The sequence below is a fragment of the Vanessa tameamea genome, chromosome 21 (assembly GCF_037043105.1).
Source record: "Vanessa tameamea isolate UH-Manoa-2023 chromosome 21, ilVanTame1 primary haplotype, whole genome shotgun sequence".
NCBI lineage: Eukaryota > Metazoa > Arthropoda > Insecta > Lepidoptera > Nymphalidae > Vanessa > Vanessa tameamea.
The window spans coordinates 6,999,535-7,071,623 of NC_087329.1; the positions used below are offsets into that span (position 1 = coordinate 6,999,535).

General features: G+C 32.7%; 3 protein-coding genes across 3 annotated transcripts; 2 read left to right on the top strand and 1 right to left on the bottom strand.

Moving 5' to 3' along the window:
* The first annotated feature begins 233 nt into the window (after positions 1–233).
* Positions 234–12,204, top strand: LOC113395614 (uncharacterized). Its single transcript, XM_026633250.2, has 6 exons — positions 234–485; positions 6,745–6,901; positions 8,521–8,638; positions 10,136–10,270; positions 11,461–11,674; positions 11,843–12,204. Exons 1-6 carry the CDS (start codon positions 263–265, stop codon positions 11,995–11,997), a joined length of 1,002 nt encoding a protein of 333 aa, XP_026489035.2. The 5' UTR covers positions 234–262; the 3' UTR covers positions 11,998–12,204.
* Positions 12,205–17,894: 5,690 nt separating this feature from the next.
* LOC113395622 (alpha-tocopherol transfer protein-like) lies at positions 17,895–27,029 on the top strand. Its single transcript, XM_026633261.2, has 6 exons — positions 17,895–18,091; positions 21,371–21,521; positions 23,574–23,688; positions 24,839–24,973; positions 25,419–25,632; positions 26,875–27,029. The coding sequence occupies exons 1-6, from the start codon at positions 17,929–17,931 to the stop codon at positions 27,021–27,023; spliced, it is 927 nt and encodes a 308-aa protein (XP_026489046.2). The 5' UTR covers positions 17,895–17,928; the 3' UTR covers positions 27,024–27,029.
* Positions 27,030–55,103: 28,074 nt separating this feature from the next.
* Positions 55,104–68,530, bottom strand: LOC113395621 (alpha-tocopherol transfer protein-like). The gene is made up of 7 exons (XM_026633260.2): positions 68,467–68,530; positions 65,964–66,123; positions 64,835–64,997; positions 63,544–63,658; positions 58,211–58,342; positions 56,154–56,367; positions 55,104–55,495 (listed from the first exon to the last, which is right to left on the bottom strand). The coding sequence occupies exons 2-7, from the start codon at positions 66,121–66,123 to the stop codon at positions 55,350–55,352; spliced, it is 930 nt and encodes a 309-aa protein (XP_026489045.2). The 5' UTR covers positions 68,467–68,530; the 3' UTR covers positions 55,104–55,349.
* Between the last annotated feature and the right edge of the window lie 3,559 nt (positions 68,531–72,089).

Sequence of the window (72,089 nt, forward strand, 5' to 3'; positions counted from 1 at the left end):
ACCTGATGGTAAGTGGTCACCACCGCGAATATTAATCATTCCTTACATTGCCAATGCGCCACCAATCTTGGGAACTAACATGTTATGTCTCTTGTGCCTGTAGTTACACTGGCTCATTCACCCTTCAACCCGAAACACAACAATACTGGCGGTAGAATATCTGATGAGTGGGTCTAACCTACCCAGAAGGGCTTGCAAAAAGCCCTACCACAAAGAAAGATATTAATACATGTTAATCTGTAGGACGGCGTTTATTAATTTAATGATTATTTATGTCAGTATAGTATACACAGTTGAAGCGAGTAGTCACCTATTAGTAAAAATGGATACAATACCGCAAGACAGAATCCTAGAAACTAAACCAGATACCTTAACGGTAGTCCGCAAACAGTACAATCTGGATAAACCCGGACAAATGAAGGAGGCCATCAGTATCCTGCATAAATGGGTGCAACAACAAAAACATTTTAAAAAAAAGGATTTTAGTAAGTAACATTGTTATTTAGTTAGATAAATTCATTTGATTGTAATAGAGATGCGTTTAAAAAAATGTTTTAATATTTAGGCGTGAGATAATGTCACGTCAAGTCACAACTGAACTGTTTCCAAACACCGAATATTTTTCATTTAAAGTAAATTTAATAAATATTCATCTACTAAATAAAAAATAAAAAAAAACAATTTAGTCTAATCTTGTTATATGTATGTCTAAGTTACTTATACTGTATTAGAAAACTAAAACTTAAAGAATATGCAAAGAAAATAATAATAATAAATTTAAGCCAATTTAATATTTTTGTTGAAATTATCATCTGGACGTTTTCTATGATAGTTCGTGTGCTCCTCGCGTTACTTTTGTTATTCCCTTAGCTCTTTGTATTGCTGGATTTCTAGTAAGCTAACTAGTGTTATTACAGGATAAATAATTTTGGAATTGGTTAACAGAATTCCATTAATTTGTGTCATATAGAAAGTGATTTCGTTTTAGAATATTTGTTAGTATATCAATAACATATGCAAGAAATATCCGAATATGGTGCATAAACTAGGGTTGCCCGCAAGCTATGCACGTTTATTTGTTTACTTGTTCTTGTATATCATCTCAAGTATGTATCATTTGACATAATGATTTTTTGGTATTAGACTAGCTCTTCAGTTGTTTTTTTTTCATTTGTACATGTTGCATGTAATTTAATATGACTCAGGTGTCCGTTAAGGCTATAAGCGTGATTGATAGTCGCTTCGTTTATCATAATTTTAATATTATTAATGCTTGTATTACTTATAATTTGATATATGAAAAAAGAAAATTTGACGGATTTTTAGTGACACGTTATCGTTTGCCAACCTAGAAAATATTGTGACAAGTTATTTTTAAAAAAACATTTAACAAGAAAATGTTCTAGTTCAAATTTCTTATCTACCAACTTTTCAATTAATTATTTCCGACTTCGGTTTTACCCATGTGTAAGGGAAGTGGTCAGATATTAGGTTCCCTATGCCCTTTCCTGTCAACGTGTATAAAAAAAATCATTGTGATTAGATTATGGTAGAGATGTTTAAACGTGAAATCGTAAAAATCTATAGATAATTTCACTTCCACGTTTAAAATACCATCAAGGATTTATATTAGACTAGTTGTCGCCCGCGGCTTCGCTCGCGTTTTAGTGGTCGGTTGTCATGTGCTAGGCAAAAAAAGTAGCCTATGTCCTTCCTCGGAGTTCAAGTTTGCTTCATAGCAAATTTCGTCAAATTCGGTTGAATGGTTTGGCAGTGAAAGAGCGACAGACAGACTGACAGACAAAGTTACTTTCACATTTATAATATTAATATTAGTAAATATTAATAATTAGTATTAGTATTATTAGTATATTAGTATAGATAAATTATTTAATATACATACTAGTTACGTTCAGATAAACACTGCCACCTTGACCTAAAGACCCTTCAATTATGGTATAAAATATTAAGTTTTTATTATTAACTGGTTAACACGTGTCCTCATAAACAACTGGTTACTCGGTTTTAGGTATACATAGTTTGCTATAATATATTATTTAATAGGTATCTCAATGAGGTTCTCTATTTTCATATAATTTAGAACGATTTTTGTTCGCATCTAATGATGTATATACATACGTATATATTTAACTACCATGTTGTTATAGAGGCAAGGTCCACGGCCTATGACCTCGGGGCCCTCGGCATTTTTTATTACAAACAGGTTGAAGTGTATTGTGATACTTTAAAATATTAAATGTTATTTTTTCTTATTGGTAATTATTATTTTTTATAATGTAACTGAATTGTATTTATTACTAAGTAAATCATAATGAGTGTTGAGTGTTTTCTATATCAAATGGATAGGCGGACTGGCAAATATTATATATAGATAAAAAATACATACATACTGTAAAATGTATTAAAATATCCTTGTATCACCAATGCGAAACTAACTTTGGGATTTAAGATGTTATGTCCCTTGTGCCAACCGAAATACAACAGACTACCTACAACACCTACTCCACCATAAAAACCACCAAATACCACCAAATAAAATGAGCGATTATTTGAAATTAGAACGTGATACTTTGATAATATGCACAATATATCAATCGAGCAGTTTCAAAGTTAGTTATCTGTTTAACCTCAACTCAGTAACATACGCCATTCTAATCATTGAGTCTAACTGGAAGGGATGACAAATGAGAATTCCCTAAGAGTTTTGTTTCTGTAGTAATCCCTAAAAAAACTGTAGTAACTGTTACACAAAGATTTATTTTGTCCAACATTAACAGAAAGGGCTGTTGTTACATTTGATACGGTATATAATAATAATTTTGCTTTACTAGCGTTTTAATACCAAATTACGTATAACCACTTTATTAGAAACATCCCGAAGTGAGTCTCGAGCTCCAAGGTTATAAATAGACTGGCCATCTCCATTTTGCAAGATTTCAACAGTGTCAATATCTTTAGCGTTACCCCTATGAAAGTAACCAAAATATCAACATCAGTTAGTTGTCTAACTTTTCTAACTTCATAATGAGGATTCCACTGAAGTTTCGAGTCTAAGGTGATTTCTGTAAAGTCGAATGTATTTTTACATCGTCATAATAATTAGATTGTTAAAAGGAAGATTATTTATATATATAATATTTGTTGCAAATCTCCATTGTATCAGCGACAACGCTTGCTTACAATAAAACAAATTTTCACGACGTAAGCAACACGATATTACAAATATCTAAAAATATGGGTCACTCAAAATTGTCAAATTTAGAAAAAAATAATGGGTTATGTACTATTATGTAAGATTTTTATGAATGTAATATTTAATATTGATGGCTTTTACATCAATTAAATTGGTAAAATCTCAATTATCAACTCTACAAATGTGAATTAAAAATAGTTACTGTATAAATCTTGACCGCGTGGATTGGTGGCAAGAATGCTATCAATTCCCCGTTGAATCGCAATTCCGATCTAGGCAACAAACGACCCATCCTCCCTGTCAGATTTAGTATTAGTAAATAAAAGATAATTAAAAAAATGTTGCATATTAAAAATAAATTATAACAGCACAGTCTCGTTACAGTAACAATTGTAGTCTATTGTTCTTAACGACTCTTGTGTCTATTCAAATTACCTTTACACAATACAATTACCGTTCCTGTCGAGAGCTTTCAACTATGAGCGATAGCTCAAACAATAAAACAAATGCAGAATTTGTATTGAACAAATAATAGAATAATTATTTTAGAAATACTAAATTAAATTTGAAATATAACTTGTTGGGAAACAATCAACAATTGTATTTCAAATTAATTTAGGCAAAATAAATAATATGTCTAATGGGTCAACTGATGATACTGTTCACTTGGTAGAGGTACCACCCACTCATCAGATATTCTACCGACAAACGACAGTACTCAGTATTGTTATATCCCGGTTTAAAGGGTGAGTGTGCCTGTGTAACTACAGACACAAGGAACATAACATCTTAGTTCCCAAAAATGGTTAGTATTACTTACAGCGCCATTGTCTGTGGGTAGTGGTGACCACTTAACATCTGATGGTCTTTTTGCCCGCCTACCCATATAATAAAAAAACTATTGAGAGTACGATCTAAGTCTAGTTGTAAGTTGTTAGGTGGTCGGTGGTAGAAAGCTGACGAATAAAATTTCAATACGATTTGGTTATGTGATATATCTTGTTTATAGCTAGAATTGTTTTCGATGGCCATCGTAGTGATTTTATTGGTAGGAATTCCAAATTACCCGTCTTGATACCTTTCTGAAGCTTACCAGTGCGGAAAATATAAATAGAATGTGTCTAGATTATGAGGATATAGATCGCAGGACCCTGATAAAGAAATATGAGTTTTAGTTTTATGATATTCTCAGTAGTTACCGGAATTAGTAAATGTTAATATTGCCGTACATTGAAATGCGTGTGTATTCTTAGGCCTGCGTCTTAACTTTTTACATTCGTGTCAGATAGACATCTTATTTTAGATGAGTGTGACGAAATAAAGAGTTAATAAATAAATAATAATAAATATTGGAAAACATAACATACCTTACTCTGATCCCAATTTAGTAGCTAAAGCACTTGTGTTATGGAAAATCAGAAGTAACGACGGTACCGCAAACACCCAGACCCAAGACAACATAGAAAACTGATGAACTTTTTCTACATCGATTCGGCCGGTAATCGAGCCCGGGACCTATGAGTGGCGTACCCATGAAAACCGGTGTACACACTACTCGACCAGAGAGGTCGTCTAAAGTTAGTCAAATAAATATTTTTAAATTAGAGCGCCATGAATGTCTGTAATATCAGCTCAATTAGTTTGACTGGTACTAGCTTACATGTAAGGTTTCGCGCACATATGTATAATTTTGGTATATATTATGTAAATTTACGCCAGTTTATCAGTACTTAAGAATCAATTTTTATTTGTGAATTTTAAGTCCGAAACAAGCAATGCAAAGCATGTCTGAAAAATGTAAATTAAAAAACGAATCAAGCTTCGTCTACAGCAAATAATATGATGATAAGATGCAAAATTTTCCGTTGTTTACCATTAAAAATATGTAATTATTCATTTAAAAAGTATATACAGTTGATGTAAACGAAAGTTACAAGATGTTCCCGTTGAAAGTAAGATTTATTCGCAAACATTTCGGAGCAAAAGGTAATTTCAAAGTTTGTATTAAAAAAAATAAGGAAAACAGTCACGGAAAGCAAAATATAATTGACGGAACTTATTAAAATTGTGCCTTAAATCAAAAAAAGCAATTTCACTTTTAAACCGACCTTTACAAATGTTTTATTACGTTGATGAGTATTACACGAACACTCGCTTTATTTTATAAACTAAGGAACGAAAATAAATATTTTCTTAATTATATCAAAGATACATTTTTCATGTGAAACATCAATCAGGACGTCTAGGGGAAATAGGACTTGTATGCGGTGACGGCGTACGGCATAAAGATATATTATGACGCTTTTTTAACAAATAACATATAAGTCATTGGTCTGAGGTATATAACCACAAAAATTCATATCAATTTTAAAAGATTGATTTAGGCATTTGTATGATACATTAATACGTTTTTGTATCGTTTCATAATAAAATGTTAAACTGTATTATAAAATATTCAATGCACTAAATTGCCTTTTAACTATAGCCTTCTATCCCGACCTCCTCAGGTGGGAGATTAAGCACCCGGATCACTTTGGGCGTCGCAAAGAAAATGTCTCGTTAAAATTCATGAGGCGCAATTGTTGAGTTTCACCTAACTTGAGTGATATTAGATTTTTCATTGAAGGTACCGTTTACCCCAGTTTACCCTTTGCGGTTTCATACCAGTTTAGTCTTTATACGGCGGTGGAATTTTTACAAAGAATTACTAAGAATGTCGGGTCAAGCATATAGGTACATTTTTAGCATATTGAACTTTAAGGTCTTGTAAAATATTTTGTAAGCTGACTTTAATTATAATTATTAAAGTATAAGTAATTAATAATTCCATGATTACTTATAATATTAATCTATGTATTGGATTGTCGGAATAAATAAATATAAATATTGGACGACATCACATACATTACTCTAATCCCAATGTAAGAAGCTAAAGCACTTGTTGTTTATGGAAAATCAGAAGTAACGACGGTACCACAAACACCCAGACCCAAGACAACATAGAAAACTAATGAACTTTTTCTACATCGACTCGGCTGAGAATCCAACCCGGGACCTCGGAGTGGCGTACCCATGAAAACCAGTGCAGTGTACACACTACTCGACCACCGAGGTCGTCAATACAGTCACTAATGAGTTTACCGGTTCTTCTCATTAGAATCTAACACCACAATTCATATATTTTACCATCAAGTTGTGATATTTTTTATTACTGTGGTCCGTTTTGAAAGGAGAATGACCATTTGTAACTACAAGCACCAGGGACGCAGCATCTCAGTTCCCAAGGTCTTTGCGCATTGATGTATGATTATTTCTTTCAGTGATATTATGTATGTGCGATAGTGATCAGTTACTAACAGGTTGCCGATAATTAATTAAGATATTAGTTATATTAACGTTTTATGTAGGCAATTATCATACCCGCGCAAAGCCGGATCGGGTAGCTGATGACTGACATCGTAATATAATATGCTATGTTTATTAAATTGTTTTAATATTAAATAAATAAATTATTATTGATGTTTTTACAGGTGAATTTTATTATGAAGCTGTTATCATTGGCTGTAAAGGATCTATAGAAAGAGCAAAGAACCAGATCGATAAAATTTGCACCATGAGGACGTTATTGCCGCAGTTCTTCCAAGATTGTAATGTTAAAAACGACTTTGCAGACTTACGCAAAATTGTGTAGGTACACACATTGCATGTATTAAAGAGTAAGCTGGGCTTAGAATATATGTAAATCGTATAGAGCGGATTCAAACTCGGAAATGTACTTCTTAATTTGCGTTTATAATACTTATGGGAAATTAGAACCGTGTTGTGCCAATCAATTGACGTACCAACTCACAGAACTAATAATGATTATGTTGTTATGTTGATTTAAAGCATATAGGCAAAGTTGTGATATAAAAACAAAAACGTCTTTAAAATATTGTGCTTAACATATATATTCATAGCGCCAATGTCTATGATGATGATAATTCTCTAACAGGCCCATGTTTTTTTTGGTAGCGTATAGGCCACATATACTACTAAAAAAAGTACAGCGATCGTGACCGTGTACATAGATTAAAAATAATATAATATAAATTAAAATGGCGTATATGTTTGACGATGACTAAGTCTATTGGCAAATTCACAAACCTCAACCATCAGAATTATTCGCCACTTTTAAAGATAGGTACAAAAAATGTACCTTCATATTTATTTTCTGGGACATATCACGGAGAATGAAAATCACGAGGTTCTGAGTTTAATGCACAGTAGCAACCCGAAGTTTGCCAGTGGAAATGTACAGTTCGGTACACAGGTGCAAGCTGCTCTGCAGTTCTGCACCTGAACTCAACTCAACCGGAAGGTTGAGTCGAATCGGATAGTGAGGGAGTGAATAGAGAGGGTACCTATGTTTACACTCTTGTTGACTTGTCTTGCGTTGACTTATCAACGCTGTGATTGGCCGCTGTGGCGGATATCAGCCAGAATGACGTCATCATAGGTTATGAAGTTTTTTTGCAATTAATTTTGCGAGGTGAGGCCGATTTTTGCAAGAACGAGTTTAATTGTTAACTATTTATGTGTTTTTTTACTCATTCCTAATTCTACTGGCAATAGGAATTTTGATTATGACTTAATTATATACGTATAAATCTATTGTTATTTTTTTCATATTGTTTTTGATTCAAAACTATTTATTTATTTTACGTATTGTTTTCAAATTTAGTAAGTTTTTTTTTTATATAATGACAGTCTTTAAGCTCAGGAGCGTTAGCGAATGGATTCTGAACAATAATTATTCGACCAGTTAGATCTATTCACTCAGAACGTACATACGTCTCAACGTTTCTAACGGCTTGCATCAGAATGCGAGCAACAGATTTAATAAATTAAAAAAAAATTAAATCTTGCGACAGTCTCTACGTTGGCATCATATGTCGAGGTGTGTAAATAAATGGCCTTTTTTTAAATATTTAGCCGTGAATGTTTTTTCCATATTTGCCGGAAGTACCATAATAAGATACCTTTACCTTCACTCGAAAGCTTTAGTTATAGAAGCTCGTTACGTCTACCTGTTCTGGACGGTATATTTTCATATATTAAGAGGCCTTATTTTAGATTAGCCGTTTTCACGAAATGTTTTAAAGGGATTGTGAGCCAAATATTTATCAGTTACTCAAACGAAAAATACTGTACAAAAGATTTTTTTTTTTTAAATAGAATGTATTGAATATTTTTTTAAATAAATATTACTTATATTTTTAAAAAATCATTGTTTTCAAATATATAAATAAACGTTTTTTTTTCAGCCATATAGCGATTCTGCCTAAATTAACAGATGATCATTATAGGGTTCAAATCAACAAGTTCACTGCGAACGTTATCAAGCCTTCAGAATTAATGGAGTACTATAGATATAATATTATTGTAAGTTATATTTATTTCATTTTACTACACTTCGATTCGCTTTATTTTATTTAGAACCCAACGGCATATAATGAACGCACTCTATATAAATTAAAACAAACATTATGTTGAGTAAACGTATAAATAAACTTACATTTATTATCTCTAAAGATAGATATTTTCTAAAGATATTATAGAGTTAACTAAATTATTTATATATCGAGAGTATTACTTTATATTTCATCTATTAGAATAGATCTAGATGCCGATATATATTACCGCGCTATTTTTTTTTTTGCATTAATCAATCAAGTTTGATAATGTTATTAGTTCTGCCAAACCAAATAGGTTACTAGCATTTGTTATTTTATATTTAATGAAATTTTAAAACATAAATAGTATTAAATATTCCTTTTATATACATACTCGATTTACGGCCGATAAATTATCAATAACGCAACAGTGATGTTAAAGTTGCATGTTCGTTTTTGACCCCTCTTGCTATATTCCTTGCTCATAACAATATCCGCTTAAGGGGATCAATATGAATATACATGTTTCATTAAAACCATATAGAGGTAATATTTATAAGAAATTTGATACCAGATAATACGAGACAGGGCTGACGTGGCCGTTTTGTTAAAACGCATAAATTGTTATTCATTACACAAGTCAGTTAGATGTCAGATAATAGTTGCATAGGCAGTTGTACTAGTCGGTTTCCCGCGAAACTTCAAACCGCGTTTATTCAAAAGATTTTTTAGGAAATTCGAAACCTATTACAGGTTTTGTTTTGATTGAATTTAATCGTAAACTGCAAGTCACATAAAAATCTACATTTGGTGCCAAAATGATGAAATATTTTTTAAATGTTTTTTTTTTTTTTTGTTTGTAATGTCAAATAGTAGGTATACATTAGTTCAGTTAGAATTTGAGTTTGTAGATAACAATTTACTTTAATTTAATTTTGTGTAAAAGTAAATCAGCCATCAAACATTATTGCCAACTATTCGATTCCTTGATTATCCAAATCAACAACCAAAGTAACCGCGCCCCGTTATATATATAATTATACATTCAAACAAACCTTTATTGTATTATCAATTGAAATAGTTTACATTAAAAACCTAACTCTGGTTATGGCCTACAAATAACTAGGTTTAAATATCACCCGCACCACCTAGATGTCCGAAAATCCACAACAGCGCGATTTTTAAGATATTTTCTGCTTCGCACAACCACTCTGTGGAACCAGCTTTCGCCAGCGGTTTTTCTGAACCGATACGACTTAGGAACCTGCAAGAAAAGAGCGTACTCTTTTCTGAAAGGCCGGCAACGCACCCTGCATGCCCCCCGGTGTTGCAGATGTCCATGGGCGGTGGTAGTCACTTTCCATCAGATGAGCCTCCTGCTCGTTTGCCACCTCTACTATAAAAAAATAAAAAAAAAGGTTTAAATTTGTTTTATATTAACGAGAAAATATATAGTATTTAATATACATTATATATATTTTTACAGCAATCTGAATACATAAAGGCCCACGACTATTTAAACGGATTCATTGTAGTGCAGGACTTCACTGAAACCAATATGGTGGACTTTGTGTCAAAAATAAATCTCAGTGAATTGAGGCAAATTCTATCCATTCATATAGTAAGTTTGTAAACCGCTGATGATATCAGTTTTATTCTATTAGTAAACATAAACTAACATTAAACATTTTATTATTAATATTCCATAAAATGTTCTAATAGCCCTACTATACAGTTCTTGATTTACAGTTTTATTTATATACCTACATATAATAAAATTGGAGTGTCTTTTTGTAAAATTAAAATAACCGCTTTATTAAATGCATATATATGTATACACGATACATATGAATACCAAAAATAACATTTTTTACAATTTTTGTCTGTCTTTCTGTTTGTTCCGGATAATCTCTGGAACGGCTGGACCGATTTTGACGGGACTTTCACTGGCAGATAGCTGATGTAATAAGGAGTAACTTAGGCTACAGCAGTAACGTTTTTGCTACATTCAAACGCGCACGAAGTCGCGGGGACAGCTGATTTATATTATAGATATAAATGGATTTTGTTATTAAATTTAGTGGCATTCGAAATATCTTAATCTAAACTTATGCTTTAATCTATATCAAATAATCAGCCAAGGTTTCATATAGTGCCCAGTGGTAGTTAATTTATTGTGATAAGTTTTCGGAGCAGTTCTCAGCGGTCACATAGTGACTGCTGGTTGCTAGTACAGCACCATTTAAATCTGTAAATATTTATTAAGACACAAGGGAATATATATGGGTTTAATTAGTATTTGTAATTTATTTCTTCCTTAGCAGTAAAGGTTTACATCCTGCATGTGTTAAATAGCCATTTGCCATATGTGTCTATAAATTCACGTAGGCCCCTCCGTGAATTTGTATCCATGTTTCACAAGCCTAAATGCTAAAAAAATAAGTTTAGTATCAACCTCTTCACTTGTTTATCGAATGAAATAGTTAGTCAATACGGCCGACTGTCAAACTCTTAACTTTTTTTTGAGTATTTCTTACCAGAAAAATACAATAACAGTTTTGTTGCTCAGACTCGGAGATTGAAAGCAAACAGTACCCAATGAGGAAGTGAATACAAGCGATTATATCGAATAGAATAAAAAAAACTCTAAAAGCTTGAAGATTTTTTGGGATCACCAAAAAATTTCATAAGTCCAAATTAGATCTGTTTTTAAATAAGACCAATGAATATCGACAAAAATCAGCTGAATAATTTATTAGTGTTACACTAGACTTCATTTATTAATTGAATAATAATTTTCGTTATTTCCAGGAAGGTTATGGAGTAAGAATTAAAGCTATTCATATTATATGTGCATCAAAGGTCATTAGCACTTTTGTATCGATTTTGAAACAAGTTTTAAGTTCTAAGGTGGCGGATAGGATAAATGTTCACAAAAATATCGAAGAAATCCATAAGCATATTCCAAAGGAAATACTACCGAAAGACTTTGGGGGAGACGAACGCTCTTTAAAAGATTTGCAACGTATGTTGTTTATAAATTAATCAATACCTGTTCCATAAATCACGTATTTTACCTATGTCCTTGTCTGGGTCCCGTGTTTATATTATGTCAAATTTAATTACGATCAGATCAGTGGTATATTCACAATGACATAATTCCAACGTAGTGACATTTTCCTTAATATTACAGAGGAATGGCTGGACGTGCTTTCATCAGAGGAACACATGAAACATATGCAAGTAGTTAATGCAGCTGGCACAGATGAAAAATTCAGACGAAAAGACTGCTTCAATGATCAGTATGCAGGAATGCCTGGCACTTTTAGGTCGTTAAGTGTTGATTAGTTGAGTTATTTTACTTAATCTTTAAAATATATTATTTATAAAATATACCCAAACATTTTTGATATCTGTACGAAGATTGAAGATGAAGATTTATTTGGATCGTTTATCTATTTTTCCGAGGAGAAACTGGTGACTCGGAATTGCTATTGTAATTTTTCATTCGAATTACAATTTAATTTATATGGTCTGTAATATTTATGTCCTAATAATGGTATTGTGTGCGAAGATAGTTTCATAAATCATAAAGTATTATAATTTTACCTCTATGTTTAAAATTAATATGATGTTGTTTTTTTTTTGTATTGCCTTACTGAATAAAAACATCTAAACTACATAAATTTTGTTTTTGAATTGGAAAAGGTTTTAGTATATAATATTTTATATATGTAGATAAACTTCACAGTTTCATCCTCTTTGATTTTAGACTATTGACATGACCAGCGTGAATACCATGTTTTAGTATTATAGCAATCAAGTATAAAAATCGTTTTATCGATTAGTAGCGTTTATTATTTTTTATAATATTTGATATAATTGAAAATAAACACGCCGTCGAGTTTCTTTCGCCAGTTCCCTCAGGTCCGTGATGTTTATTTTCTAACCGGTGATAAGTTATATTTCTCTCCTGTATTTTTTTATATTTTTCAAATGTGATATTAAGTATGAATAATATTTGTGTATTTTATTAAGTTGAAGATTATTCATATAAAAGTTTATTTCGACATGACTTTTCTTATAAGTAAACGCTTATCAAAGATGTTATACTCGCTTATGGACACAAAGGAGAGTTATAATTAGTAGTCATATCATCAGTGTCCATTTTTATCTTTTTGAAGATAAAAGAATGCGAATTACGCAGACGTTTGGATACGTCTCAGTAGACAGTTTTCAAATAGTGGAGTTTATGTAAATTTTTAAAGCAAAACTATGCAACGATCTTGAAATAGACTAGCGTTTATATTTAAAATAATTTTCACCGAATGCAAAGTCACAATGTTGCTGCTTTCAGCATACCTCCAAGAATTTTGTAATTTTGAAAAAGGTTTGCTTGCTTAAAGAATTTATTATTCTCTTGGCCTGATCTGATGGGGTATGCGCAGAGTCATTTATATAATGCTTAAAACAGTATATTGGCGAGCCCTTATACTTGGCAAGACTTTTATCGGCAGCTACGTTTTCTGCAACCACATGTGTTGCCGAAGCAATAATAATGAATGGCGTTAATGTATACGTTTAGCCAGAAAAGTCTAACCAGCCATATCATAGTCATAATAAGATAATTTCCTAAGTCATGGAACACATTTTTGATTTCTATTTATCTGGATAAACTAAATTGCAATACTTAACACTATATTTAGTATAAAACATGTACATTCCGTAGAGTGTGGTATTCCGTATTATGAATAAAGTTATTTTAATATTATTGCTGAATTATGAATTTGGAGATTGCTATATATGGTAACGTATATTACGTTCACAGATATAATTCTACAAAATAAGTTCATCCTATCATTTGTCTAACTGTTATTGTAATAATTTTTCTATTAGCAAAATTATGTAATCATTCTTCTATGTTAACCATATTTGTAAACATTTAATTGTCAAGAGCATTTAAGAATAAACAGCAATAAACGTAACATAATTGAAAATTTATGAATATTATATTCGATTACATATGAATAACAATGACACTTTATTGCATAAATATTACAGATTAAGTTTTATGGTGGGAAACGCTTTAAAAAATCAAGGAACGCTAAAGACTGAACCAAACGTTTTTCATAAAGAATTGCTTCGTGTTCCTGTAACTCAATAGTGTTATATATACAAGACATTATTTGTAATATAAGGTAGCGTGACCTGAAACAGAAACTGGCGTGACACAAATCGTTTATTCATGAGCGTTGAAACATCATTCCTGTTCCCTAACGGATGCTGGAGTCGGTATATTCTGAAAGTCACATTTATTATAGCTATTCTTATTAAAACTGCCTATAGATTAGTTTTTTACAGTTTGACATGTAATATTTAAAGGGTTATGAAATGTAAGCAGCACTATCTGTGCGTACACGCGTGTGTTTTGTTTGTGTGGTGTATATACGTCTCATGAATTTAATATAATTCATACTAGCAAAATCGTTACAGCCGTTCCAAAGATTAGATAAACAGACAGACAGACAAAAATTGTAAAAAAAATATTTTGGTATATGTAAATACATATTTTACTAAATAGTAAAAAGCGTTTATTTTAATATTACAAATAGACACTCCAATTTTATTATATGCATAAATAGTTGGGCTGGTAATGGGCCACCTGATGATAAGTGATTGCCTCTGTCCCCCGGCATTAGCACTAATATTATTAATATACAAGCGAATGCAAGTTGGTTGGTACATATGTAACAGAGTTTCATTGAAATAATTAGACACATGTAGATTATGTTTTCGACGGAAATCACGAGATGAATGGGTTCGAACTCAAAGTCATCCGTTAAGATGCATCTGTTCTAACTTCTGGTGGAATGAGCTCCACACCTATCAAGAGAAGAAGAATCTATTACGTTGCAGCATTTAATTTTTTTTCATCAATTGAAAATGTTGAATAAGATATCAATAAGTTTTAAGTATTGTACTTCAAAGATAATGTTCCACAAAATAAATACGAGTATACCGAAGAAAATGTAGCTTACGGCGTTTACATTGAAATTCATGAGATATCACCCGTAGAGCGCGACGCTGATCGAGCTCTTTTAAACGGAGAATCAATAAAATTGGTATACTGGATGGTATTTTAAAGATGCCGCGATGATTATTTCTATTATAAATAAAACTGCTGTATATGCTTTAGTCTATTCTTATAAAATCGTTTGCCCTGACTGAAAATCAACGCGTAATCAAAACAGAGTCTAAAAAGCAGAAAAACAACAGAAACATTCGCAACCGTTAAGTAAGGTTTTTGGAATTTTGAACTTTATAGGTGAAATGTAGGCTGATGCAACTTTGTATGAATTTTACTCGTATATACGTGGGACAAATTATTTTATAAGTATAGATTTGATTACTTAGATTAGATTAGATTAATGAGTAAGAATTGAGATAAAATATTTGTGATTGTAAATAAATATATATATATTTTACATGACAATAACTCCTATTCTATTATAGAAACATGTTATCTAGTTTAGGGTTCAGCACCCTTGTTTTCTTTAAATGTATGTAAAAAACACTTAAGATACATCATTATTTCCAAATAGCTGAATTTTTATAATTTCTTTCGTGTTCGACGGTGAAGGAGAACATTGTGAGACCCGTGCGTGGGCTGGATGCAGATCTTTCACATATCCAACTCACGTTGCAGCAGCATGCTAGAGAGCAGCACCTTCTCAATTTTTTTTCAGAAGGGGTCTAAAAGCAACATTGGGAAATGTACAGGCTATAATATTACTTTTCACTTTTACTTTATATGATTTAAACTCTCACTCCCACGTACAAATTACATCATTAAATACCTATTATAATAAATTTACTTAAATAAATGAAGCTTAATTGACATAAGAACTCCTAAAACTAATAAATATTTGAAGCAGAGTGAGGATTGAACCATTCAAGCGTAATAGTTGACTACTAATTTTACTATTTAACTTTTGTCCTTGTTGATAAAACTTCTAGGTCTTAGCCGTAAGTTGCATGTTCAAATAAGAGAAATCTCCTCTGAGCTACATGTGCTAATTTTCTGTGTACGATTCATCTTACGTTCGGCTTTGAACGCAAACAATGTTGGTGAAGCTGCATTTGTCGGATGAAATTCTGGCATATACGACGACGTTAGAAAACCCATCGCGCACATATTCACAGCTTCTAACTAATTCAAGGCAATGACTTGCGTTGCTTATTATATATATAAAAATAGATATTTATTTTTAATATAAACGGTATCCTTAAATTAAATTAAATAAGAAACATCAGTAAAATTATAGAAAAATCAATGAATAGTTACAGATTCTAGGGTAATTCTATCGCAACTGGATCGCTGCGTAAATGGAACTTCTTAACGATAGTAGAATTAAATTAATTATCGATGCGTTTTAGTATGAGTGAAGGTTATCCTTATAAGAGATATTGCTGAGATGACTAATGAAGAATAAAGACAACAGATTAAATTTGTTTTTTTATTGCACAATAAATAATTAATTAAAATAAGAGGCACGTCTTTTGTAAGTGAACAAAATTTTATAATCTGGTTAGTTTCCTTGAGAAAGTTATTGTGCTACTTTCATTTTAATAAATATAAAGGACCGTGCGTTTTATTACCAGTGGTTCATTTATTATTTTAGTAATTATATTTAGTTTTAAGTTAATGCTAAACTGCAATTACAAACATTTATAAAACGTTGTCAAACTTAGTAAAATTTTAGTCATAAATTGTTGTGTGACATTAAATTGAAAAGTAGCTCCGATGTCCAAAATGCATAGTGATTCTGTAATAAGTCACTTCGTACCTCACTTGTGAAATGTTGACAACCGACTTACAGTGATACGCCATTTTGATACGTGTATCCTATAAATGTTAAAATAATTGTAGTCGATGTCGCATATCACATTCTAACATTTCACGCTCGTGTTCTACGGTGAGTTTCGAGTTACGGAATAGTGATATTGATATAAAATCTGTACAACAAACATTAGAACGTGTTCATAAGTGTGGTGACGTTGAAAACATCTGACGAATCCAACATAATATGTTATTTTATGTTTAAATGTTAATTCATTTTCAATAATGTTTTAATATTTTTTTTTTTTTACAAATGATTCGAATTTATGAAACGGTAAAGTTAATTTTTCATACAGTACACATAAATAGAATTGTATATTTTTTGTCGATTATAAATAGATACTCAGTTTCTTACCTTTTTTACGAGATCAAATCTAAATTCTGAATCATTGTCATTTTCAAATTACATGTACCTAACTTCGTAAAATATATCAAAATTGTATTTTGGTTTAGTAATACGACCAATCAACTCGGCGAATTCATTCATTCGTAAATATGTACATCATCCGTTATCATTTTCGATATATAAATTTGTATTCAGACAATTCTTACGTTGTTATTGGGAGGGAGTTGATTGGATACGCATTTCAATACAATGGTTTGATTTCACAAAGAAAACAATTGTGCTTATATCAACAGGGCTTATATTCATATGTAAATATTAAATATATTTTTTTCATACAGAGAGAATTCTAATATTATGAAAAATGTGCTGTTTTATATGTTCAAATGTATATGTAAACAAAAATTGGCGTGAATATTTTCAAAGAATAATAATTTTATGTGCTTCTTTGTGAGTACTCACATCGTATCTAAATCGGTAAAGTTATGAAAAATCGGCTAACAGTGATGAAAGTCTGTAAATATTAATTATTATAATTATAATACCTGTTTTATATACTTCTACTTAGATATACTTCTAATCGTTTGATTGTTAAATCGGTTTAATTGATTACAGTTTTGATTTTATCGATTAAATATATAATAACCATTTAAACGATCTTTTTCAGCAAATACTTTTTATTTACGTTTATTATCTATCCGTCGACCAATTAATTCTTATACGTTATTAAAACATACATTAAATATGTTAATGTTAATATATTTTATTGTAAACATAATATACAGAAATCTAAGGACTAAAAATAAATAAATAATATTACACACTAATAAATGTTACGAAATAATAAAATGTTACTTTGAGGTTATATTTTTTAGCAGAAATTAAATCTCGATAGTTTCAATGAATCATTTTTAATTAAGCTGCGTATATTCTATCGCTACGCTTTCCCTGGACCACAAGCTTAGGTTCACGTTAAGTATAATAACGGCTTAGAAATATCAAATGAAGTTAGTCGGATACAAGTTATCAAGACGGTATGGAGTTATTACCAAAGGATTCTATATTTGAATTCAACCCGGATACAATAAAATATTTAAGAAAACAATGTGATTTAGATACACCGGGAAGGATTGAGGAAGCTGTCCAACTATTGCATGACTGGATTGGAAAACAACCTCATTTTATGAAAAAAGATTTCGGTAAGCTCAATTTTGATTTTAATAAATAAATGCTTTTTAATATATCAGGTGATTTCTTACAAAGTTACTTAATATTCATTGTCTGCTATAGTCTAATATTGAAATAGTATATGCAATTTATACATTTTAGGTATTTAAATTTTAATTATATCATCAGTAGAACTATTAACGAAAATTTGTTGTATTTTGATTGATAATTTATACTACTGTTGATTGTGCGGTTGTTGAGTGTTAAATACACACATTCATACAGACATTGTAAATAAAATTAAAATTTATTAAATGCTTACTTGGTGATAGGACTTTTCCATAACGGTAGGTAACCTTCAGATAATCTACCGCCAATCAGCAACAGTTAGTGTTATTGTGTTCCTGTTAAAAGGGTAAGTCAGTGTAACTTCAAGGGACGTAATATCTTAGCTCCCAAGGTTGGTAGAGTCGATGGTGTCCATGGTAGTAACCATAAACAAACATTTATTTATTTATAACATAAATGAATATTTAATATTCTTGCCAAACATGTTTGTTTTATATGTCGTAATTACAATTAAACATTAATTATTTCCATTGAATATCAATTCTTCTCATCGTCAAACAATAATAAAAGTTAATGATTAAAGTATGAAGTTGCTTAAAACATTCAATATTTTAATAGAGACTGTATTACTAATCACCTACCAAAAATGTATTCAAGGTCAAGAATGATAAGGTCATGTGTTAAAAAAAACCATATCTCGTTTGTTACTCACTGTTTGTTACTTTACTGAGTTTTAAATTTATTAGAATATTTTTGTAGAGCATCGAACTCTTTATAGTTATTAATAGATAGATAGATTGGCAAATAGGAACCTGTTGGTAAGGGATCAACGATTGCCCAACCACCTCTCCAGTATCAACATCATAAAAAAACATACCGAACCGTTTAATGTACATACTCGTATTTATCAATTTATTTTAATCGAATAACACATGAAAATTTATATAAAATTTAACTGTAAACATGAATAATTTTTATTATATAAATAAAATTAGTGTTTTTAAAAAATATCGATGAATAATAATACGATCATCGCAATCATAACAATGTTATCTCTAGTAAATTAATTGCATGGGATCATATTTTTTTATGATATTTACTTAATTATATTCTTAAACGTCACGAAGCATATAAAGTACCTATTTACGTTCGTGTCTCTTGTAAGAATTAATAGAGGATTTTTGGCGTTTTTTTCGTTTTAGGAGGTTGTATGATGTGTTTGTCGGAATTGTGTCGATGAGATAGAGCATAGAGAATCGTATTTTTTTTGTATTATGATATATTATGTCCGGCTTCGCGGTTGATGTTGAGATTGAAAATTTTCATTCTACTAAAAAGATCCTTACGGACTTATAATTTGGGAGCCGAAGGTTCGTTGGGAGATGTTTTAATAAAATTGTTAGTATGACAGTAGCGTCACATATTTCGTTTAATTTTAGTTTTGTAACAATATTCATTATTTATTAGAAATAAAATTGAACAAATTTTATCAAACCTTCGCCTTCATAAAATAAATAATTCGTTTTTAGTGCGAGGTATACGAACTTTTTATTCCATAATATATACATCAGTTAGGAAGCATTCCACTTTTTATTCAAATAAACTTATGAGTAAAACCTATTTCGTATTACTCTATAACAGATATGACAAAATATTCATATACTCTATTCCAACCATAAGAGGGAAAAAGCCAAATAAACAACATTTGACGGCAAATTGACGCGATATCATTGGTCGGGGGCGTCAACGAAACTATTATCGAAATTTTGTAAGTAAAATTAAAGTACAAATAAGTAGTTAAGTGTAATAGTGTTGTATTATAAATAAAGATATATTAATCATAAACTCTTAGTAGTGCACAATATAGCTGAGTTATTAGCAAATAGCATGAAATACGTAAATCTATGGTTTGTTTATCTTTTTTCCTACTTGCATTGGAATAGAGTATATATTAATTGATTGTTGGATCTCGTGTACAAGTCATCTTATTGAACGTAATTTATTTATTTTTGAAAGAGTATTTTTATTGAATTTCATGATAGTTCTTTAAGGCTTTACGATTGAGAAGTCTATTTGAAATATTAATATTTTATAAATCGAATATCGATATTTATTATTCGCGGGCACAAACAGTGGGTACGTTCGTGAGTGACTTTTTGTTTCGTGTGCAGGTATTGATGTTCATAAATCATCTCATGATCGAATGTAAACGTCACGAGAAAACATACGTATAACATTGACCTCTGTGACCTTTTGTTTCATGCGGATCTACATGTACTCTCTGCAAATGAAAGACGTATTGAAATAATAACTAAAGTTCCAAATGTTCTCCTTAAGACATCAGTCTTACAGTAACAGTAAAAAAAATAAACTAAAATTTTTTAAATAATTTACAACAAGATTTGATTTCCACAAAGAAATCTTATTATAAAACTTGTATTATTTATATAGATAGCTTAGAATTTATTTATATAGATAGAGTGTGTTACTACAAAAGAACTAAAGCAAAGCCAACTTTATTAGCTTAGTGTGTGTGATACCTACTCTTGATACTTGTTAAACGTCGTACTACTTTATCAGTGTGGGTACCAACTGTTTTACCCTGTACAAGATAGCTTGATATTTTTGACAGATGTAAATTTATCTGATCGATATAACTTTGCAATGACGAACATATTATTTTCTTAATTTAATGATTTTGAAAATTGTAAAAATATTAAATAAAATACATACAATACAAAAGTTCCTAAAGGTTCGAGCGTTATCCGAAAATTTTAAGACTTTTTCTATTATATATTATTGCTTCAAAGTAATATTTAAATAGAAACACTGAAAATAATAGACGCTTGTACAATGTTACATCGGTCGGACGGTAGGGACGCGAATAACAGGCAGTAACTGTTACAAATATCGATTACCAAAATCCTTATCCTTATATAAGATCATTGTTAAGTTATTGTTACGAACTGGGGTCCTTTTGGTTGGGGTCTCTTTAGCTGGTATAACTCTTTTTAGAAAAATAAGGTAAAAAAAAATTGAATTCTAATTTGAATTTCGCATTCCATCGTTCCATCGACTGTTATATATGTTATATTTTCTGTTTCTCATCACTAGTCCGTCTGTTAAAAAGATCAAGCTAACTTGAACAGGTTATAGGCACGTTTTTTTGCGAAGCGCTCACAGCTTTGATAGTTCATTAATAGTCACAGGATGTTTGTTAATGGAAAATTTATCTTTTACAGCTAGAGACTATTTGGAGAGGACAATTATCATATGTAAAGGTTCAGTGGAAAGAGCTAAAATTAAAATAGAAAGATTATGCACATTTAGGACATTGTATCCGCATCTCTTTGTGACAGGCGATGTTAAGAATTTAAAATCTCTAACAGATTTGTGAGTATACAATCTATATCTTTATTTATAATAAAATTGGAGTGTCTGTTTGTAATATTAAAATAACCGCTTTTTACTAAATGTAAAAAATACATATACCAATTTTTTTTTACATTTTTTGTATGTCTGTCTGTCTGTTTATCTAATCTTTGGAACGGCTGGACCGATTTTGACGGGAGTTTCATTGGTAGATAGCTGATGTAATAAGGAGTAAGTGAGGTTACATTTATTTTATATTTTATTTTATTTTATATTGGAATTATATATAAAATAATAATAAAGTCACACTGCAATGTCCAAATACCACCACTCCGGCATCACGGCTGCCTCCCACCAACAACTTAATATCACAAATGTTGCCTAATACAGAATTAATAAGTTATAGTAAAATCTTCGAGCTGAACAATAATATTTTTGTTAAATTCAAGCGCGCACGAAGTCGCGGGCCCGGTTAGTTCTTTAATAAATACCCAACCAAACCTTCATATGAGCAAAGCAGGTTCCATCGAATAATCTTAACTATCAGTATAAATGCGAAATTCTTCATTTCTTTTCACGTCGTAACTACTCAGTAGATCGTCATGAAATATTGCCTATACGTTGTCCAGGGTGCAGAAAAGGAGGGGGGGTCAATAAATATCCCCCTCTCTCATACGTAGGCGAAGTGATCGGAAACTAGCTAACGGCTTTGTTTATAAATGCGGTTTTGGCACATACACATTTCTCTCTTTGTGTCATCATTACTATATACAGGGTTATTGGTAATTCGACGTATTCCCGTTAGGAGGTGATAGGGGTGATTATTTGCAATAATTTTAACCTCCATGCATTTTAATGCATGATGCAAAAGTGAGCCATTTTTGAGTTATCACGTTTTTTTAGATTTTTTGTAATTATTATTAATAGAGGTATTATAATATGTATTTATATTTGGCTCATCCTGATTACTTACTCATAATACTTATGATCAATATTGTCTGCTAAAAATATTTAAGCCATGGGGCCCTGGTACATAAATTATTATAAAAGATTATTATAAAAGTATATATGTATTAAACTTTTATTTTATATCCAGCGTGAATAAACTATATTAGTTTTAATTAACATTATTAGCCCTACTCTCAGACGTTATATAGCGTAGAGTTCACATCCCAACACATCGTTTTCTCTCTTTCTATCATAAGAAATTTTACATTCGAGTGAAGGATATAGAGTACTGTATAAAGATTATCGGTAATGGTACAGTTACTTAATTGTTAATGTTAAATGTTTAAACACAGTTACGTTTCTAGAGTTACTGTTAATAAACTTCAAACCTCACAAATGTTAACTACGTAGTACTAATACTGTTTTATTTATCTCATTAATTTGACGTGTTCATTTTACAGTACTGTATTGTTCTGAAAACGATTTTGGTATAATATAATTAGCTTTGCGCTGAGTGTTAAGCCGAGATGGCCCAGTGGTTAGAACACGTGCATCTTAACCGATGATTTCGAGTTCAAACCCAGGCAAGCATCACTGAATTTTCATGTGCTTAATTTGTGTTTATAATTCATCTCGTGCTCGGCGGTGAAGGAAAACATCGTGAGTAAACCTGCATGTGTCTAATTTCAACGAAATTCTGCCACATGTGTATTCCACCATTCACGCATTGGAGCAGCGTGGTGGAATATGCTCCATACCTTCTCCTCAAATGGAGAGGAGGCCTTAGCCCAGCAGTGGGAAATTTACAGGCTGCTTATGTTGCGCTGAGTTGTCATAGAGATTAGAACACGTGAATCTTAAGCGAAGATGGCTGGTTCGAGCTCGGGTAAACATCACTGAGTTTTCACTTTTCATTTAACTCATTTCTCAACGTACATATAAAAACATCGAGCGTAACGTAATTCGGCCACATAAATCCACCAAGCTGAATTGCAGCATCTTGGTTCCAACTCTTCTCCTGGAGAGAAGACAGTATGAAGCCTTAGGCTGGTAATTGGATATTTATACGCTTTGTTTTCTTATAATTATGTTTCTAATCATACTTTATATGTAAATATATTTTAGACACAGCGCGTTTCTTCCGAAACTGACAGAGGACCATTATAGAGTCTACATGTTTAGAAACCAAGCGAAAGTTCTCGAAAATGGGTTTAATGAGTTTTACCGCTACTTTTTTAAGGTATTTTTTTTTGTATATTTTTCTAATTTATTAATAAATCAACATAGCATATAATTACAATCATTTTTGTGAAGTAACACTACCAAATCACTAACTATGTGCTAGAGGATCTCGCTCTTACATATCAAATACCTGAAACTCTTAATAAACTTGACAAAGGAAAATAGTAAATATAAAATATATGAATAATATTTGTGTGTATTTATTTCTGTGTTTGATTTGATGTAAAGTAGAATGGTTTTGGTTATTAATACAAAGTTATTATACGCAGTTTTAAAGTTCTTGCTAAAATTTGGTGGGTAGGGCTCTATCTCGTTTGGGTAGTATCACCATGTCATCAGATATTCTACCGCTAAACCACAAAACTTTGTACATTTATGTTTCGGTTTGAAGGGTGACTGAATCAGCGCATCTACAGGTACAAGGGACATACAATTTTAGTTCCCAAGATTATATTCCCCTATTATACATATATAAGGTTTATATTCTTCAAATGTCCTCAAGTGTCCTCTTCGCTAGTCTGCCTACTGATTGTATAATTAAGTAAATGCAATCGTTGGACCTTAACATAATTTTAAACCGATTACTCGTGTGATAATTTATTTGTGATTATTAATGCAGTTAACTCCATATTTAATTGACCCTGATATTAGCGTGCACTTAGAAACATTAACTGGTTTTTAATTATAAAACCTCAATCCTTGATAGTCAGATGATAAATTATTGGTTAACCCTTGCGCGCTAATAATAATAATAACTTTGTACTAAGAACGTTCTTTCGAAACATCACTGTACACTTTCAACTAAATACTATCCAAATTTAAATATAAATAACCTAACTGAAGATCATGGTTCAAATCAAATCTATCAGCACAACATTTTGTCAGGTCATCGTAACGATACCTCAATGCAGACGCAGATCCACTCAATCAATGAAATGAATCAAATCGACTTAAATAAAGACAATTTAAGCATATGAAATTTTTGTGGTGTTTAATTCGCGTGTGCCTTTTATATGCCATCTGAACTATCTACGAGTATTATTGTTTTGTTCACAAATAATCAAGTGAAGTTACCTCCAACGGTATTTTTGTGTCGTTTTCTGCATATAATTATGTTTAATTAACATGTCTATGAAAAAATATTTCAGCAATGTGAATATTTACAAGCTCACGATTACTGCAATGGAGTGGTGGTCTGTCTTGATTATCATGACGCTGCTATAATGGAAACTATAAAAGCAATGAATCTTGTTGATCTGCGACAAACCTTGGTAGTAATGAAGGTACTTTAAAACAAATATACAATTCCGAAAATAGCAAAATATATAGTGATGATTAAGGTCATTTGACGTTGAAGAATAGCAAATTGGGCAAGGAAGGTGCAAGCACAGGTGCACCATTCCCTCAATTTTATAATCCGACGGGAGTGGAAGGAGTTTAGGTCCCGAGGAGACAGGTCAGTAGTCCCGTGTGTACACAGACACAGACAGAAAAACTCAATAACTTTACTCGGGCTTGAACTCAGGAGCTCGAGATCTATCGTTTAATAAGGTAGCCACTAGACCATCGATACAGTCAGTCAACAAAAAAACTCTCTTAATAAATAATTTAAATAAATTAATAAATGGTTTTATTGCTGAAACAATAATATATTCAATGTGAAGATTCTTTTTGTGAGCTGTTAAGGATTTTTTGGCGATTAAATTGTTTTAAACATTTTTTTTTTAGGAAGGATATGGCATGAGAATCAAAGGATTGCACTTTCTGTCTGAAACGAAAGCGCTAAATATTGTCTTATCTTTATTTAAACAAGTATTCAGCGCAAAGGTCTTTGAACGAATAGTAGTACATAAGAGTCTTGATACGTTATATGATTTTGTGCCTAAAGATATTTTACCAGAGGAATATGGCGGCAAAGAGAAACCTCTATTCGAACTTCACCGTAAGTCCGTTGTAATTATTTATATAAGATTATTTTTAAAGAATTGTTAACTATAAATTATGTTCAATTAAAATATTGAGCCGAAGCGCAGTGATTAAAACGCCTGAGTCTTAACCGTTAATTGTAGGTTTTAAACCAAGGAAAACACCACGGAATTTGAATGTGGTTAATTTGTGTTTATAATTTATCACGTGCTCGGCGATGAAGGAAAACATATTGGGGAAACCTACATTTGTCTAATTTCAATAAAATTATGACATATGTGAATCGACCAACTCGCATGAGAGCAGCGCGTCGAAAAAGCCCAACAGTGGGACAATAACAGGCTGTTACTTTATGAATATATTAAAAAATATTACAAATACTACAAGTTTTTAGAGTAGAGTAATGTACAAAATATTTTATACAATCGCCATATTACATTTAAGTCTAGATAGTAGGGCTTGGTGCCCGCCTGTGTATTACCCACTCGTGATATATTCCAAGCTGCAATTTGCTTAGTATTGCTTGGGTCTTGATTTGAAGGGTGAGTATATTAGGAGGGTATTTTCAGTGTAACAACAGCTAAATGGGACATAACATCTTAGTTGCAAAAGATGTAAGGAAAGGTTATTATTTCTTACATCGACAATGTTTATGGGCGGTGGTGACCACTTACCATCAGGTACCACCTGATGGTAATTGGTCACCACCTGATGGTATGTGGTCACCACCACCATACATAGGAAGGAAGGACGCATTTACCGGTCCTACCTATTACATAAAAAAATATTAATAAATATTTAACATTAACGTAACATTATACATAAGTAAATATTTCCACACAATATATAAACATTATTTTCTTGTCTTCGCCTTTGAAACAGTATTATGATTTTTTCTATTAAATTAAATTTACTTGGTACGGTTTTGTGCAGAATTTTCTGGGCTGTTACTACCCATTTTACATACCCACGTTACATTAATTTCTTATTCTACCGCCGACCAGCAATACTTAGTACTGTTGTATTTCGGCTTGAACGAAGATTGAGTCGCTGTAAGTGAGTAACATTATATCTTAGTGACCACGGTTGACATTGTAAGGAATAGTTAACATGTCCTACAATACCAATGCCTGTGGGCGTTGGTGACCACCACTGGTTGGTCCATTTTCTGCCTTACCTGCCAACTTTATAAATACATATAAAAACTTCATCTTATTACTGTATAATAAAAATAAAAAATACATTTTTCGGATTTCAGAAAAATATCTAAATATACTGAGTTCCAAGGATTTCACTGATTACACAAATGAAATGAATAAGGCGAGAACCGACGAGAACTTGAGACAAGGAGACAATGACTACTGTTTGGGGGTCACGGGAACTTTTAGAAAATTAAACGTTGATTAAAAATAATCAATTGAAATTATATTTCTACACATCATGCAGGAGGAGCAGGAGAATGCTGTCCTCATCCCAATTTTTTTTGGGGTCGGCGCAGCATGTCTTGCTTATAATCCAACCATCGTTTCTTTGGTCATCCCCTTCCTCTATACCCATCCACGTCTAAGCTGAAGACCTTCCTCACAACATGGTCCTCATTCCTCCGCATAACATGCCCTATTTCATGCCAATTATATTTCTACACGCGATAAGAATCATATTTTATTTTTAAGAGGACTACAAGAGCTAAGTGCCCTTGAGAATCGCACGCACACACTTACAAAATCGACAAAAACGGCAAGCCCGTGAACTAAGGGTTAAGCGAGGTGACGAGGTTACGCCCAAATATTCTAATAGATGGCGCCAAACCGAGCGAAGTAAGATCAATCATAAATCTCATAAAAAATAGATAGGACAATAGAATTGTTTTTATTCTTTCGATGTTAGTTAACAAATGATTATAAAATAAAACTGATTCAATTAAACTTACAATATTTTTATTTATATTTTGTATACAATAAAATAGACAGTTAGTTTTAACTTTTTTTTCTTTTATTTATATTATTATACCTACCACAAATAGTTCTTATACTAAATATTAAAAAATACCAATTTTTAACATTTTATAAAAGTTTGATAATCTATTTATATAATAAAATCGTAAGTGTTCGAAATCTGTAGTGTAGTAATCGTTGGGTAACATATAGCGTAGTGTTTGTTCGTTTTATTAATATCGGTTCACAAAGGAAAAATATATATTCAATTTAAAAAAAAAACGTCTAAATATTTACTAGAAAAAAATGTCGTCAAGTCGATTTGGTTGAATCATTAGTTAACTGGGTTAATCATACTAGGTTTAATTATAAATCTCATAAAAATAGATAGGATATTAGAATTATTTGTATTGCTTTTGACTGTTATTCGAAAATGATTAAAAAATAAAACTGATTTAATTAAACTTAAATATTTTTATTTATATTTGGTACTACAAAAAAAAAAACATTTAGTATTAATTTTTTTATTAAAATCTTTTATATAATTTCACTTGTATGTACATATGTCCTGGAATCTTGCAATCAATATTACACCCACTTCCACTGAAGCTGAGCTCCATGCTGAAAGTTGGCACACATATTTAGTCTCGATGACAATGCACGATTCATGAATTGCTGCCATATTCAATCCAATATGGCGGACGTTACAAAAATATTTAAAATTTTTGAATTACGTACAAATGACACTTCTAAATATTCTAGTTCTCTGGTACACATCCATTACATTTTTTTTTGTTACGACTTTACATTTTTTTTATTATTATTAAAATTACGCTGCGAATTATGACGCTGCGAAGTTCGTTGCGAAAGAGAGCTATATACATATATAGCTATACTCTTTTCTTCTAGTTGTATCAACCAGGTTGATTGATTGTTATATAGTCGAGAAAATTTAATGCAAATTATTTTATAGTTGACTATCAAATTCCTACTACGATGAAGTATAACTTTTAACGCGCGCACAAAAGTATACGCAACTTCTTTATAATCAATTAATTTGGATTTTTCTGTCGCTATTGTACTTAAATGGAAATTTGGTTCTTTTATTAATATGTCTTTTTAGTTAGACAATTTTATGTTTGATTTTTTTATTCCCAGCTTTACACTCGTCTGTTTGGCGTATTCCTTGTGTGCGTGTTTGTGTGTGTGTGTGTGTGTGTGTCTATGTGTAAATTTAGGGTTGCCATGATAACGCTTAACGTGATAAAATAACATGCAAAATAAAAGAACAAAACTTCAAAAGTAAGATGAAGTTACCCCTTACTTTTGAAGTTCGTTAAAATATTTTATTATACCTTCACGATACGTCGAAGCATTTCCCAGCATTTGAATTGTTATTCAATTTAAAACTGTTTAATCGTATATTTAAATAAAACAATAGAATTTGGAACACAATGAAAACCGACATTAGTTTTAACTTCCTCCCAATTTCCACATCTGTGATTATTATTATGTCTATGTAGTTTCTTATCACGTATATTTTCAGGGCGTTATCGTCCTAATATTGTCGTTGGTATCATTCCACCCGCTTTTATGGCCTCTCAGGGTGATATAGCAGACATCATCACATTCCTTGTAATTTATGACCGTGGAAAAAAAAATTACGAATAATATACCGTGACAACTCATTACACGAACTGAAACATAATGATGTAATAGAAGCTTTTGCGTCTAATTTTATTGTCACGGTTAATATAGCAAAGGATAAGAGTATATTAGATGTTAGGCAATAGTTTCTGTTTGTTTAATTGTTTATACGCCACAACCGTATTCATTGGTAGAGTCAAATATTTTTTTATTGTTTTACAATAATGGTAAAGACTATTATTACTGTAAAAATAACATAACAGTTACTTTTGAGAAGTCTGGTGTATGTTCGTATGTGGCAGATTTTCATCCGATAATCACTCCTGACTGTTTTCTTTAATTTTCATTCGTTAATTCAGTAATATCGTACACGTTATTAATGTATATATTTCAACTTATTAATACTAGATGGCGTTATGTCAAATCGTAGACATTTCTACATCGCGATGGCAAGATTCGCTAACTGTTTTATATAGCACTATGAAAAGGTTCAATTTAATATTGTAATTCGTAAACATTATCGTGCAGCATCCTTAGGATCGAGGGAGCTATTTTCATAATCGATCACATTTGTTATGATTTGCGTTTCTAATCGTTTAGACAATATTTATTTCGATTGTTTCAGTACTTGTACTTTATATCTAAGTGATAATGATAATATATAAATAAATTTACAATCTATCCTAAGAAAAGTTTCTTAAATGTATATTAATTATTAACTAATCATCGTGAGATCTAAGATCGGTAATATCTATTGTTCTTGTACTGTATATAAGTATACTGTATGTATACAGCTTTGATTGTAGAATGAATGACATCAGTACAAAGTATAGCAACTTGCCAGGTCAAAATTATCAACACGAATGCACAATTTAGTATAGTAAAATTGGGGCCTGAATTTTATACAAATAATATTTAAAAATACAAGTTACAAACATACTGTACTGTGAATGGTGTCAAGAATGCTAGAAGCTTTTCTCGTTGATCACAATTTCGGAATTCGGAAAACCAACCCTTCTGTCAACAGTTCTGTCAATTAGGCATGGTGTTATTATTATGTCTTAATAGTCCGCTCAAAAGAGATATTTCATTGGAGAGGAATTTTATATCCTTACCACTAGGTTTTTTTAATTTAATTTGACAGCCAGCTTGCCAGCAGTGTTTGCTAGTTATTAAGTCATTAAAGTCAAACTCTTTATTAAATATTTAAAAATAACAAATATACGATGCAGAATGTGAATCTGCCGTAAATAATATTATAATTTGAAATTATCTCATACAAAATACTGAACGCCTACATAAATTATTCCGAACCACATTTTGTACATAGAGCCGATTGCTCTCAAAAACTTTTAGGCGTCACGTATCTCGAAGTGTACAAACCGGCCTAAGTAAATTCAACTCTGGTTTGATTTAATTAAAACATTCAGAACAAATGTATCTTCTATTACTAATGCTGTTTCGTTATAAAGAAGAAGAAAAAAAATTAAATACATTTTTGATATAATAATTCTTCACTATGTAATAACTAATTTATTTATATTAATAAATAATAATAAAACAATTCTAACTTAGTAATTTATAAAATTATAATATAAAAATATTTAGTCTAGAAAATTAACGACCAAACTTTTCAAAGTCTCCACTTTCTAATATCCGTGTGTGCGCTTGTGTGATGTTTATAATTCGTCTTATATATACTAATAAATATATAAACCTAAAAAATTGTTTATTTGATCGTGCTAATCTCAGAATGTACATGTCGAATTTAAAATAAAGTTACTTACGTTAAGTATTCCATCTCACTTTTCTTTTATTGTAATAAAAAATGAGTTAAACGAAATTAAATAATATCTCGCGTGTGATCTAAATTGAAAATAAATATTGTGGGTATTGCGTACATACCAATTGTGACATAGATAAATTGAACAACTTTTTTGGTATACTATGCTATCTCTATTAAGATTTACTTGGTAGTAGGGCTTTGTACAAACCCGTTTGGGTACCCACTCAGCAAATATATTACCGCTAAACAGTAATACTTAATATTATTGTGTAGCATTTTGAAAGGTGATATCTTAGCTTCCAAGGTTGGTGGCGCATTGGCGATGTACGCCAATTTCATGACAAAATAAAATCAACATCATAAACACAAATAAAAAACCGCCTTTACTGCTTCGGTGTGCTAGCGACTATATGCCTGCAAACGAAGTCCTTATTATAAATTTAATCTCGAACCAAATATTTACTGTTTTTTTTCCGACAAAATATGTCATTATCAATCTTGAGATAGGAAGTTTAATGATACTCGTGCCTTGGAAAGAACGTAGCCTTGACCCTGCGTTTGATCTCTCTCTCTGTGTTCGATTGCCGTCTCGTTGTATAGTTAGAGAACATACAGTAAACTCTTGTTTACATGTAACTTGTGTATTGTAATATCTCCTGAAAATGGGTAGAGGCATTGACAAAGTTACGGCGTCGTCTAGTTTGAGCTCACCTTCATATTTTTTCGTAGCCAAATGATATTTTTAATTAATGAAACTTATATATTTTTTTGTATAAAGTTACTGTGTGAGTACTTTTAGATGTTAAAACATTTAGTATTGTTAATTGTATGTCGATCCGTGTATGACGCAGATGGACGCCGATTATTAATACAGTTTTATCAAATTGGTGATGACGGACGGCGATAACGGAACCGGAAGATGTGAGGAATTAAACTCAGTATAATATTGTAGAAGATGGAAGAAGAGTGGGGAAAACATATACAAAGCAGCGCCAGCACGCGGCGCGATCTCTTTGCTGTTCGGCTGTTATCGAGTCAACATCTCGGCAACGTCATTTTGTTTGTTGGGTTTTTTGTTAGATTGTTCCGTAATTGTTGTAATACTCTCAGAGGTCTTACATTCTTAGTTTTTGTTTAATTTAATTTTGGTTTGTTAAATTTAATTGTTTTCAAAGTAGATTCGTTTTGTAAATTGTTTTCTTGAGGGTAGTAATAAATTTGTATTTAAAAAAATAACTTCTGGTCTTATTTCTAAGAATATATTATTATAATAGTATTACGTAGCTACACAGAGTCTATCGTATACGCACGTTGACATAAGACAGCAGAACGGGGGCACGAAATACGGGGTACGATGGTGTATAAGCGTCACGTTTGTCGTTTCGGCGTACGAGTCGGACCAACTTTAGAGGCGTACCAATATATATTTCCCATAAAAATAAAATGAAACAGTTAACTTCTAATTGTATTTAAAATTTAACTCGAAAGTCGATGGCTTTATTGTGCGCAGCTGCACAATAAACGTAATTTTCTCGTACCAGACGAACCATATTTTAATTAAGAGCACGCGAGAACCAACTCCATTGTCAAATGTCTCTTAAAAAGAACCATAAAAAATGTTCGTTGTGTACGGTTAGTACTTTATTATAAAGTTAAATTATTCTTCGCCACCGTTATTAGACTTTGTAACACTGTTTACATTGTTTAAAAGTAAAATACGTTATTCTGTTATCTTTAGAACAACGTTAAAAGCGGCCCGAGTTCGCATTCTTCTTGTTCAGCACTATTTATTTATATATTTAAAAAAAATAGTTTTATATATAATGAAACCTAATATTGTTCATATCATATAAGATAAATATAATATACTATTGTATAGTCAGACTTACTAAAAATAGCTATAAAAAATGTGGCTATTCTGAAAATACCGGCTCCAGCATCCGTAAGGGAACAGGAATGATGTTTCAACGCTCATGAATAAACGATTTGTGTCACGTCAGTTTCTGTTTTAAGGTCACGCAACCTTGTGTAGCGAAAAACGTCTTGTATATATCACATTTTTGAGTTACAGAAACACGTTTAGCTTTTATACGATAAATGGTCGATTCATAGGTTATATTTGCCTTTGGTCTTTGACGTTGCTCGAATTTTTAACGTATCTCCAATGATGGATTTCAATCCATTAGATTACTACCAAGTTTACCAAGCGTGCTAAAGGCGTCATCTGGGTTTGGATATTATTACATTTACATAAACAGCCTGTAAATTTCCAACTGCTGGGCTAAGGCCTCCTGTCCCTTTGAGGGGAAGGTATGGAGCATATTCCATCACGCTGTTCTAAAATTAGATACATGCAGGTTTCCTCACGATGTTTTCCTTCACCGCCGAGCACGATGAGTTATAAACACAAATTAAGTACGTGAAAATTCAGTGGAGCTTGCCTGGGTTTGAACCCGAAATCACGCGTTCTAACCACTGGGCCATCTAGGCTGATATTATACTATAACGTATATCGTATTCCGTTGAAGTTGCCAAGATTGTTTAGTTATTTGCTAAAGCTTTACTGAACTCCTTTGAGAACATAAGATCGTAAATCGCGTCATTTTAGAGTCAGTTACGCATCACCAGCAACAATACCCTTAATATGTATTAAAGAATAGACCATTAAAAATTAGATCCGATACTGCTTGATAAGTGTTTTTGATTAAAGATATTATTATTATTAATATTATTTATTCAGAATACGTATACAACATTGTACTTTAATATCAAAAAAATATCGAGTTTTATTAACTAATGAGTTACTTATGAGGGCTTAACTCATTCCTTCGTTCGATTTTCAAACAAAAATAACTGATAATGTTTTGATCCAAATCCAAGTCATATTCAATATCTTCTATTCTAGTAAAATTTACAATAAAACATTTTTGATTCAATAATATTTCAACGCTATCGAAAGCTTCCAGCGTGTAGGAACAGCAAGTAACTCGCCTAATACTGTATTTGATTAATCCTTCGTGGGAATTCGAGTTTAAACCCAAAAGTATTAGTTTAATGAGTAAAAATATTAATTGAGTCTCAATATTATTTTTTTTGTTAAATAGTAAATTAGTTCTTTTTCATGGTATCTTATTATTGCCCAAAAGACACTTACAGCATATACCAGTGTTTTCGTCAGCTTAAATAACAAAATAATATTCTAAAAAAACAAATGAAATCTTTGAGAAAAAATTGTAAAAAAATATAAAAGGGTTAACAGTTATGGACGACGATTTACCCCATAAGTATTTTTAAATATACAATCAAAATAGTCACTAATCCAAATAAATGTTTATTTAAAAATATAATTCAACACGAAATCGTCAAACAAACAAGATTTACCTCTTGTAAATACCTGAAAATAAATGCGTGCACAAAAAAAAAAGGACACAAAATTTTGTAAACATTTTTTGTACAAACAATTTTCGACGCGCACGAGCTTTGAATATATTATAGCGAGACAGAAAGGGCAAAAGACGTGTAAATATTTTACAAAGTCGGCTTTTTTGTTTGTATAACCAAACCCTCGATTACAAGTCACCTTTGTGAGATTGAACGATGAAAAATGATTTCATATTAATAAGCCTAAGTTATGAACATTCTACATATTCCACTTGGTGGTAGGGCTTTGTGCAAGCCCGTCTGGGTAGGTATCACCCACTCATAAGATATTCTACCGCCAAATAAAAAGGGTCAGTGGGCCAGTGTAACTACAGACACAAGGAACATAACATCTTAGTTCCCAAAGTTCACTTTTACGCGCATTGGCGATGTAAGGAATGGTTAATATTTCTTACAGCGCGATTGTCTATGCGCGGTGGTGACCACTAACCATCAGGTCGTCCATATTCTCGTCCGCCAACCTATACCATTAAAAAAAAATCATACCTTCAACTAGCTTCCCTATTCCGTTGCTAATAAAGGTTGTTTAGCTGTTGTATTGTTACAAATAATTTGTCTTCGTCTTTCTTATGTCTCATTGCCGATGATCGAAAGAGATATATATATATTAAACCATTCGCTCAGTCTTTATCTAATTTGAATAAAATCTTATACAATATTGATAACTGCAATCTCGAACTAACAACAATTTTCATCATCTAAACACAACCATGAAAATATATTATCTTTAAAATAATATTTTAACGTTTATTTAAATAAAAAAACATAGCATTCTAAAGCTTCCGGAACATTCTACACATTAGAAACACTTAAGAATTACAACATATTGTACTATAACCACGATATCTTGAATACTTAATATTTATATTTATTGCAGTAACATAGTTTATGTATCATCATCATCAGCCCACATTCGTCCACTGCTGGGCATAGGCCTCTCCAAATGCACGCCACTGCGGTCTTTCTTCGATTTCGTTTATGTATATTATTATAGTTTATAGTATTTTTTAAATTATTAAATACTAATTGTATTTAATAGTTTATTACAAAAGTATTTTATGTTCTTGACTTTTTTCGAGTTTTTTTGTTTTTTTTTTAAATAGTGTTTGCATTGTTTCGCTCCGTATATATTTACATCTAATTTTATTTTTAGTCGTGAATACTATAACAATACATTTTTTTCTGTTTATTCCGCATCTTTGTATTGACAGCCGTGCCGCAGAAGTAATGATAGGCAACGCAATCCGGTTACAAAGTTTCTCCAAAGTACTTAAATCACGACGTCTTTATTATTTTGAATTTTTTTAACGTTATGATGCCAATCGCCTTACTTGGTCTTGGTATCCCAGATGAAGAGGGAAATTGCATTATTGTGATATATATATTCAGTTATAGTTATCGTCAATACCTGTGGAATTATCGAGTTTGTGCTGAGCAACGACCACTTCTTTTGTTGAGGCAGGATTGAAGCCCATTCCACCACCTCGGGTTGATTGATATAATTATGTACATACATGTCAAAAATCAAACGCAAAATATACAAGCACTTTGGAAAAGTGTACTAAGTGAAGTTACCACCGGTTCGGAATGCAGATTCTACCGAGAAGAACCGGTAGGAAACTTAGTAGTTACTCTTTTCCAACATTTAAAATACAAAGTGATCACATCTGCCACGTTGGATTCCTCGAGATGATTTTCTAAATAAAGATAAAAAAAATCAGAGTTGCTTGTCCGGTTTTGAGTTTTGATCCAGTTGTGCTATCCACTGGGTTATTCTAATAATAGAAATTAAAAAAAATGACGAAAACAGAAACGGTGTTATACAAGACCATCACTATTTAAAATAAAATTTAAATCAATCAGATACAGGAACTATTAATTTTGTTACTTTTAATATGCGATGCAATATTGTTGTAATATATTATATGTATATCGGTAAAAAAGGGCGAAATGTTTTATATATATTATACATATAATATACAATAACATCAGTAAAAAAAGTACATTTCATGCAAACAAATGATTATTTCTGGCTTCGCACGGGTGCAATGCTGATACTAAATATACTACAGAATGTCTTACAACGTTCACAGTTTTTCAGTCATTAGACAATACAAACCGATATGTCCCTGCGTTTTAAAAATGTAAATTTTCGAAAATATTCTTTTAAATTACATGCTGTAAAGGGCCATATTGATATATATTAAATTCTCAATGTATTTAAGGTACTTCATTGGATAAGGATTAATGCTGTATCTCGTAGGGTTCAGCCAGCGTTTGCAATGAAAGCGCAAAAAAATTTCTATACATACAAAATAACAAGTCCTGACTGACTGATTCATCATCGCTGAGCGTAAACTATTAAAGTTAGGGCCCTGAAATTTGCTGAGTAGGATCGTTTTATTGAGTAGACACCCACTAAGAAAGGAATATTGGAAATTCAACCCCTAAGGGTGTGAAATGGGGGTTGAAAGTTTTTATGGAAGTCCGTCATTTTTTAAGTTAGAAACATGAAACTTCATTTTTGATATACTGATTAAAAATGAGTAGATACTTTTATTTATTTGACCTCTAAAGGGGTGAAATAAGGATTGAAAGTTTGTAGGGAATACCGTCATTTTTTTAAGTTAGAAACATGAAACTTTATTTTTGGGATACTGATTAAAAATAAGTACATACGTATTTAAGCGTTTCTGCATATTCTACCCCTAAAGGGGTGAAATAACGGTTGAAAGTTAGTATGGAAGTCAGTCATTTTTTAAGGTAGAAACATGAATCTTTATTTTTGGGATATTGATAAAAAATGAGTACATAAGTATTTAAGCGCTTCAGGATATTCGACCCCTAAGGGGGTCAAATAAGGATTGAAAGTTTGTAGGGAATACCGTCATCTTTTTAAGTTAGAAACACGAAACTTTATTTTTGGGCTATTAATTAGAAATGAGTAGATATGTATTTAAGCGTTTCTATTCTACCCCTAAGGGTTGAAATACTGGTTGACTCAAAAAATATGCAATGGCACCAGACTATAGTAAGGGTTCTCTATCGTAATATCATAGGTTACAGTTATCACTGGATGTACTGAAAGATAAATAGTGTATATTCCACGAATATCTTTGATACCGTCAGAATACCCCTTTATTTTCAAGAGAATACAGTTCGCGCTTAAAGTATGCTTCACCATGACAATAAAGCACAAGGTCAAATTTCTCAACTGGCCGGAGTAGATATAAGAGAAGACTGTTTTGCGACTAGAGAGTTTTAAATAGCCTGATCGAGAGTGAGCTCTGTAAGCAGTCTGGTGTATCTAGCCCACCCAAGTTGAACCACAAATGAGGTCTTAAATTAACGTAATATTTTAAATTATTCTGTATATAATCAATATATACGCGAGCAAAGCCGCGGGCAACGGCTAGTATGTTATAATTTGTTTACGACATCACTTCAGAAATCTCTAAAATTATCAGTGTTTCTCTACTATATTGTGCATGTACACATATAAACCATCCTCCTGAATCAATCTATCTATTACAAAAAACCGCATCAAAATCCGTTGTGCCATTTTAAAGATCTAAGCATACACATGGACAGACAGCGGTAGCGACTTTGTTTTATACTATGTAATGGTGTTCTATAATAACACAAAATAAAATAAAAACGCATTACCTAGTTTCAAATTTATTTTGCAACATTTTCCTCTGCAGTAAACTTTGCTGAAATACGAGGAAAGATGTAATAGATATTAACGTTTCAATAATGTAAAATATTTCACCTGAATTCTTAATTAAAATGCTTTGGGTATTTCTCGTGCTTCATTTAATTAATTCTCGTGTACTATTAGAAATAAAACATTTGTAACTAATGAGTAACCAAATAGTAGCCCCTAAAATTCCCTCTGCGGGGTGAGGGGGGAGTACCCTTTAAAGTAAAACTGAATTTGTTCACTTATCGGTAGGGCTTTGTGCAAGCCCGTCTGGGTAGGTACCGCCCACTCATCAGATATTCTACCGTCAAACAGCAGAACTCAGTATTGTTGTATTCCGGTTTGAAGGGTGAGTGAGACAGTGTAACTACAGGCACAAGGGACGTAACATCTTAGTTCCCAAGGTTGGTGTATTGGTGATGTAAGGAATGGTAAATATTGCTTACAACGCCATTGACTATGAGCGGTGGTGACCATTTACCATCAGGTGGCCCATTTGCTCGTCCGCCTACCGACATCATAAAAAAAAAACAGATTGCTCCACGGTTTCTGGTTAGATATATGCAACTATTATCGAGATATTTTCCTGGGAAAGTAAGTAGGCCTTGACCAGAAACCTACGTTCTTTAATTAAAATATTTCGAATACCGAATATTATTTCGGCTTCTATTTTATGAGTATGACAAATGAATTAATAAAATATTACATTTTAAACAAAAAAAAAAAAAACTAGTGAACGTCGTAATAATAATAGTATATTAATTAAATTATTCAAACAAAAACCTGATCTTTTTTTCTGATTCTGATATTTGTCGTATGCCTATATTTGTTATGTAGTTGATTTTTTTATTTAAATTAAACTAGATAACTAAACCAGTCAAACGGGGCAGCATATTAGATTATGCTACAAATGACTGTATTGGAATCGTAAAGGCTTAACTCCAACTATAATTTACAAGCGTTATCTATACGTCATATTGTTAATAACAACACACAGGTATCGATGCGTGAATCGTTGGTACAAAATACAACAATCGATAAACAATCCAGAGATGTATGTAATGACACAGTGCAATAACATTTTATGATAACCAACCAACCACAAGAGGAGAAAAGCCAAATAAACAATATTTGACGGCAAATTTACGCGATATCATTGGTCGAGAGCTCGATTAATCCATGATATTCACTATGGATTTGCAAACAAATGACGTTTTGAACGTCGACGAAACGGTTGTCGGAATTTTGGAAGTAAAATTAAAGAGTGTTGTATTATAAATAAAGATATATTAATCATAAACTCTTAGTAGTGCGCAATATAGCTGAGTTATTAGCAAATCGCATCAAATACGTAAATCTAAGATTTGTTTATCTTTTTTCCTACTTCCATTGGAATAGGGTATACATAGAAACTTTATAAGTCAACCATCCTTTGTTCATGACTAGTTCTAATTTTAGCAGGTGTTAGTTCAGGTTGTGGTTCAAATGTAGGAAGCATTCTTGACAAAGTATGTGCATCATTCCCATCAATTGGTTTGAATCTTCCGATCAGCAAGCGTATTTCGAAAGGGTTAGGGTGCTTTAAAGTATATGATTAGCCTACATTTTAAATATAAGTTTTTATTTTAAGTAACTTACTGAAATCCCAAATATGATGAAGTTATGTTTGGAACTTTTGCCCACATTTCGGTTTTCAACAGGAGATCGTGGACGTCACTTAAGTCCATAGTACTTGGTAATACAAATTCAACGATCCAGCAAGATATTTTGAGTAGATATGAAGTTCCTATGGTCACCTCACAACCCCGTTATGAGAACATTACAATATTTTTTTTAACTTTGATATATTTTATAAATACAACAAAATACATGTTTATGAAGTCATTGCATATATTTTATACGCAGTTCCGATACAGCCCAAAGGTTGGCTGGTAGAGATCGCTGTATTTTATAGCAAAGGTAGACGGTCGGATACATTTTCCATCTGATTGTAAGTTGTTACTACTGCCCAGAGACATTGTTGCTATAAGAAACATTCACCATTCATTCATTCATTCATCATGATGTTATGTCCCTGATCCCTGTAGTTACACACTGGCTCGTTTATCATTCAAACTGGAACACAACAATATTAAGTATTGCTGCTTGGCAATTGAATGTATCATGAGTGCGCAGTATCTACACAGATGGTCTTCTATAATCCACCACAAAGTCTAAAGTATCATTATAGCAGTGTCTGTTCTAGATTTCAAACCCATCCATTTGTAAATTTTTTTTCAACAAATAGCGTGATGGGTTTAGCTCAAAACTTTCTCAAAATAAGAGGAGACTTTTACTTAGTAGGCGGAAATACATTGATATAAATAATATTATCTTATGCCCTTACAAATGAAATCAGTGTTTCGACGTACTGACCACTTTAATCTGAAATATCTCATCTTAGATTAAGAATTCCAAATTCAAATTTATAAATTAATTGGCTGGTACAATTGAATTTTGAAAACAGTCATTCATTTGTTTTTTTCTCATTATTATTTTCTTTGGCGTCGCTTATTACCGTACAATGGAAAACATGAAATATCGGTATATTTACGAGTACGAGTTTTACCGAGGGACCAGTGCTACAAAAACAGCTCGAAGGATTAATTAAGTGTACGGCGCTAGTGTCGCAAAAGAAAGCACAGTACATTTTTGGTTTTGGTTTGGTTTGATTCTGGAAATTTCGACCTTCAGAACCGACCCCGTGGACGGCCGGAGATCAAAGTGGAAATTTAGTGTTAAAGGCTATTATTGAAGCGGATCCATCACAAAGCACTTCAGAGATAGCTGCAGGCTTCGGAATAAGTGATAAAACTGTATTAATTCACTTGAAGCAAATCGGGAAAGGAAAAAAAAACTTGACCGATGAGTACCTCATGAATTGAGTGAATTGAACTTGCAAACACGCGTCGACTGCTGTGTTACTTTGCTCAACCGACACAATAATGAAGGTAATTTAAATCGAATTATTACTTGTGATGAAAAGTGGATACTGTACGATAATTGGAAGGGCTCGCGCAATGGCTGAACCCTGGAGTTTTTGGTGGACTAGAGCCGGTGTCGTTCACTACCGCTTTCTAAAATCTGGCAAAACGTTTACGGCAGATATCTATTGTCAGTCACTGCAAACCAATGGTTTGGATCAATGAACTACCTATGAGATGGCAAAAGTGCATAGATAACAATGATGCATGCTTTGTTTAATTAAACATATTACACAAAAAAAAAGACTTTATATTCATCCCGTACTAAACGCCAATTTCATATATAAGGACCTTATTTGATGACCTCCGTAATTGAGTAGGGTGTACACCGGTTTTCATGGGTACGCCACTCCGAGGTCCCGGGTTCGATTCCCGGCCGAGTCCATGTAGAAAAAGTTCATTAATTTTCTATATTGTCTTAGGTCTGGGTGTATGTGGTACCGTCGTTATTTCTGATTTGCCATAACACAAGTGCTTTAGCCACTTACATTGGGATCAGAGTAATGTATGTGATGTTGTCCAATATATTATATATATATTATATTATACATACATGCATACACAAGCTCTGAACCCTTCTCCTCAAAGAGATATTATCCAACAGTACGAATTTGCAAATTGTCACAAGTTTTGATTCTAGAATAAACTACATGAAGCATGTCGCCTTTTTCAGTTTCTTAAATTTACACTAAGAATGCAATAAAGGTTAAACCTGGTAGGAAATTGTTTTGTTGAATAAATATTTTAGAATGTACTGTGAATATTATCATTGTTAAGTCTAGTGCACAGTAAAAGGATGAGACTGAAGCGAGAGCGGTATGGTCTAAAAACCCTAAGGTTTTTAGAATAAATACTGAATTTAATGAATTGAATGAATGAATGAATTAAATGAACTGAATTGAAAAAATAAATACTGTTGTGTCTAAACACAACAGTATTTATATTTACATATTTCGTCTAATAAATATCTATCGAAATGAATTTTTAAAAGTATAAAACCGAAGTATTTTAATTTAAAATATAAACCTGAAAAATATAAAAATAACGTAACAATTTATACACGTTTATTCGTAAGTCAACATGTTTTGTTACGGACATATAATTTATATGCTGAAATGAAATGATTGCTATTAATAATAATTTATAATGCTCAATCACTTACTTATGGTGTCTGTATTCATTTCAACATAGACTTTAAGAGTCCTATTTTTTCTAAAAGGACGCTTTTATGCGTTTCCCCAGTATGATGCTGGGGAAGTGGGACTCGCCGGCGCCAAGTGCCGTGTGTCATTAGGGGTCATCACAGGATCGCTATATTTCACTAAACAAATATCATCATGATATAAATCCAATCGCGTTTTTCTAGTTAATGTATCCTTAGTCTTACGGAGGTGTTAGTGCAAAAATTTTCCGTTTCGCTCTCGGTACAATTCAAATTGGAGAGCACACGTAATTTGCACGGTGAGATGGAAATACGACTCGTATTACAAAACTTTTAAGTTAAAACGAGAGGTGCAATTCATGGGTAGAACCATCCTTTTTCTTACTTTAAATGGAGACGAGATAAATAAACCAGCTAGGGGTGGTCTATAGACGTTATAACAAATAAATTATTATAAAGTATCGATCTATTCACTCCCGAAGGCGCACCCGTCTACATTAAATTAACGGCGTGCATTAGTACGAGTGCTTGTGCTTATAAGGTGTCTTAGTGTGCGTTAAACGATTCCAATAAGAGTAGGTAAGCATAGAAAAAATATAAAATAGATTGTATTTGAAATAATTAAACTATTATTTACGACGGACGGGCGAGCCTGGAACTTGTACGAATATGCGTAGAAACGTCGGAACCAAGATCTTATATCTATTTTACCCGATGTACCGTGAGTAACGGATGAATGGGTGCTTGTTCTTATATATATATATATATATATTTAATAATATTAACATCAATATATCAAGCAATCAATTAATTAAATTAAATATTTTATACCCAAAAATTATCATTTTGGTTTTTTTTTTCTAAGTTTTATATTTTGGGTGTTAACTTATCCATACATATATATAGCATTTACTTTACGTTACGTATGATTTTTTTATACGTTGTTATTTTTTTGTAGTTTTGTAAGTTTTAGCTTGGATAGCGCGTTAGCGACTATTTATTTAAAGACAAATTAAATATATCGTCGTCCGCAATAATATTTATATTATTGAAGAAAAATATTCAATTTTTTTTACCAAGTAATATTTAAGAGAAAGATTTAAACAATGTGTATTTAGAAACAACCATGAAGCGTTCTGTGTTTACCTTTTTCCACAAAGGTCTGTAAATATTTTAATAGATCAAAGAGAATAAAATTAATTTATTACTATTTTTTTTTTGTTTCACTTAAGCAAATGAGTTAAAAAATAATATGATTAGTTACATAAATTCATATTTAAATTAATAATTCATTTGAGCTTAAATATCCCCATAGAAAACTTGCATCTAGGTCAAAGGTCACAGACTGAAATCTGCGCAAAACTATTTTTTTATGATATAGGTGGTAGACGTACAGGAGGCCTACCAGATGGAGAGTGACTACCACCGCCTATGAACATCTGCGTAACAGAAGCTGCTGATCAGGCCTCTAAGAAATGTGTACGCTCTTTTCTTGAAAGTTGCCAAATAACGGGTCGTTACGAAACGTCGGCGTTGATTAATAATATCATTTACATCTTAAATAATAAAACTAACATGTTTTAAATTAGTTAATTTGATTTATAATACAATTCATGGTAAACCTATAATCTGTATAAACTATATTTAATTCTTATAATATTTATTTTTTCGAAAAATTATAGCCGGCATAATTGTTTAGATAATGTAAATGTTTAAATATTGAGTAACATAAGGGACAATTACAAGTTCTCATTTATAGGAAGGGAATTAGACTAGAATGAAAAAGTGGATAAAGAAATTAATAGAGACACAGTTTGACGAAATCCTAAAAACAAAAATTAGTGGAATGTCTTTTAGGGTGTCATATAGATAAAAGAAAAAACAAAACGCCTGGATTTAGGCTCGGATTCAATCACAGGACTGATTGAATAACAACATTGTAAATCTGTTTATTTTAAACGAGCAGCTAAGCGAGTTTCTTGCCCTTTCTATTCGCTGCTTTCCGAAACGGTGTAAGTGTTTAAATATTGACGATTCAGAAACGCTACATTGTAAAGTTTACTTGAATAAAATATATTTGATAGTATATATTTTTATCATCATACTCGTATATCTTCTAATCCGAAGCGCAGTGGAGTCAGTTTCTAATCATTTTATCAAGAGAAACATCTTAGCAATGGAGAAATTAAGAAGCTTTTGTTTTAATATATTCAATAAACTAGCACTATACGTGACTTATAATAAATTATACAATTTAATATATCAGTAGGTTTTCAGCTCGATGCGTTGACGACCATGTTATAGCTCCGGGGACTTTTATACGTAGTTTTATAGGTAGTAGGTTTCTATTAAAGTAAAGTTAAAGCCTGTAAATGTCCCACTAGGCTAAGTCCTCCTCTCCCTTTAGGAGGAGGTTTGGAGCTTATCTCACCACGCTGCTTCAATTTGGTTAGGTGGATACACTTGTTTCTGAATTTCATTTAAAATAGACACCTGCAGGTTTCACGATGTTTACCTTCAGCGCCCAAAAGACATTGAATTATAAACACGAATTAACACACAAATTAAGTAAAATTCAATGGAACTTACCTGAGTTTGAATCTGCAACCATTGAGATTATTGGTTAAGAACAACGCGTTCTAAAATATGTAATTAAAATTATACGAGGAACTACTAAGTTTCTTGCCGTTTCCTCTCAGTAGAATCTACTTTCAGAACCGGTGGTAGCACATTGGCTTCAAGAGGGCAACATGACGATTCAAATGTTCTTTTGTGAGCCTTTTTAGGGAATAATATATATAATACATAATCGAACATCGACACTATAGTCGAAACAATATGTACATATATTACGATATTATATAACTTTTTTATTTACATAATAATTATTTACACTAAGACCTTAAAATAGTAATGAAAAATAAATATAGTTATTGTATATCATGACCACGTAAAGTGTTGGCAAGAATGATTGCAGCATTTCCTCTTTGCACCGTGAAAATCAACCATGAACTCCGGACAAAAAATGAACCAGCCCTCAGGTAACCAGTGAAGGATAAAAGATTTAATAGTTACAAAGGTTTTAGCAATATCCAAGCTCCAAGTTAATCAATAACGAAATATGACGTAAGTAGATGTACACGCTAAGTGCATGTGCGTCTGTCCTAGATACGTTAATGCATCTTATTATTTTATTATATTATATATGTTTCAATATATCGGTTCCGTAAGCCAACGTAATTAGACGCATATGGGATGTGACAGCGGTCTCGTGGTTGACAGCATATTGAAATGCAATTATCAACCTTATTAGATTTGATCGTATCATTGTTGTTTAAAACTTATCAAGTAATTTTCAATGTTTTAATTATTGGTTGTTAATATTCTTGTTCGTGATTGGCCAGTAGGATATCATAATTGACAGCTATTGGTTTAAATATATTTTTATTACCGTTAAATATATTAAAATATGTATAAATGTGCTTCGATCTACCTTTAACGAACTAGGTATATCCTGATTTTTGTTACCAAAATATAATTTAAAATGGAAATAAATATTTATTCATTATAAAGGAAAACTTATTCCAAAAATATATATCATAGTTGGTTATATTTGCCGTTTCTTTTCGAGTATTTATTTATATATTAGCTGTGTTAGCTGTGATTTGTATTAACTATATTATGTTTCAGATTGGTTTTAGTCCAAGATTATCGAATTGTATCTAAATCTTTTAACAAATGTATCCGATTCCATCTTGAAACAAAACTATCATGCACTTTAACGCTGTATATTTCGCAAGAATTTAATTTAATTTTATATATAATTGTATGCATGTTAGATATCAAGTTTTGCACATTATTTTATTTTTTTATTATATTCATATCTGCTATGTAAAACCTCTTTATATCTCTGATTCTTTCCTCTATCTTAAGGTTGTCTGGAAGAGATCTCTGTCTTAGCGATTAGGCCGCCTCGTGTGCATCTTGAACGTGACTAAAGTATGTGTTTATTGAATTGTTTATTCAATTAGACCGAATTTCGTACATATTTTAATACAAAATCTTATGCAATGTTAATAAAACTTTTGGCAAGACAATGTTGTCCATTTTTCAACTCAGATGATGATGATGAGGGTGATGATTGTATTTATGGTATTGAATGACTGAGCTAATAACACTGTTATTGTTATATCACTCGAGTGAGTGCGCACACGGGATGTTATTGATAACGTAAGTAGGATGCCTTTGTAAATGGCCCACCTGATGGTAAGCGGTCACAACCGCTCATAGACATTGGCGCCGGAAGAAATTTTAACCAATCCTTACATCGCCAATGCGCCACCAACCTTGTGAACTGTTATCTTATGCCCCTTGAGTCTTCAGTTACACTGGCTCATTCACCAGTTGGCAAGAGAGTGTTAGCATTGCCAACTTCCTAATTTCGATTTGTTACTAAATTTCTTGAATACAGGACCAAGAGATCTGCAGCCTTATAAGGACAGATTTAGAGGAGTTTAAATACCACAACCAATCGTGGCCAACATACTCGCTATACACAAAACTTACTACTTTAGTATACAAAATTTCTAATTGAGGCTTTAATTGTAAAAACTCTTCTAGGGTAATAAATAAAGTTAATAGAGGTATTACTTACCATCATAGCTATAATTCATTTATTATGATGTTCAAGTATAGCCGGGGTGACGTCATCGTAGCTATAAAAAGGATCATTTCACACTATCTGGACACATCAAGATACCGCATCAAAATCTGTAATTTTAAGCTAGGGTTAACGAGTCTACATCTTAGATATGAAAATATCGAAGTATTGTTTGCATTCTAAAATAAAATGCAACCACGAGGTATTGTGGGAAACGTAACAGTAGCAGATACAAGATCTCCGTAAGTAATTGGATTTTATTTTCAGAATACCGCAAGATTATTATAAAATTCGCTGTCGTGGAAGTATAATCTCTATTGCTCGTAAAGAGCTCACGCGTCGCGCTTGACGGAGACATCGCGTCGTCGTTCGTCTTGTGGTTGTGTTGTAAAATACCTTTCAAGTCTGTAATAATATTTTATTATTTAAGTTTTTGAAAATTTAATGCATAATAAATAATACTTTTGGTGGTAGGGCTTTGTGCAAGCCCGTCTGGGTATGTACCACCCACTCATCAGATATCCTACCGCCAAACAGCAGTAGCTACTCAGTAGTGTTGTGTCGGTTTGAAGGGTGAGTGAGCCAGTGTAATTTCAGGTACAAGGAACATAACATCTTAATTCCCAAGGTTGATGGCGCATTGGAAATGTAAGGAATGGTTAATATTTCTTACAGCGCCATTGTCTATGGGCGATGGTGACCACTTACCATCAGGGGGGCCATTTGCGCGTCCGCCAACCTATATCATAAAAAAAGATAGGATGTTGCGAACTAGCTTGTCTATAACATTTAGAGAAACAATTACGTTACTGACTTCCGACTGCTTCCGATCTCGGCTTCAACCGCGTCTGATTGGTTTATTAGATAGACTAAGTGATAAATGCTCTATTCCAAATTAAATCAAAACCGTTAAGCCGTTTTTCAAAACACACAAACTCTTACCTTCATCATATTAGTTGGATTGCAAATTAAAAAAAAAAAGTTCATCACTTCCTAATTAATTACCCAAGCTACTTTTTTTATTGATTATTATCGTACTCATAAATATTAAAATCGATAAGGCTATGAGGAAATAAAATAGTAACTTAATAATATTTTGTAATTTTTTTTTTTGGAAATCTTACGATGTCTATTTTAGTGCCTTAACCCACCGACACGACGGATTGCAATTACGCCTGTGATTCCTACGCGCGTTATTGAAACGCGAAAAGAGGTGGCAGTTCGCTTGGTATGTCAGGCTAATAGGTTATGTGTGTACACTTAGTATACATAAACAATGTTTTACTATATATAATAACTTATTAAGTGTAAAAAAAACTAAATCTATTAAAATGCTTGCAAAATATGCGGAACCTCCTTGTATTTGAAACATTTCATCCTGACGTTGTCAAGTATTTCGTATTGCACTTTACTCGAGTAGTTTAAAGAGCTAGCACAGATACATTACAATTTAAATGTAATAACATATAAAGATATTTAAAATTTTATGGATATTGAGATGCATATTATTTTCCAAACTTATATATATATATATATATATATATACCATACTACAAATATGCCATAACATTGTATTTAAAATGTTGGAAAAGAGTAACTACTGAGTTTTTGCCAATTCTTCTCGGTAAATTCCGAAGCCAACGATTCAGAGGATGTAAAAGCATACTTAAATAAAGTATATATTTTTTAATACATAAGTTTATTTAATGCTGAGCTGGCCCAGTTGGTATCCGAACTGAGGGTTCTAGATTCAAACACGAGCAAGCACACCTGAATTGGCTTAGTTGTAAATTCATCACGTATTTTGAATTGAAAGAAAACATCTTGAGGATACCTGTGAGGAAAGTGGTGTGAAATATATATGTGGCCCAGCAGTGGGATAAAAACAGTCTGTAGTTTACTTACATTTAATGTTGTTAATTACATTAAAACACTTAGTTGGATAAATAATAATCAGTTTTTCTAAGTAAAACCATTGGAAACCATGGCAAAGATTGCTGTATTAACTAGTTGGCTAAGGTCGTAAGCTGAAAGGATGAAACCAATGCCTCAGATTTTTTGCTATACCTACCCAGACAGACTTGAACAAAGCTCTATCAACATGTAAAGCATGGGTTAAAATACCGGGTCAGGCTGGAAAAAGTTATTGGGTTCTAGTATCCATAAATTCTTAGGAATAGTCCAGAGCATTAGAGTTACTATTTTTTAAGCTATTGTGCCCTGAATTTTTTTATGTGAGTTGAACCTGTGCCCGATTTTTCCAGGATTTGCCGTTGCATCGTATTATAAAAATAAAGGAATAAAGAGTCCATCCAAGATAAAAGTGAGAGCTATGCGCATACATCTTGCACAATATTATTGTATCGTTCAGGATTCAGTTGCACTTCCATTACAATATTGGTTCACTATTGTCACATTTCCTACCAAATGACAAATATCCCTTAACATATTTAATGATTTTCGTGACTTCGTCTATTACGAATTATACTAATTTATGATTTTTTTATTCGCTTGAATGTAAACAAAACATTAATCAGACAGCTGACCCAACCCTATTGATAATAATATAAATCAGCTATTTCGTAAATAACATTTCGAGTCCCTACCGATGAGGCGTGGCTGTTGTGAGTTATGACTACAGCAGCGCTGCCTTCTATTGTCTTCTCGCCATTGGCCGCAGACAAAGTTTATTTTATCGCTATTAAGTGGAGTTGTGATTTTATTGGCTACTTATATCTTATATATTATTCCACCTAGATGTCCGAAAATCCACAACAGCGCGATTTTTAAGACATTTTCTGCCTCGCACAACCACTCTGTGGAACCAGCTTTCGCCGACGGTTTTTCCGAACCGATACGACTTGGGAACCTTCAAGAAAAGAGCGTACTCTTTCCTGAAAGGCCGGCAACGCACCTGCAAGCCCCCCGGTGTTGCAGATGTCCATGGGCGGTGGTAGTCACTTTCCATCAGGTGAGCCTCCTGCTCGTTTGCCACCTATGATATAAAAAAAAAAAAAAAAATATTTTGTATATTTAGGAATGACTTTTTGTTTTTTATTTGACAAACGAACTTATTTTTGCCATTGTATAGAAGATGGACCATGTAAAAGTTTAGATTGGCCGATTGGTCAAGACATTTGACCAACGGACTAAACATCTCTTAAGAAGGTTTCAGTAGGTTTAGTGCTAACTTCACCAAGGTACTCCAATGTAGGTTGTTGGCAAAACATGTGGCTCAGAATTTCGTCCAATACATCCAAGTCTCCTTATGTGGATGTCCATTACACAGTAGAAATTAAATAAATGAAAACTTACGAGTCTTTGCTTTGCAATCCTTGGTGGAGATTTCTATTATCCACTGGGTAAAGTGGGATTTGTTATCACCCGCAGAAATTAATTAATGTTTAATGAATGATTTTTAATAGCGTAATAATGTACGAACTATTTTATTCGATATATTCCAGTAGATATGCTTTCGCGTATAATCTTGTAAATAAACTCGTTCAATCTGACTCTTTGTATTGGAATACAATTATGCAAATATAGGCTTGATTTAGCGTTCGGATAACATAAATTGGTAATTATATAATTTTGGTTATATTTGACTAATTTGTTAACAAGAAATAATGCATTTCTTAACGGAGAGGTAAGAATTAGTGTTGATACTCTAGGAAGTAAGCGTGGAGCGCCATCACCCTTCAATGAGCTAAATTTATTAAATCCTGCAGGTTATTACTATTTTTTAAATAAATATTGCAAAACGGAATATCCAGGTCAGCGCAGTTATATTTTTTATAAATGTAATCATTAAACAATAATAAACTTAATACGTTATAAACGAAATGGAAGTAAACAATATATTCATAATAATTAAACAATTAAATAAATATAATTATATAAAATAATTATAACAAAGTGTTTTTTTTTCTTTGGGCTATAATACTAAATGACTTCACTGTAATGGTGAAACAATGGCTAGGAAATAATTCTACCTCACGTAACGAAACCTACATACTTCGGATCAAAATCTATCACATTTGAATACACCAGCAAACGATGAAGAGTAGAGTTTTCCTTAAAAAAAGAAAAGGAATATGCCCAGGGATGTTTACGAATAATATTTATTTTTACATAGCTCTCCAGAAACCGTTGAATAAGGCTATTTATTTTTGAATAAGTTTAATGTAACAAGTGATTTTGTTATCAATAAAAGATATTTTTTTATTTTTCTAAATAATGCCGTGTCTGGTGTATCTACCTATCCTATATTATATCCTTAGATTAGAAGTGTATAATATAATATAAAAATTAATTACACATACATTTCCCACTGCTGGGTTAAGGCCTCCTATCCTTTTGAGGAGAAGGTTTTGTATCATATTCCACCACGCTGCTCCAATGCGGGTTAGTGGAATACACATGTGGCAGAATTTCGTTGAAATTAGACACATGCAGGTTTCCTCACGATGTTTTCCTTCACCGCGGAGCACGAGATGAATTACAAACACAAATTGAGCACATGAAAAATCATTGTCGTAATATAATTTTCTTGTTTATTTTGTGTTTGTGAGATGGTGTTTCTATTAATACATAAATTCATTAAAATTCTGGATTGAATAGCTATTCTGGAAGAACTAACGCTAAACTAAACTCACCCAAACATACTGGTTACATTGTAGAAAGAAATATATGATATTGACTGTTATAATTGAATAGAGAAAACCGTGCTTGTCATTTCTTTATACCTACGACGACGTCAACCGAGCCATACTTGAACATTAATTTCAGAATTGAATATAATGAATAAATAATTTTAAAACTAATAACAGTTGTTTGAGCAACAAATTTATCGATGTTAGGTAATACCTATATTGACTCGATTCACTACCCTAAAATAGTTTATAGCTGCACAATTTAGTATTTTTAAATTACCGACGATTCGATCGCTCCAGTGGCAAATTTTCTGCATAGCATAAAATTCAGGTACGCTCGGTCGGACGGCTTTCGGTATCTAGACTAAATCTATGATTATAACATTTATTGGATACGCATCAAAATGGCACATCAGTATTAAATATTTTTCAATTGAGATTCAATCTCGGAGTGAATAGAAATATTTTACTCAAACGTTGTGTATAGAAACAGCACTTAGCAGTTCGACTTTGCAATTTTATTCCTGTCACGCCCGATGAAGTTTCGCTTTAAACATCTGCGCGCAATTAAAAAATATACGTAACGATAAAATTTATTATTCATGGCATATTATATATATATATTTATAATTAAATAAGATAAAAGTTCTATGTATTGGTTTTCATTAAAATATTTATCGTTTTCTTTGCGGATATTTAATATTGCTTTGTCAGAGGTTACTTGAAATCCGCTACATTTGATGATTTCGTCGCAGATTACATTTACATTAGAACTTATATATTCAGATATGTACAGAGCACACTGACATGTCCACAGCGTATACGAGTATCACATTTTTAAATATAACCCAAAATAATTGTTTAATGTTTACATAACCAAGAACTTTTATATTACTCCAAACTGGGGTTTAAACGTAAGCCGAAAATCTGATCAGCAGTCTTTTAAGCTACATAATATATTACACAGACATATTAGCACAATACAGGAAGAAATCAAGTAGAATTCAAATCGATATTAATTGCGTTATAATAATTATTATAGATATTAATAACTTTCAAACAAGTGGTAGCTTTGCAATCATTATATCTTGTAACATAAGAATTCGAGAACCGAGATGGCCCGGTTTTTGTAGCAAGTGAACCTTAACTTGGTTTAAAATCAGGCATGTATCATTATGATATGAATTTTCATTTCCTTTATTTGTGGACAATTCATCTCGTGCTAAGCACTGAAGGCGAACATTGTGAGATATCTGCATGTCTAACATCAATGAAATTCTACCGCATATGTATCTACCAACCCAAACCTTCTCTTTAAAGGCAGAGACTTACAGTCTGTTCCTTCTAACAATTCAAATATTCTTATAAGAGCCTACTTGAATAAAAAATAACGAAAAGAAAATCAATCATAATATATAAATATTTAGTAGTACTTTGTACTAACAAAAATAGATCCAGTTGAATTCATATCAGAAAAACGGAAAATAATATTTTAACAAAACTCATCGCTCTTTAAATAAAACGGATTTCAGTCATCAAAAAATGCCATCATCTTGTTATGCTAATGAAGCTATATGTACGCCGTCGTGCTGTTATATTTGCTGTAGATCAAATGATTAATAGCCGTCATGACATGAACGCTCTCAAACATTGACCGATAATGTGCTCTAATTAAGCCATTAACATGCATGTCACATGATTGCATTGTAAATCAATTGCGCCTTATAGCTATGTCTATATTCAGCTCCCGTAGGATTAAACTGTTAAGCAAACCATGTTTTTCAACAGATTGAATGTAATTAGTAACCATTGATTATTTAACAGCAATTATTGTAAATTGTACAGTTGGTTTAAATTAGGACAAACATGTTTCAGAGATTTGACCTTGAATTTGTCTGACTGCTCATTGTTATTTCAAATGTTGACTATTTATCCATACTAGATTTTAAGAATATTATATTAAAAATAAAATATTGTCTTCGTGTATTCTGGATATTTTATTTTTATTATGATGATGTCAGCAATTTGCATTGATTGTCATATTATAGTTAAAAGAACTGTATATCATTCTTCGGAATAATAATATGTATGACACGTAAAACAAGAAAAATGTTTAACAGAATTTTGATGGTCGTTGTAAATGGAACAAGCATAGAAGTGAGATCACGTGTAATCCTTTACACGTGTCGGTAAAATCATATTGTTTTGCTGTATATAGGCGCGCTCTTAATGAAATGTAAGGATATCTTAAAGTATAATAACACAACTTGATCACTGATGAAACTCGAGATTGTTATAGAATAGTTGTCAGAGTCAACGTCTTACAAAATAGTTTACCATGATAAAAAATTTAAATATAACCAAACATAATTCATTCAAATCAACAAAAAAAATAAAATCGAAGAGATTTCTTTTAACAAATAACTTTAATGTCGTTTAATCTTTAAAACTACAAACTCGTTAATTATGTAATCAATGTTTTGAATGTAATATTTAATATTCGTTGCAAAAAAAAAATCATAAAGAAGATTTTTTTTTTCCTCGACGTTGACAAAGAGACACTCAGTCGTGATGCAGCTGTCACGACACGACCCGGATTTCGAGTCGCGTAAAATCACAAAAGGTTGGAATTATTTTTTTTTTCATTTTAAAGTTTAAAACTTATACAAAAATATCACTCTCAAACAGTTAACGTAGCCACACAAAAGATTTGTGACCGTGTAACATTTTATACGTACAAAATATTTATCATTAAGGTATTTTTGAAACGAACTCTGAAAACGAAAGAGTTCGTTGAAATGAATGTTTGTTAATTTTTAATCAACAAACGGAATAAATGTATGCAAGAGAAATTTTCGAAAACTGATCGCCGTTGAGGATTTCCTTCGTCTGGAGCTAATTCTGGGTGTCCATTCAGGTCGTACTTACCAATTCCACTGCCTTCGTAACTTATTCGTAACGTAATTAACCAATTTGTTAAATTTTAACCTCTTTTGATGAAATCATAAATCAAATTATTTTGTGGTTGATATATTATATTTCTCTTATGTTAATTATTACGGATATTGTAAGGCGTCCTCTATATTATATAACCGGTAGCGAAACACAAGTACCATCAGGAGGCGCTGTGCAGAGTCTGGGTCACGAGTAGTCGGCGAGGTTTCAAACCAGTTGCTTAGTGAACATTAGAAGTGACACTACCTGCCTAGAAACTGCTCAGCTGTTAGTATGATCTGTGATTATTTGTGACATTTGTTTTGTTATATAGCAAATCGAATTATTTCGTGATTATTATGACCAAAGATAATTTATATGGTTTTGAATCTGAATATAAAAAATATGAATACATAATATAATATTGAGCATGAATAATTTTAAATTTATTTTAAATACTTAAGTTTAAAATAGTTTAAATTAAAAAAGCTAGAGTTTCATTAAAATATATTTATTGAATTAAATACCTAAAACAAAGTGCAACGAAGATTTTATAACTAATCTCTACATAATATTAAAGTAAAGCTAAAGAGTTTGAGCTCATTAGTTTAAGGGTCGAAAAGTTCAATTTGAAACAAATATTTTGGGTCATGTAGCCCATTGGGGTTAGCTAAAGATTAAAATTATCATTACGCTACAAACCGCAGAAGCGAATAACATTGAAACCGTGTAACTTGATAGTTATCAAATTAATTTAGAAATATTCCAGGTAATTATTGTTATTACACAAATTAATCTAAATCTAATTTCTTAAAAGACCCAACTAAATATTCTTCTTTAAAATCACCAGGTCTCAATGCTTCATTTGAAATATGTTCACAGCATTCTATAAGATAATTTCTGGTGATATCTTCGCGTAATTCTTTGGTGTACATATCTGAAACAATTATATTAGCAAATACATTTTTTTTTTGTGATATATATAGGTAAACATGCAAATACGCCTACTGATCGTAATTGGTTAACACTGCCCATGGACACTGGTGATGTGAGAATGAACCATTCCTTGTATAGTCATTGCGTGACTCACCTTGGGAGCCGAGACCATATATCTCTTGTACCTGTAATTACACTGGCTTACTCACCCTTCAAACCAGAACAGAAAAACAGAAAGTGGGGGTGCCTATCCAGATGGGCTTGCTAAAAGCTAATTAAACATAAAAGTAATGTGTCAAATTAGGCAGAAAAATATAAAAAAAATATATCATAAATATTTTACAGGAACATGGGGTCTAGTGATTATAAGCGTTGGTTTTAATCCGGACATGTACTGCTAAATTTTCATGTTCTTAATCCATTTTGAGTTCGGTGGCTAAAATATTGTGAGGATACCTGCATGGGTCGGATGAAAAACTACCGCAAAAGTATACATACGCCAATTCATGGTTTGAGGGAGGTTTCTCCAGGAGATTCCTTTTTCAATCTTTCACGGAATTTGATCTACGAATTTACGTGATTTTTGAGGTATAACGTTGTTAGTGAGTAGGATTTAAATCTGGTGAAATTATATCTATAATTATAATAAAAAGCAATACCTTTAAATTCTTCTAATGAAGGTTGTTCACCACCATAATCTTTGGGTAAATGAGTTTTTGGGATGTATTTGAGGAGATCAACATCGTTGCCATGGAATATGATTCGTTCAAATATTTTAGGATTGATAAATTGTTTGAATAGAGCCATCAAATGTTGGGTTAACGAATTCGAGTTTAAAACGTGTATTTCATAAATCTTCATGCCCATACCGTCCTGAAAGATCCAAATGTTGTAATTATTTATAAACGTTTTATTTTCATTAAAAGCTGATTTTTAAATAATGTTTCTCCTTTATATGCATAAACTATCCATCTGATTGTTTTGAAACTTTGTGAATATATTTGCGTACGCTAGCTAAAAACCTTGACCAATAAAAACCACATTTCTTGTCTTCCAATGTTTTTATGCAAACCTAAGTCTCGTGTTAAAACAGGGTGAGTAACTTGTTATAATCCCTACACCTTTAATGTCTAAAAAATATATTTTATCGTATTGATAAAATAAAAACAATAAAATTATATTTCGTGTGGTTTAAATCAGCGTGAGTACCACTGATTTCAGATAAATTATTTGTGTTATTGTTTTTCTCCTTAGAGGGGAAAGAAAGTCGGATATCGGATGACATTGTGCTTAAATGTATCCAAAAACGAAGTAGGTTGCTTGGTGGAATACATTTCAAATATATTCCTTTAAAATAATGATGACAAGTAGCGTGATTAAGTAATTGTAATTAATTTAATTGAACAAGAATGACTGTTTCGCTTAAATATGATTAATTATTTTTAATAAATTTATATTAAAGTGTATTTTATAATTATGTATTAAAAAGTTATTTATACGTATTTTTCACAGTAGTTGTTACTACTGGTTCTTAATGAGTAAATGTAAATCTCCAAATGTTATTCAATAAACACAATATAAGAAAGTCAAGTTGTATTGTTTATATAATCTATGAGACGAGTTCCTACTAAAGTTTTTTTTTTTTAAATATAACCTTTACATTTATTTTAAATAAGCCGAAATGGTCCAGTGGTTAGAACGCGTGCATCTTAACCGATGATTTCGGGTTCAAACCCAGGCTGGCACCACTGAATTTTCATGTGCTCATTTTGTGTTTATAATTCATCTCGTGCTCGGCGGTGAAGGAAAACATCGTGAGGAAACCTGCATGTGTCTAATTTCAACGAAATTCTGCCACATGTGTATGCACCAACCCGCATTGGAGCAGCGTGGTGGAATATGCACCAAACCTTCTCCTCAAGGGAGAGGAGGCCTTAGCCGAGCAGTGGGAAATTTACAGGCTGCCAATGTATGTAAAATGTAAACCTTTGCACACAGTATTTGGTCTTGTAAGATGATATTACACTCAATAATATCAATTCTTCAATTATGACACCCTTAGAAAATAGACCACATGGCAATTTTAATATTACCGGTTCAATTCAAATATTAGCTATGTTTATACCTACTCACAATACTGTGTTTACATTATAGTACCTTATTGGTAAGCGTGAAATAACTAGACGCAGCAGGAATCAAGTATGTTTAATTGAGTATCTATTACAACACTGAATAATAAAATTATGTGACATAGTATTTATAGTAGGCACAGTACATCCCTCTTTAATTTAAATAATTGTATACACAATACTCACTCACTTACAGGATTACTCTTAAAAAGAAAAAATACTACGATACTTATATCTGCATCAGCTTAACACTCTAATATTGTACAATTAATAATCTGTATTCTTGTCGACAATTGTGTAGATCCCGTCAAACTATTCGGTAGGATTTGAATTCGAAAGAACTCGTTTCTGATATATCAGAATGTTATATGCAATATTACATGCAATAAATCTGGTATTTTAAGTATAAATGAATCAAAATAGCACACGACTGAGTCTGTTACAACATTTTAAAATTGGAAGGTTACAGTTTTTCTTTTTCCCTTAGTAACTGAATGAATATGTCATTACAAGAAATACAAAAATAAACAATTCCTTAGTATCTAATTATTAGCCTTTTGTTGATTTTTTTTTTTTTTGTAACTTACCTGAGCAATGCTTACAAATTTCTGGATCAATGTCGCGTTGACGCGTAATAAGTGTCCCAGTGTGAGGTTTTTTAGATCAAATATCCAAATGTCACTGAGCATGTAGTCAAATTGCAAGCGGAGATCTCCTAACTGAAAGAAAAACAAACAAATTTATATACATATATAAAAAACATTAGTGTCTGTTTGTAATATTAAAATAATCGCTTTTTACTAAATTAATATGTGTACACGGTACATAAACCAAAGTAACATTATTTTCAATTTTTGTCTGTCTGTCTGTCTGTTTGATCCGGCTAATCTCTGGAACGGCTGGACCAATTTTGACAGGACTTTCACTGGCAGATAACTGATGTAATAAGGAGTAACTTAGGCTAAAATAACAAAAATAATTTATTTGTTAACGAATAACATCTAAAACATATAAGATAAAACTCAAACGAATGTCGTAGTTACTCAATGTTTAGTTATAAATTCAATCACCCAACGGATATCGAATATACTTTTGTTATTATGTATTACATCAACATTATTTAAATTAAAAGACAATATTGTATATATTAAAATAATAAATAATTTTATAACGATTATAACAACTGTATACTATTAGAACGTAAATGTAATTCTACTGTCAACAAACAGCAATATTTTGTATTGTCGTGTTCCGGATTGAAGGCTGAGTGAGCCAGGGCGCAAGCACAAATGACATAATTAACATCTTTGATTCCTATGTTGGATGCGAAGTGGCGATGTAAGGAATGGCTAATGTTTCTTGTAACGACGGTGTGCTGACAACTTACAATTAGCTGGCCAATTTACCCGTCCGCCTACTTATTTTTTAAAAAAGCAAAGCTATGCTTAATCAATATCGACTAATGTATATAAGCGGCTCCAATATTTTATTATATCATAAAAAATGTGCTAATATTAATAAATTGTCTAGTTCATACATTAGGTATAATTTAATTTTAAAACCATGATTTAATTATTGTATTACATATTTAAATAATAAATAAATATTCTCCATTCTTTTTTTTTTTTTTATAGTAGATGTGGCAAACGAGCAGGAGGCTCACCTGATGGAAAGTGACTACCACCGCCCATGGACATCTGCAACACCGGGGAGCTTGCAGGTGCGTTGCCGGCCTTTCAGGAAAGAGTACGCTCTTTTCTTGTAGGTTCCTAAGTCGTATCGGTTCGGAAAAACCGCCGGCGAAAGCTGGTTCCACAGAGTGGTTGTGCGAGGCAGAAATTGTCTTAAAAATCGCGCTGTTGTGGATTTTCGGACATCTAGGTGGTGCGGGTGATATTTGGAATTTTGACGAGATGTCCGAAGGTGAAATTCAGCAGCCGGGATTAATCCGAACAATTCCTCGGAACATTCACCGTGATAAATTCTGTAGAAGATGCAGAGCGATCCAACATCTCTACGCAAAACCAAAGGATCAAGCAGATTGGAGAGGGTTTGATCATCGATAATTCGAGCCGCTCTACGTTGGATACGGTCAAATGGAAGGAGCTGGTACTGGAGAGCACCCGCCCAGAGGTGAGAGCAGTATTCCATGTGAGGCCGAATTTGCGCCTTGTATAGTCTTAGACGATGGGCCGACGTGAAATACTGTCTTGCCTTGCTGAGCACACCGAGCTTTTTTGATGCCAATTTGGCTTTGCCTTCCAATTGACGGCGGAACTGAACGAGGCTCGAAACATCGACGCCAAGTATTCCAATACTAGCTGTGGCGTGTGTGTGTGTGTACTAACGGAATGTTCTCGAATCGTGGAGATACTACAAATGGTGTTTTTTTAGCAGTTAACGCGCAAACTTGCGTCTTTTTGGGGTTGAAATAGACTAGATTTAGCCGACCCCAGTTCGAGACTTTATTTAACGAAGACTCGATTTCAGACACAAGTTTGTTCCGGTTTTCTTCGACGTTTTACCGAGAAATATTAACACGGCCGGTGTATGAGGTGTCTACGGTGCTGTCGTCTACATAGCAGTGAATGTTACTGATTTGCAACATGTCATTGATATGCAGAAGAAACAGAGTGGGTGAAAGAACGCAGCCTTGTGGAACACCAGCATTGACGAATTTTAATTCGGAGCATGCACCGTCGACAACGACCTTGATGGTCCGATCTGCCAAAAAACTGGTAATCTAATAGAGTAATTTCCCGGGAAGCCCATATGAAGGAAGCTTCGAAAGAAGCGCTTTGTGCCACACGCGATCGAAGGCCTTCGCTATGTCCAGACTGGCTGCTAATGCCTCCCCCTTGCTCTCAACTGCTTCCGCCCATTTATGAGTCAGGTAAACTAGAAGATCACCGGCTGAGCGACCCCGACGGAAACCGTACTGGCGGTCGCTAATCAGCTGGTACCCCTCCAGGTACCGCAGGAGCTGGCATTTTATAAAGGACTCCATTACCTTGGAGAACAAGGAGGTGATGGCTATAGGCCTATAATTGGACGGGTCTGAGCGGTTGCCCTTTTTAGGGATCGGATGCATCAAAGCAGTCTTCCAGGAGTTCGGGACGACGCCGAATGCATAGGATTGCCGGAAAAGACGCGTTAAGACCGGTGCCAACTCGGGAGCACAAGTCCGTAGCACGATTGGAGGGATGCCATCGGGTCCACTCGACTTATGAATATCCAAGGAAAGAAGTGCTTTACGAACTGCACTTTGCCGGAATGTAACCTCCGGCATCGTGGTATCACACCGCGGGATTGTTGGTGGTGACTTTCCTCGGTCATCTAGAGTCGAGTTTGCCGCGAAGAGAGAGCCTAAAAGATCAGCTTTCTCCTTCGCGGTATGGGCCAATGACTCACCGTCTCTGTACAAAGATGGAAAAGAGGGCTGACAGAAATTCCCTAAGACAGCCTTAGCGAGAGACCAGAACGCACGTGTTCCTGAAGGGAGGCGCACCAGTCTCTCGCCAATTCTGCCAATATACTCCGTCTTCGCCCTAACAATCACGTTTTTGAAGGACCTAGAGGCAGAGTTATATTCCTTTCTGAATGCGCTGGTATTTACATCACGAGACGCCGATGCGTTAGTCTAGTTTTGGTAGCGTTCCCATTTTCGGCGTGAAGCCGTTTTGCAGAAACGACCAAACCAGGGATGGGACTTGCCACCGATGGGGACCGCAGAATACGGAATGAACAGTTCCATACCCTGAAGTACCACATCGACGACAGGGTCAGCAACAACGCTCAGATCATCCGGCGAGAAACAAACCTGCCCCCATGGGTAGGATGCAAAGAAGGACCGCATTCCATCAAAATCTGTTGACTTGTAGTGCCACACTCGGCGGCAGCCCACGAAACGAGGTCGTGAGTACCGCGCCATCGGCACTGTACTCCGGACGAGACAGTGGTCCGACAAGCCCAGAGGGGGATCGACGATAACCTGGTAGCCATCCGGATGGGAAGTCAGCAGAAGATCCAACAGGGAAGGTATATGATCCTCCACGTCCGGTATTCGCGTTGGCGAGGTGACCAGTTGTGTCAAATCGTATGCTAAAGCGAAGTCGAGAACAGATCTACCCGCATGATCGGTAGTGCGTGATCCAAGCCATTCGGCATGGTGGGCATTAAAATCGCCAAGAATTACGATCTCTGGGGATGGGATCTGCTACAGCACGGAATCTGTAGCCACTTGGACGTGCTCAACCCGTCGGTCGGTTTCGGCATTACCACTATGGGACCTATAAAGGCACGTGTAGATTCGCGGATGGTCGTCGCAGTCTACACGGAGCCAGATAATCGATAGGTCCTGCCCTTCAAGGCTGCCGAGGCGTTGAGAGCAGATATCATCTCTGACGTAAACGCACACCCCAGCTCGTGGTACAAAGGAATGTTCCAATTTGTACCCGGGGTATGAAAGAAATGTCGTATCGGCAGGAGAGGATATCTGGGTCTCGGTAGGAAAGAGCAAGGCCGGCTTCGCCGTCTCAAGGTGAAAGTGAACGGCGTTCAAGTTGGAGTTGAGTCCCCTTATGTTGCAGAAGTCCACAGTGTGGGTGGTAGGGGTTGCCTTATGATGCCTGCTCCGCTTGCCCCGAACAGTGGCGAGTGCAAAATTGCCCCCCCCCCCCCCCAGAATTCGGAGGGCAGCCAGGGCATCCCTGCTCAGGTGGTGTACGTCCTGAGCATGGATGCCCAGAGAGGGATTCTCCACCGCAGTCGCTGATGGTACCCTCCTGGGGTAATGAAACCAAATTCTGCACAACCATTATGTTTTGGGGGGAGGGGGATCGAGCCTCCGGGACTCTCATATACCGGACGAAACGCGGTAGCATAGCTACCACTTTACGCCGATTTTGAGTGAGAGAGTGGTACTTCCCCGGGCGTGCCGGCCCATTCGGCTGCAACCCAAAGGTATGCAGTGTGGCACTACCACTATAAAATTCTGTGTGTTTGCGCTCATGACTATAAAATTATAATATGATTAACAGACGTGTATCGTATTAGCAATTATATTTTGCATTAATTATCATTAAAAATGGTAATCATGGAGTATTTAATAAGGCGCAAATTTCAAATCTACATTCTCGTCAGACTCAAATGGCACGTGTATAAGATACTTTTAAATTATTAACCGTAGTTCCCTAATAATAAAGCCCTACTTGGTGATAGGGCTTTATTACTTGGTGGTTGGTTTATTACTTTGTTCGAGCCCGCCTGGGTAGGTACCACCCACTCATCAGATATTCTACCGCCAAACAACAGTACTCAGTATTGTTTTGTTCCGGTTGGAAGGGTAAGTGAGCCAGTGTAACTACGGACACAAGGGAACATCTTAGTTTCCAAAGTTGGTGGCGCATTGGCGATGTATTTTTTTTTTATTTTACTTTAATTTTACATTCCTTTATGTAAGCCATGGTTAATATTTCTGACAGCGCCATTGTCTATGTCGTCCGCCAACGTATGCCATAAAAAAAAACGTCCTGTTCGTGTCGTGTCATCATCGTGTCGTCCTGACAGATTTTGGCCACGGCGATCAATCTTAAGGGAGAACAGCCAACAACGCAGGGTGTGTTATAGCGCACGAGTATGTGCGCGAACACAGTCGAACTCTCTATTCCCTAACTCTCATAATCCGATGGGACAGCAAATTCGACACCATCGAAAAGAGTTCAGTCACGGGACCAACGGCTTTACGTGGTTTCCGAGGCACGGGTGTGTAAAAAGTTCCAACGTTCAGACTGCGGTCTGTTACTGGTTAGTGAAAATTTTCCTAACGAAAACTTCAATAACTTTGGGTTTGAATCCATGACTTCGCAATCTGCGGCCTTATATTAAGCCGCTAGACCAATGAGGCACTAAATGTACTTACCATAATAGTATTTCTACATACTTCTTCGTTCGAGAAACTGCTCGGATCTGTGTCATTTATTTTAAAAACGGATATTCGCTTTCCGTTAAACAGCTTCAACATAGCAGCTTGACGGCTGTAAATATTTAAAACGTTAATAACAGTATTTATTTATGTATTTTAGTGTGATGTCGTAAATAAAAAATTTTTTTTAGCTTACATTGCAAACGTGTGCTGAACCTTTACGTGCTAGATCAAAATATTGTACTACATACAGTACTGTAGTATTGTACTAGGTGTACCAGTGCAATCACTAAATACTGGATGTATGATAAGATACGTAACTGCTGCTAAACTATTCAAGCTTATGCTTAATTCAAAAATGCTTATAGTTAGATTGATACATAATTCTTTATGTAAATGAACTTCTGGTTCGGAATACAGATTTCCGCCTTTTATTTATATTTAAAAATTATATATAATTAAATTAACATAATTTACGTACATGAAATCAACGAACAATAAGTTTTTTTAAATAGAATTTTATTCATAATAATAATTAAGCTTTGTCTACAGATGCTTTGAAAAAAAAATTGGTACTTAGGTGCGCGCGTGAGAATTTTTCGGCGTAATTAATTATTTTTTTTTAATTCCATGCATTATTTGTTTTATTTGAATCACTACTTACTCACAAATTAAAATAATCACAATTTAAATTCGTAAAATAAAATATGTTACCATTTTATAAAAGTATTATTATAGAATACAAGAATATACAGATATATATTTACGTTTTCTAGCACCGAACGCCCATGCACAGTATTGTCGTGTTCTGGATTGGAGGGTGACTGAGCCAGTGTAACTACAGGCACGAGGGACAAAACATGGGATGATGAAAGGAATGGTTACATTTCTTACAGCGCTTGTCTATGGGCGTCGACCACTTACCATCAGGTGGCCCACTTACCCGTCCGCCTATATATGTAATAAATAAAAGAGATGTACAAGACGCGAATTTTTGTACGTTGATTTCCAAACAGGACATAGTAAACATTTTTAGTGATAATATTTGTAATTTGAGAATTATTTCTCGGTTTTTCTCGGTGAAATTTACATTCCAAATTTGTAGTTAGGCGTTCTATTAAATCTTCGAACATAACGATTCAAAACAGCCTATTTATCATATAAGCCTTCTCGAATAAAGTATCTTTTGATTTAGATTTTAGATTTTTTGGCAAATTCATAATAATTATACATATTTTAATATATCTCAATATTTATTGTATTTTTTAATTGTAAAAATGTTACTCACTAAAATGTCCACAATTCTGTGTCAGGTTCTAGCAGAACTTTCGTTCTAGTTTGAATGAGTTCAGGTGCTAGAGATCTACACCTGTAGAAGTGATCGATTCTTTTCTTTGTTCTCTCGCGGGAACACTTAGAAAAAATGAAAATCCTTTCAACGGATTCGCGATCTGCAAAACGAGAATAAGTTTATTATGTTAAAAAACCTGACCAGATTCGTGTGTTTCCTACACACGAAACTGGTTAGGTTTGGAATTAAAATGATTTGAAAAAAAAAGCGTCCGTCTGTGATTTTGTTCATTTTCATCCTATACAAAACAAATAAACTAAACGAACGTTGGGAAACTTTGAGATATTTACCAAACGATTTTCTAAGATATGGTCCAGTGATAAGAATACGTGTATCTATGAAATCTTAAACGAAGATTGCTGGTTCAAACCGAGGTAAGTACCATTAACATTTCATGTACTTAATTTATGTTTATTATTCATCCAGTAGGGATAGAAAAATTCGTAAGGAAACCTACATTCAACCATCTCACATTGAAGCAGAACAGTGGAATAAGCTCCAAGTTTTCTCAAGAAAACTTGGTTTTGAACCTTTAAAACTTTAACTATAATATTATTTTACTTGGTGGTTGGGATTTGTATAAGCCCGCTTCGGTAGGTAGGTACCACCCACTCGTCAGATATTCTTCTGCCAAAAAGCAACCCATAGTATTTTAAGGTTCCGGTTCAATTGGTGTATGAGCCAGGATAATAACTGGCAAATGTAACATTTCAGTTCCCAAGGTTGTTGGCACATTGGCGATCTTATGGTTTATATTTCTTATAGGGCCAATGTTACCTACCAATACTATAAAAATCCAAAAGTAATAACTGTATTCTACCACACTGCTCCACTATATGTGAAAAATCATCGTCATCATATATTTAAAATATTTCACGAGTTCCTCCTTCATAGACAACTTACAACAAATAGTGGTACTTGCCTTAAAACCAACAGCTTTTATAACCTAACATAATTAACCTCGATTTAGTTTATTTTGGATAAAAAATATGTGTTAATCTAGGTTATAAGCTATCAGTCACATCAGCTACATTTTCAGGTTATAGTAAGTCCAAAATAATCTTACTTATGGATGCTTTAGCCAAATGGGGCTGTTTATAAAACCATTCGAGTATCGAATCAATATCTTCTTGTAATATGTTGTCTTTTATCCCAAACTCCTTTCGTATTTGCATTTTCTCCTCATCAGTGTACGGATACATAGGGTGGGATTCCGTTATGTACATCTGTAAAGAATAAAATTACATGTTTACTGAAAATATGAAAATTAAGCGCGTTTCGAATTAACGATGAAGTTTTTTATGCATTGTATTCAAACTAAGATAAAGATGAGATAGATACCGCAAATTCGTTAAATTGTATGATATCTAGTTGTTATCTATTGTGGTTAATACGACGTCACGTTTGTAATTTAGTGTTGTGACGCACACGTACGTCAAACGTCAAGCTTAGCTGGTTATAATATCGACCTGTAATATGTTGTTGCGAAATAATTCTTATTACAAGACGCGTGGGTCTCTTATTATTAAACTCCTTTATTTATTTTCATGCGAAATTTCAATTAATAGTACAGTTTTGGGTCTATCAATATTGTTTCAATTTAATTATTACGAACTGGCAAAACTAAAATTATCTTTAAACTACTTCTGTTCTTATATCGAACGTTTATCATCAAATTGTTTTACTTGGTGGTAGGGCTTTGAGCAAGCCTGGCTCGGTATCACCCTTTCATATTGTTGTGTTCCGGTTTGAAGAGCGAATGAGTTAGTATGTGACGTAATATCTTAGCTTACAAGGTTTGTTGCGCATTGGCGATGTAAAGAATGGTTAAAATTTCTTATGGTGCCAATCATTTGCCAGCAGGTGACTAATTTGGCAAAAAAAAATGACTTTACACATATATACAGATACACATAATATATACAGAAACTATGATGTTCTACCGTATCAAGCCACGGCTGCCATCTTTGATAGAAACTAGGTAACTTCATAGGTCGTACATATATATAATAGAATATTAATGATAAAAAAGCCTGGACTTCGTAGATATAAATAAATTTAATTTTACTTTATTGATATAGGTGGAAAAGGGTAACTATTGAGTATCTTGCCGGTTCTTCTCGGTAGGATTTACTTTCCAAGCCGCCACCGCTTCAGCTTTAATTTTAAACTGTAACATGATTGTTCAAAAATGCTTTTATGAGTCTACTTGAATGAAGAATATCTAGATTGTTCAATTTTTGAATACGCAAGTATGTATGCTAAACAAGAATTCACATTAAAATAATGAAAACAAATTACAAAGATAAGATACCAAAGTTAATGTCAACATATGCCGTTAAATACAAATACAAGAAAAAAAAAAAAATATATATATATATATATGCAACCTCTTTATCCGAAGGAATAACGAATCAGACACAAATCGGAAATAGTCCAGCCGTATATAATATATATAACTATTTCACATGTTTTCCAAATCAAGAGATTGTAAAAACCTCGAGTTTGGATTTTCAGCACCGTTGCAGCTGAGAATTTTTTCATAGAAAAACTTTTATCAATGAACCGACCGGTTAGACCCTGCTACATCGGGATTTGTAGCATTTTAAGCCCAACTACATTACCAGACTAGAATAAACCAGTTATTTACTTAATTAAGCTGTTATGAGTATTTCACGTCATGTTTAAGGTTCAAATTATATGTAAAATATATATATAAAATAGTCCTTCGCTATGATTCACCGAAATCAGATAAAAAAAAAAATTAATAATTAAATTATGTTTAAAAAAATCTAACGCAAAAAGATCATGGAAATTAAATGTTAACGAGAATTACTATTTTTAACAATTCTATTCATTAATACATTGTTTATCTAAACATTCGTGTTATAAACAAGCAATTCGAAAATACTGTAGAGTACTAATTGGCTGAGTTTTTTCTATAATTTTGAGAACATAAGAAACGGTGTGAACTACTGAGAATTTCAAAATAAATGTAAGGCCGATTACAGATACGCTAGTTGAACAGGACTTTGGATATAAATGTATAAATCTTACATATTTTGTACTAATTAGTCTTTGATGACTAAATATATCGCTGTACATGCTATGCATATCTGAGATATAAGCCATCATTGGGTAGTTGCTGTCCAACTGTCATCGATCTTTTCCTACATGACTACTACACAAAACACGTATAAAAACACACACACACATTGAAAAAAGTAAAAACACAAAGACACTCGAGGCGATACATGACACGCACACAAGAAATATTCTTCGATATCCGCAATATATCTAGATCTATCGATATCTATCTATATCTCTATAGATCCTCTATTAGTTAAACCATTTAAAAAGTAACAGTTTGGAAACTTTATTCGCTGGCATACACCCAAAAAAAATATCCTTAAATTTTAGTGATTAATTTGGCTGACTTTTCAAATTCAAAATATAATTTGTATTAATATGCACACACACAAAGAAAAAAAAACAACATTTTATAAATCATTTGACACTGAACTATAATATTTTTTTGCATTTGTTATAAAATTTCACGTATAACTTACCTTTACGTTTTTCGAAAATAATGTATCGAACAGTTTTTCAAGACATGCGTCTTTGTAGACAACGGGTTGCGTTTTGATTATAAAACGGAAACATCTCTTTAAATGTCCACATAAAAAAACACGTTTCACACGACCTTCTAATATACCTACATTATATTAATAAAAAATATATACATATATATAACCAGAACCTTAGTAATATAGTAATATTATCTATGTTACTAGTAAGTTTGAAATAAAAAATAGTGACATAAAACTCAATGTATTCATATTAACACATTATTCCAGTCATTATTAATAAAAAACAGGTCAAGAAATGCAAATGAACCGAGAAGAATGTATATATTAAATGCCTATATTATGCCTATAAAAAAACGTTATTCTTGTGAAAAAATATCAGCATGCTCGTAACAAATTACAAAGAGTTTTTCAACAGACCATTTTTCAATATATACTCGTAGCACGAGAAAGGTGTATATTGCAAAAAAATCGTAACTGTACGATGAGTTTATTTTTCAGTTTCACTCTCGATTTCTCAATAACCATCAACGGTAGGTTATAAAATTATAGAATCTTAATTGAAGAACGTAAGTGAAGCAATAAAAAGTATTTAATCATAATTCTCGAATCACGACGCACAGCCGAGTTATCGCGAAAAAACAAAATGTAAACTTATTTTTCAAGATGGCGGCGAACGCACATTGGAAATCGAATTTCAAATAAAATAAAACAAATGAATAGAAATATAGTATAATAAATAAAAATGTAGAGTTACGTTAATATATTAAATGTATTAGTCTTTATCTTTGATTATTTATTTATATATTATATAGATAGGCATGTCATAGCTGAAAACGCGTTGAAAAAAGAGTACCAACAATTGGCTACTAAGTACACGCGTAATATTAAAGTAGTTATGACGTTTGGCGAGCGACAAGGGTAGCTGTCACGCACACCAAGATAATAAAGTCGACACGTTTGATTTCGTTCTTTTATAGTGCTACACTTTATCTTGATATATTAATACTCTAAGACCGAACTATTATTAAAATATATACCGAAAAATACAGTAGGTATATACGCAACGTAATGCCGTTTGAAGGTGCCCAAAGCGCCACAAATGATCTGTACCTACATAAAGATAGGCTTAAATTTGCTCTAATAATCTGAAGTAAGAATATTAATTACTGCTATCAATGATTCTAATAGACCACTATCAATTGTACTACAAGTTCCAAACAGTAAATATTTGCACAAATTCTTAGCTATAAACCTTTTTATATGGAAATTAGGCGTAATATACTTATTACAGATGAGTATTTTTATAATTTATATAGTATGATAAAATAAATTTTAATAAGCTCATAAAATCACATACAAATATACAGCACTGTATTAAATTTAAATTTTAATATTTATGTAAAGAAGCCACCGATTGCAAAGTAGATTATATCCATTGTCAAGAATCTCCCATCATCTCAGTAGTAATTATTTTTAAGACATATAACCTGCCTCGAAATCAACAAAGGCTAATTCCACGTTTTTCAATCATTAATATAGCCTTGTAATGAATAATTTACCTTATTTATCAATGTTTCTTGACATGACATGAAGACTATGATAAAAAGTCTCTGAGATACATATAATATAGTTTAACCACCGTTGATACCTTAAATTATATAAATGTACTCGTATATTACAGAAATTAATTGTATTCAATTAAAATAATAAAATATAATTTATTTACGTCTATATATATTTAGTCTGACGCAAGCAAATTTTTGCGCATCAAGGAAATGGCTTTTGAACTCGTAATTGATACTGTCTTTTTTTTTGTTTTTATTTTATTCCTTTTTTTTGTACAATTGCTTGAGATTTTCTTCAGAGTTATTTTTAAAATAAACCACGTCTGTAACTACATGTCTTGTGCTCCATTTTTATTAATACAGTTATCAATATTCGCTTATTAAAAAAAATATTTTTATACAGATAGGTCCGTGATTGAATGGAAGACGTAACTTTGAAGGTCGTTTGAAAGTAATTTTATCGTTTATTTGGCCTTCTGAATAATAAAATTAAAGATTATATCATTTTAAAATAAATATTTTAATTTAAATAAATAAAAAATAATAAGAAAACAGGATATTTTAAATCAATACTGCGCTACAGAGTTATTTCAACCGTTTATTTGTGTATATCACAGATATGGTCAATTGAAGGAGTTTAGAAACTTCGTCTCTCAGCTGCCCGACCATAAATAAAAATAATGTTGACAATTAAAAAAATGCTAGATACATTAGTACTATCAATGATTATTAACTTTGCGTTTGCACTTTTGGTAAGGATGCTTTAAATACTGGATCCTATCAAGGCTTTGTGCAAGTCCGTCTGCGTATATACCAACCCCATAAAAAAAATCTACCTATACATTTACGAAATAAGGAATAGCTTATATCTATGGACGATGACTACCCATCATATGAACCATTTACCTACCAATTTAAAATAAGAAAAAAAATTGAACCATGGGTTAGGAACAATACGTTTTGATGTGTGACTCCCACCATATTCACTGCCTGGAATTTTGTTGTTTGTTTTTAACTCGGAAATTGGAAATACGATTAGACACGGATACGTTGGTATTTCCGACGCTCTTCTACGCTTCAATGATTTGTACAGTAACTATTTTCACAAGCTTTTATTTAACTTGCAATGTCAGCCACTGTCTACTATCCGACGGAGTTGATATTTTAGATTTTAATTCAGTTCCGATGGCAATTGTTATCGTAAGCACGGTCTGATTCCAAACTCAGGATTGACCTCAAACGAACTCCTTAACGACCAACGTATATATACGTCTTGGTTAACGAGGACAATATATATATATATATATATTTATTTATATTATTATTTTTTTAAATGATTGAAAATGAAAATTTTCTTAAATTAATTCATTCGTACGTAAACCAATCATGTTTCCAATTAAATGTAATTCATACATAGTAATGAACGTACTTCAGTTAGATAATAAATTTAATAATAAATAAATATAAAATTTATTAATTTTATACGTAAAAAATGGTTTTGATTAAAAAAAAATCTCTGTTCATTTTCAAATATCGGTCTTTATTGATTAGATAGGCTTCTCATTTCACGGTGACACTACACTAACTAGTGATAAATTCAACCAAAAATCGCGCCAATAACACGATAACCGACAGTTTGGGAAGTTACCACGAGTTCAACATCAAGTGACGCGTAAGTAATTAAATAATAAGTACACCTTATTTAATTGTCAATTTTTTATAAGGAAATTGTTACAAATTATGAGGCGAAACCTCGAATCGTTTCGCATACATCCTTATTTGAGGTTTCGATTAATTGAGCTTGTATATAATTGTTCACATATATACTTGACGGGCCACTGTGTTTTGAGAGTGTCAAGAAACGAAAAAAAGTAATAATGACATTTTTGACAGTAAAATTGGATATAGTGCGGTTGGACGTTTCTTCACTCTGACGCAACTTCAGGCTCTTTTGTGTAATGCTTTTGCATTTGTCGTAAGCAAGACGTGCCTGATGGAGCGTCGTTACTTTATTATAATATCAAAAGTGCTGATTGT

Bases quoted from the DNA above. Each gene is read 5' to 3' on its own strand.
- LOC113395614 (XM_026633250.2), top strand. From the start codon at position 263: ATGATTATTTATGTCAGTATAGTATACACAGTTGAAGCGAGTAGTCAC. The intron at 486-6,744 runs GTAAGTAACATT...ATGTTTTTACAG, and splicing joins TTTTAAAAAAAAGGATTTTA to GTGAATTTTATTATGAAGCT. The intron at 11,675-11,842 runs GTATGTTGTTTA...TTAATATTACAG, and splicing joins CTCTTTAAAAGATTTGCAAC to AGGAATGGCTGGACGTGCTT.
- LOC113395622 (XM_026633261.2), top strand. From the start codon at position 17,929: ATGGAGTTATTACCAAAGGATTCTATATTTGAATTCAACCCGGATACA. The intron at 21,522-23,573 runs GTGAGTATACAA...AATATATTTTAG, and splicing joins TTAAAATCTCTAACAGATTT to ACACAGCGCGTTTCTTCCGA. The intron at 23,689-24,838 runs GTATTTTTTTTT...AAAATATTTCAG, and splicing joins TTTACCGCTACTTTTTTAAG to CAATGTGAATATTTACAAGC.
- LOC113395621 (XM_026633260.2), bottom strand. From the start codon at position 66,123: ATGTACATAACGGAATCCCACCCTATGTATCCGTACACTGATGAGGAG. The intron at 63,659-64,834 runs GTGAGTAACATT...AAATATTTACAG, and splicing joins ACAGAATTGTGGACATTTTA to CCGTCAAGCTGCTATGTTGA. The intron at 55,496-56,153 runs GTATTGCTTTTT...TAATTGTTTCAG, and splicing joins TTCATTAGAAGAATTTAAAG to ATATGTACACCAAAGAATTA.